Raw genomic sequence first — 72,089 nt, forward strand, 5'->3', positions numbered from 1 at the left:
GCTCGGTCCTGTCGATTTTGTTCCTCACCCACCCTCCCGTTTGGATGCATATGCGTATCTGGCGGAGCCCATGGAGATGACGTTCGAAAGGTTTCACTTTCGCGTCGAGAAGGAAGGATCGTATCGTGTCGAAATTCCGATTTCGTCGGGATCATCGGCGGTCGATTCCGATTTTTCAAGCTATACATCGTCAACCGAGTCAGGAGAAGAAGAAACTTCGGAAACACGTTACGTCAGCACCAGAGCAAGAGAGAAACTCGCCAAGGTCTTCGGCGACATATCGTTCGAGTCATCTGCGGACTCATATATAAGCAATGACTCAAGCGATGTCGACAGTTACGACTTCATCGACAAATCTATCGCAGTGGGCAAGGTCTTCATCAATCTCAACAATGATGTCACCAAACCCAACATAGATCTGAGTACAAAATATCATCAGATTTATGCCATTGAGAATCAAGAGGAAACATCAGAGGCCTTCGACGATTTGGGTAATCCCTATGTCGATCCCTCAGATCTAAGGAGAGGTATGGGCACTAAATATGTCGGGCCCACACCACGCGTCAGAGTTCAACTTCCACAAACAGCCTGGGATAGAGGCTGCAAAAGCTTTAGATGGTTCGGAGCCAATGACGACAACTGCTACGGTCCAAGAACCGCAAGCTTATCAATATAGGCTCGCACGAGCCGCTGGAGAATTGAAAAAACAGACGAGCTGAGTTGAACGAGAGAAAGGAGGCAGCTTACGCATCCAGCGAGGAGAAGGGCGGATCTAAGTCGACAATCTAGAACCTCGGGAGATAGTCATAGAGAAGCTCGGAACGAGCAAGGTCCAGATTGCAACACATACTCGAAGGAGAAAGAGAGTACCTAGTTCAAAATCTCGACATGTCTTTTATGTCGATAGACACAACGAGGGAATATTATCCCTAAAACACCGAAGCTGGATATATGGCGACACAAGCCTTTATCCTTGCATCCGAGCCACCTCCGGGAGATCCAAGGGAGGCTTTGTACAATATGGCGATAGCAGGAAAAGAAGTCATGGGAACGGCGTTTGTATCAACACCGCGAAGGAGGCTGCAAGGCAAAATAGTCCACGACCTACGGCGAGCGGCGAGCATCAAATGTTGAAGGAACAAGTGGAGCAAGAGATACGGCGAGCACAAGCAAGGGTAGACAGAGCACGGCAAGGCGAAGGGAACATCGACAATCCCCGGAACTAAACGACGAGGATATGTGCGGTTTGCCGTGCTTCACAAGGAGAGTACGAAAAACTCGAGTCCCTTCGGGATTTAAGTTGCCTGATCACTTCAAAAAATTCGACGGCCTGCAAGATCCAGAGGATTGGCTAGTTGATTACCTCGAGACGGTGAAGTTAACTGGAGGGACTAGGGCAACGGCCATGCAAAGTATTCAGGTGCACTTAAGTGGAGCTGCACGATCTTGGATCAAGAAGCTTCCTCCAGGATCTATCGACAGTCGGGAAAGTTTCGAGGACGTATTCGTCAAAAACTTCGGATCCACGTGCAAAAAACCTGCGTCGTTAGAAGAGTTGAGAGCATGTCGACAAAAACCAGATGAGTCAATGAGAAAGTACATCCAAAGGTGGAACATCATAAAAAACTCGGCAGAAAATATATCTGACGAGAGAGCAATAGATGCGTTTGTCGCGGGAATTAGGCGTGGAGATTTTGTCGAGGACTTGGGAAGGACCAATCCAAAGACAGTATCCGCGTTAATGGAGATAGCAAATAGATGGGCAGATGGAGAGGATGCTGTCCACAACAAACGGCACAGGTCACCAGAAGAGGACCGTGGTCGAAATTACCAATCGAGGCGACGATTTCCCCGACAGTACCCAAATTATGACGCCCCAGGGCAAATTTCGGCAGGCTTTCGGGCAAACACAGGGGGAAACAATAGAGATGATTATCAGAGAAGCAGTGAGCAGCGAGGGGATAACAGAGACGACTCCCGCAACAGGCAGAATAGCGGGCCCAGGTTCCCAAAGCCTTTCGTGTCCCCCGAAGAAATGATGAACGGACCGTGCCAGATGCATTTTTTCCTCGACAGCAACGGAAAAAGACAGTCAGGGCACCTGCAGAAAGACTATCGAAATTTTCAGGCAATGTTCAGATATGCAGAGAACGCTCACGCTCGAGCAGCACAGAGAAATCCTCGGGAGCCCAGGAGCGAGGTTCACCTGCCACCACCTCTCGCGATTACAGACGATAATCGGCATCAGCTCAGAATAGCGGCAGCACCTCCACCACCACCTTATGTCGATCCTAACTCAAACGGAGCGGTGTCGATGATTCAGAAGGGAAGGCCGTCCAACAGAACTCAAAAAGTAATCTCAAGACAGGTGTTCATGGTAGAGAAAATGCCTCCACCAACAGTTGAGTACCTCAATTGGTCAGGGCAAGACATCGGCTTCACCATAGCGGATCATCCGCAGCAAGTTCCTCGACCGAGGCGGTCGGCACTTATTCACGCCGGCGGTTATTGCGGGATTTGATGTTTCTTGAGTGTTCATAGATGGTGGCGGCGACTTAAACCTTATGTACGCGAGATACATTGAGGAAGATGAACATATCCTTAGCAAACTTGAAGCCAACGGACACAAGGTTCCACGGCATCACACCGGAGAAACCAAGTTATCCATTGGGGAAGATAAATCTCGACGTTCAGTTTGGAACTCGAGAAAATTATAGAATCGAGAAGCTGGAATTTGAAGTCGTGGATTTTCCATCGCAATACCATGCTTTGTTGGGACGACTCAGACATATGCTAGGTTTATGGCGGTACCACACTATACATACTGTTGTGGAGATTGCCTGGACCAAAGGGACCAATCACAGTTAAAGGAAGCTTCGCCTTAGCCGACAAGTGCGACAAGGATTTTCATCGGTTATCAGAAACTTTCGGGATGCAAGCTGAATATTTGGCGTTAAAAAGTATGACTGATTACGACGTACTGCCAGACGTTGGAAGGCCAAATAAAGAATCAACTTTCAATACCGAGAAAAATTCAAAGGAGGTGCGATTCACCCGACGGACCTGAAAAAGAAGACATCTATCGCAAACAACATGGATATCGCATAGGAAAGCGCGCTCGTCGAGTTCCTCCATGAGAAGCTGGAAAATCTTCGCATGGTGTCCAGCCGACATGCCGGGAGTACCCGGGGAACTTGCCGAGCACCACCTAAATTTGGATCCATTAGCGAGACCAATCAAACAACCTTTTGCGGCGTTTTTCGGAACCAAACCGCAAAGCTATGTCGTCAGAAATCAATCGACTACAAGAAGCTGGTTTTATCAAAGAGATATTCACAGAAGCCACATGGGTAGCAAATCATGTGATGGTGCCAAAGAAAAACACTAAGGTCCTTCGCATGTGCGTCGACTTTACGTGTCTCAATAAACATTGTCCAAAGGATCACTTTCCCCTCCCGAGGATCGATCAAATTATCGACTCCACGACTGGATGCGAACGTCTTTCCTTCCTGGACGCATATTCTGGTTACAACCAGATCAGATTGAAAGAAGAAGATGAAGTAAAGACAGCGTTTATTACACCATACGGCGTGTTTTGTTACGGAACAATGCCCTTTGGTTTAAAAACGCGGAAGCAACATATCGAGAGGATGATGCGAAGTGTTTGGCGACACGGATTGGAAAAAACGTGCAAGTATATATCGACGACGTCGTCATAACATCAAAAAGGGGACAACACCGATCGAGGATCTCAAGGAAACTTTTGACAACCTCAACAAATTCCGCACGAAGTTGAACCCGACGAAGTGTTCCTTTGGCGTCCCAGCGAGAGAACTCCTGGGGTTTCTAGTCTCGGCAAGAGGGATTGAAGCAAATCCCGATAAAATACAAGCTATCGTAACAATGAGAAAGCCAACAAAGTTGAAAGAAATACAACAGCTAACTGGGCGAGTCGCAGCTTTGAGCAGATTCGTCGCCAGGCTGGGAGAAAAAGCGTTACCATTCTATGCTCTGATAAAGCAAGGAGACAAATTCCGGTGGAACGAAGAGGCCGACGAGCCTTCGAAGATTTGAAGCGCAAAATCTCGACACCACCAATTTTGGTGGCGCCGAAGGAAAAGGAACCTCTCCTCGCTATATATCGCAGCCACGCCCCAAGTGGTGAGCACGGTGCTAGTTGTCGAAAGAGAAGAAGAAGGAAAACTCCACGGAGTACGAGGCCAGTATACTTCGTCGGCGAAGTTTTATCGCCATCAAAACAAAGGTACCCTCAGTACCAAAAGCTAGCATACGGAGTGTTCACAACAGCACGAAAATTGCGCCACTATTTTTCGGCACACCCGATCATAGTGATCAATGAAGCTCCCTTGTCAAATATACTAAACAATCCAGAAGCTACGGGTCGTGTCTCCCTTTGGGGAATAGAACTTTCCCCTCGGGACATCACGTATGAAAAAAGAAAAGCAATCAAGTCGCAAGTTCACGCGGACTTCATCGCAGAGTGGATGGAGCCGCAAAACACAGGACCCCGGACTTATCGAGAACCTCGGACCATGAATTTCGACGGGTCCAAGAGAGTAGAAGGAGCTGGCGCAGAGTAGTACTTATATCACCCGAAGGCGACAAATTGAAGTACATCCTTCGGATGACGTTCCCTAACGCATCTAACAATGAAGCAGAATATGAAGCCCTCATACACGGGATGAAGATGGCGAAAGCTTGCGGTGCAACTCGACTAAAAATCTTTGGCGACTCACAATTGGTGGCTCAGCAAGTTATGAACCAGTGTGACGCCGTCAATGATAGCATGGTGGCATACAAGGAGGTGTATAACGAACTCGAGAAGCTATTTGATGGATGCGAGGTAAATCACATCAGTAGATTGAGCAACGATGAAGCTGACGTCCTCGCAAACATCGGGTCGCAATGCCTCCCAATCCCGCCAGGAGTATTTTGGGAAGAAATAGTGGAGAGATCTACGAAGCCAAAAAGGGTACAGAAAAAAGCAAAAGAAGAGAAAACTTCGACACCCCTCACAGAAACCACGGAGGATGAAGAGGAACACGAGCTGGTGATGATGGTACAGGTTCCTTGGATGCAAGCATATATATCATACATCCTTCGGAAAGAAATACCCAATGATCCAGTTGAAGCAAGGCGAGTAATTCGACGTTCTAAAGCTTTTACGATGGTCAAGGGAGAATTGTACAAGCGAAGTATTTCAGGCGTCCTGCAAAGGTGTGTCACACCCGAAGAAGGAAGAATAATTCTGAAGGATGTACACGAAGGAATATGCGGCCACCACGCGAGTAGTCGAGCAATTGCGGCCAAGGTTTTTCGGGCAGGATTCTACTCGGTTGACAGCAATCGAGGACGCCAAAGAAATAGTAAGGACTTGCGATGCGTGTCAAAGGTTTGCGGCAAAACCTCACTCTCCGAGACAGAGAACTAACACCAATACCATTGTCGTGGCCCTTTGCACAATGGGGACTCGATATGGTAGGCAAGTTACACAAATCATGGCCAGGAGGAAAGGAATACATGCTAGTAGCTGTCGACAAATTTACAAAGTGGATAGAAGCGAAGCCGATAAATTCACCAGACGGAGCATCCGCCGTAAAATTCATAAAAGGCCTCGTTTTCAGATTTGGAGTGCCCCACAGCATCGTCACGGACAATGGCAGTAACTTCACATCCCACGAATTCAAAGATTATTGCAAAGAAGTGGGTATCAAGTTGCACTTTGCGTCAGTTGCACATCCTCAAACCAATGGGCAAGTCGAGAAAGCCAATGGTATCATCTGCAACGGCATCAAGAAACGCCTGTTAGGACCACTGGAAAAAGCTCGACATACACGGCCGAGAAGAACTACCAAGTGTGTTGTGGAGCATCCGAACAACACCAAATACTGACGACACGAGAGACCCCGTTTTCTTGGTCCATGGAGCAGAGGCAGTACTACCAATAGAAATAGAGCACGACTCCCCCAGAGTCGCAGAGTATAATGAAGAAACTTCCAGGATAGCATTGGAAGACGACGTAGACGCACTCGACGAAGCTCGAGACGAAGTATTATCAAGGGTAACTAAATACCAACAGGATTTGAAGAACTACCACAGTCGACGTTTACGGCCAAGATCTTTCCAGGTGGGAGACCTAGTTCTTCGGCTCACGCAAAAAAGTCATGAAAAACTCGAGTCACCATGGCTTGGCCCTTACATTGTCACGGAAGTAATCGGAGGAGGAGCATACGGGATAAAGGACAAGAAGACGGGGGTGGAGGAGCAAAACCCCGGAACGTGGCGCAACTCGGGCGGTTCTACGCCTAGAGCTAAAATATAGTCCTTGTAAAATTTCAATGTACTCGAAACGCCCGCGAGTTTTCGGACGCACTCTTTTCCTTTTCGGGGCACCGAGTGGGGCCGGGAAAGGTTTTTAATGAGGCGGGCTCGCGGTGCTGCAATATAATAAAGATAGTGTCAATATAGCTTTTCTCCATCGACATGCTCAAAATCCCCAACCCGACGAATTTCAATATAGTTCCTTCGAAAAAAGAAAAAGCCTTGCCTTGGTATTAAACTACCTCGCGAGTCAATAAAAATGCAAAATAGTACTCAATAAAGAAGCTCGGGGCTGATATTCGCCAAAACTACATATTGAATAACTGCTTTGGTTTAAAACCTCGCATTATACAAATACAGTGAATAGTCACCGAAAACACTCGGGGGCTAGATAAACATAGAAACATGATGTTTGCTTCACAATATAATCACAGTCATGATTTACAAGGAAGAATTATCTACCAAAGGAAAATAATTAGTCATGATTCAATATATCATCAAGGGTAATCCTGTTTTCTTCGGGAGCGGCGCAAGAAAATCAGCATAATGACCATCTCGCAAAAAGTCGGCATCCATCCGAAGAAGGTCTTCGATCATTTCTTCAGCTATAGGCGAAACCTTCGTGTTAATACGATCGACACCAACTCTTCGGCGCCGTACCTTCTCATGAACCTTCGCAACAACTTGGGTCAGGTCAAGCTTTGAGTGGCAGATCTGCAGCATGATAAGGGCAAATCTGGCGCCAGCCACCAGTTGAGCTTTGACAAAGTCATGGATCCTATGAGCATCCTTAAATTTCTCCATTAACTCGGGAAGAGTTTTCGGTGGAACGTTCCGAGGAAACATGGAGTTATAAACCATAGACAGGGTCTTGGTACAGAAGTCAAGGAAGTCGCGAGTTTGAGAGGCACGATCCTGAAATCTGACAATCTACGGGTCCTCTCGGGGTAGCCCAAAATAGAGAACCATGATCAAGGGAAAGGTTAACAAGGAGGTTTGTCCCGGTATTTACCCTCTCCTCTTCGGCAACGACATCAGTAAAGGAGCCTATTAAAATAAAGAAACGAGAAAACTTCAAGAGACGTAGCATGAAGACGGAAGATATTGAGGATGAAACAAGCATACCCGACATATACGCAGCTGCTTCATTCATTAACTCGAGCATGAAATTTTCTCGAGTAGTCGCCTTTTCAGCCTCGGAAGCGAGCAATTTCCCTAGCGTGCCACGGCCTCGCGAGCTTGTTGAAGTGCAACTTTTTCGGCTTCAGATGACTTACGAGACTTCTCCATCATCACAAGGGTTTGCTTCTTCGCATACTGAAGTTGCTGCCGAAGTTCATCCAATTCTTGCGGCAAAGAATCTTCGACAGGTATAGTACCGGCAAGAGCTCTCCTTGAGCGAGAAGAAGAAGGCGAAATATTGGAAGGACCAGGAGCTGGCGTATAATTGTCAAAAATTAACTGGAAAAAAGAAATATTTCGACATCAATCACTGAGTAAAGATAGATTTCCATTCATTCCCATAATATATACATGTCTATTACAAAAGAAGGACCTTCTAGAGACCCTATCGAGCAGCTTATCGCCAAGAACACTACGGCGACAATGCCAAAAGAAAGAGGTACGCTAAAAAGAAAAAGCAAAGAGGCATTCAACTAGACCTCCGGCCTTGATGAGCTAGGAGTCGAAGACGGCTTGATCCCGAGATAGGCCAGGATTTTCTTCGTGTTGGGCTTAGCTGCCTTGATCAGCGACTTCCACCTTGATTGTTCTATCTGCTCAGTGTCGCCAACCTTCGCCCAGTCGATAGTTTGCTGGCTATCGGCAACCAAGGCAACAGTGTTTTCAACGGCGACCTTCATATTCTCATGACGCACCTTCAGCCCAAGATCTTCTGGTGGATTAAAACACTTGGCAAGGGCAAGGAAAGTCGGGGGCTCCTCTTTCTTCGGGAAGAAGTAGGGGAACAGCGTCGACAATCCTGCATTAGCATTTGCCACGCCTTCACGAATTTCGGACCCATGAAGCTCCAGATAAGAAAGTGCGTCAAGGAGGGGGTCATTGTCGGGATTCTCCAGATCAAAGTCTTGGTTTGTTTGGGCTGCCACAGGAAACAAAACATTAATCAAAAAACAAGAAACAGGAAGTCCATTAAAAAATAGAAGGGATCGATAATATTACTCAAAGTACGTCGACTTTGTGACTTCAGACGCTTGAGGATCCCCTGTTCACGAGCAGCTTGTGCAGCTTTATGCTCGTTTAAAGCAGATTCAGCATCCTTAAGTCTTTTCTGCAGTTCCTCGACACTAGCAGCTTTTGCTCGGGCTTCATCAGCCTAGGTTTTAGCTTCGCTAGCAACAAGTTCGGCTTTCTTGCGAGCCGCCTCACTTTGCTCTAGTTTTTGAGCAAGTGCGTCGGCACGTTTATTGGCCTCTGCAAGTTTCTCTGTCGAGATAAAAAAAAGGGGGAAGGAGGAACAATCAAAAATTGCGACAAACAACAGGAGCAAAAAAGTCAGAAAGAACGGCAAGTATAAAGGATGTTACCTTCAGTTCTACTGGCATACTCACGGTACCCAATAAATTGGGATCCGATGCGGATAAGATCTTTGATCATAGGCTGTCAAAGAAGAACAAAGCAAGGGAAACATCAGCATGAAAAAAGAGTGAAGGCATTAAAAAGCAAAATAGAGGAAATATAGATATCGACAAACTTACATCATCCAAGAGCAGGGCCGAAGAGCTGCCCAATTGAGGGGCAGGTTCAAAACTTATTTCAGCCCTTGTCCTTTTTGGTGAAGGAGCAAGTGGGCTTGATGGTGGAGTAGTGGTGACGACATTTTGTTGAGGAGGCGAGGATTCTTCTCCTTCAACTAGCGTGTCTGAGGCAAGTACAGTATGTGACGTGCTTGTCCGAGGAGCCACGTCAACAGTTGGTACTTCTTCCTCCTCATAACTGTTGATTAAAAATCGACAGCATAAAAAGCGTGACAAGATAAACATTTCGAGTACAGAAATACGGAGAAATAAAAATGACTTACGAGCTGACGAGGGATTCAATATAAGGATCATAAGCCGCCTTCGGATGAGAAGGAACAACTTCTTCGGCTTTCGACGTGCCGGAATCTTCGGCGTTACCCCTCTTCCTTTTCCTCTGTGGAGAAACAGCGGGAGGAGGAGATTGGACCGACGTAGTGTCTTCGGAAGATCCCGCAGATTTTCGAGAATCTACGGGATCATTTACAAAAGATGGAGCTTCTTGATTGTCATCAGTGACAATGCCCCTTTCTTCGACTTCTCCATCCTCAGGAAGAGGAGGAAGGGAAGCCATAGTAGGATGGTAGCGACAAAAGAAAAATTAGAGAGATATCAATACAATGAGATGCAGGGAAAGTTCGGAGCAAGATAAAAATTCGAGAAGACAAAATACCTCGGGGAGAGGATTGGTGGAGCTGTATGGTTCCACGCGACAGGAGGAGGGAATAGGATCCCTCTTGTTCAGCGAGGAAATTCTTCGAATCAGCTTCTCCAAGTCCTTCAAAGAAAGATCATCTGGAGAGCCTATTGGCGTCATTTTTACCAAGCATACGTCCAAAGGGGATTTTTGCGAGCCTCGAAGAGGCTGCACTCTAATCCGAAGAAAGTAGGCGAGTGATTTGAACACCAGAAAGCTCTTTGCCTCGAGTATTTTGAAGCTGATGAATACGAGACATAAGTGCTTCTGTCGCCTTTTTCTCTTCTTCGGAAGCTTCAGCATCCCAGGAGAGGCGGCGTTGAATTTTGGCATTCCCGTCGAAAGGGACTATGTTATGCTCCACAGAATTGGCACTTTCTTCGTGTATGTAGAGCCACCTTTTGCGTCATCCTTGGACAGAATCAGGAAATTTGACGTCGAAGTAATCAACGTCAGTTCGGACACAGATAACAACGCCGCCTATGTTATAGGTGGCGTTGTGGGCGCTCATTGCGGCGGAGGCAGAAAATGCGTTTCCATAGAGCCCAGTTAGGAGGGATTCCAAGGAAGCATTCGCACAGCGTGATAAAAATAGAAATATGAAGGATGGAATTGGGGGTCAGCTGGTGCAGTTGAATCCCATAGACAAAGAGAAGTCCGCGGAGGAAATCGTGAATTGGGGTAGAAAGGCCGCGGATGAGGTGATCAACGAAACTAACCCGGTACTCCATTGGAGGGTTTGGGTAGCTTTCTTCGCTGGGAAAGCGGATGGCGTCCTCTTTCTTCATCAGGCCAAGCCTCTTCGAGCATGTTGACGTCTTGGTTGGAGATTTTAGATCTCTCCCACTCAAGATCTTCAGCGGCCATCTTGGATTCTGGAGTACTGTGGCGAGTGAGTCGCGTGCGCGGTGGCATCAATGGCACTAGAGAAGCAATGTTCGTGCGAGCGGAAGATCAGAAAGAGTTGGGCGCAGGGGGAAATCTTTGCAAAGAGGAACAGATGTGCGGCGCAAGCGAAGAAGTGAGCCGAGGTTGAAGAAATGTTTATATAGGAATCGGGCGAAGCAATGCACCGTTGGATGAAGAAATCGTGTGGTGAAAAAGGATCTTGTAGATAAAAGGGTAAAAAGGTATTTTTACTAAGATGGAATGGAACAGGCGTTACCGTACGTGCGCCAGGAAAAGCGGAGGACGTGTGTCCCCCACTTGCACGACGTGTCAACGTGGTGGAAACAATGGACCCACAAGGCAGAGAAATCCCGACTATTAATAGAGATGAAGTGAATTTGACTAAGGGATGTAGGATAACGTAGCATAGAAAACAAAAATTTTCCTATCGCAAACACGCAATCCAAGCCAAGATGCAATCTAGAAGACGGTAGCAACGAGGGGGTATCGAGTCTCACCCTTGAAGAGATTCCAAAGCCTACAAGATGAGGCTCTTGTTGCTGCGGTAGACGTTCACTTGCCGCTTGCAAAAGCGCGTAGAAGATCTTGATCACGATCGGTTCCGGCGCTACGAACGGGCAGCACCTCCGTACTCGGTCACACGTTCGGTTGTTGATGAAGACGACGTCCACCTCCCCGTTCCGGCGGGCAGCGGAAGTAGTAGCTCCTCTTGAATCCGACGGCATGACGGCGTGATGTCGGTGGTGGTGGAGAATCCCGGCGGAGCTTCGCTAAGCGTGCGGGGAAGAAGGAGGAGTGGGGCGGCTAGGGTTTGGGGAGAGGGGTGGCCGGCCTCCAAGGGTGCGGCCAAGGTGGTGGCTTTGGTGTGTCCGGCCTCTCCCTATGCCCCTCATTATATAGGTGGAACCCAAGTGTTGGTGTCCAAATCTTCGAATAAGACCGAAACCAAATCCTTCCATAGGAGGGGCAATCCTAGCCCAACTAGGACTCCCACCCAAGGTGGGATTCCCACCTCCCATGTGGGGGTGGCCGGCCCCTATGGTGTGCGGCCAAGGTGGTGGCTTTGGTGTGGCCGGCCTCCTCCCTATGCCCCTCATTATATAGGTGGAACCCAAGTGTTGGTGTCCAAGTCTTCGAATAAGACCCGAAACCAAATCCTTCCATAGGAGGGGGCAATCCTAGCCCAACTAGGACTCCCACCCAAAGGTGGGATTCCCACCTCCCATGTGGGGGGTGGCCGGCCCCTATGGTGGAGTCCACTTGGGACTCCACCCCATCTAGGGCTGGCCGGCCATGGAGGTGGAGTCCCTTGTGGACTCCACCTTCCTTGGTGGTTTCTTCCGGACTTTTCTAGAACCTTCTAGAACCTTCCATAGAACCTTCCGCGACATTTTTATTCACATAAAATGACATCCTATATATGAATCTTATTCTCGGACCATTCCGGAACTCCTCGTGATGTCCGGGATCTCATCCGGGACTCCGAACAAATATTCGAACTCCATTCCATATTCAAGTTCTACCATTTCAACATCCAACTTTAAGTGTGTCACCCTACGGTTCGTGAACTATGTGGACATGGTTGAGTACTCACTCCGACCAATAACCAATAGCGGGATCCGGAGATCCATAATGGCTCCCACATATTCAACGATGACTTTAGTGATCGAATGAACCATTCACATACGATACCAATTCCCTTTGTCACGCGATATTTTACTTGTCCGAGGTTTGATCTTCGGTATCACTCTATACCTTGTTCAACCTCGTCTCTCGACAAGTACTCTTTACTCGTACCGTGGTATGTGGTCTCTTATGAACTTATTCATATGCTTGCAAGACATTAGACGACATTCCACCGAGAGGGCCCGAGTATATCTATCCGTCATCGGGATGGACAAATCCCACTTGTTGATCCATATGCCTCAACTCATACTTTCCGGATACTTAATCCCACCTTTATAACCACCCATTTACGCCGTGGCGTTTGATGTAATCAAAGTACCTTTCCGGTATAAGTGATTTACATGATCTCATGGTCATAAGGACTAGGTAACCATGTATCGAAAGCTTATAGCAAATAACTTAATGACGAGATCTTATGCTACGCTTAATTGGGTGTGTCCATTACATCATTCATACAATGATATAACCTTGTTATTAATAACATCCAATGTTCATGATTATGAAACTAATCATCCATTAATCAACAAGCTAGTTAAGAGGCATACTAGGGACTTCTTTGTTTGTCTACATATCACACATGTACAAATGTTTCGGTTAATACAATTATAGCATGATATATAAACATTTATCATAAACATAAAGATATATAATAATAACCACTTTATTATTGCCTCTAGGGCATATCTCCTTCGATCTCCCACTTGCACTAGAGTCAATAATCTAGTTTACATTTGTAAAGATATAACACCTTGGCCTTATGGTGCTTTATCATGTATTGCTCACGGGAGAGGTTTTTAGTCAACGGATCCGACACGCTCGAAACGTATGTATTTTGTAATTCATTTGCGTCTCAACGCATCACTCATTTCCAAATGAGTCGACATTAAATATGTTTGGTCTTTTGGTGGAACCTTAATTCCGCGGTCTGAAATATGTCACTAATATTGTCACACACAATATAGCTTCAAAGTTCTGACTCTGTCGGAAATACACCAAGTTCTCAAAGAACCTCATGACTTAACATCCTTTGTTATTGTCAAAACAATGACATACTCTGCCTTCTTTTGTAGAATCCGTCACAATATTTAGAACTCTTCTAAATCTAGCATAGACAACTTCTAGCTCATTGTGCTACTTTTAAACAACACTTAATCTAATTTGAGATTGAAATTATATTTTATATGTGACAAAACCAATATCGGTGTAACACCTTACAGCGATTTGTTTGTCATTTCTTCATACAAAAATATATATATATATATATCCTTAGTTCTTCTAAAGTACTCAAGGATATTCTTACTGTCGTCCAATGATCATCATATGAATCATTCTGGTATATGCTCATAACACTTTATAGCACATGATATCCGATTGTGTACATATTATTCGTGATCTATAATCACTCATGTGTTTTTACTCATTGAGTGTCAGATACACTCAAGTCTTGTTAAAACTTCACATGACAAGAACATTTTCTTAATATTTCTATATTGAACTACTTCAATATCCATCATATGTACTTTGACTTAAACTTATTTATGTGTTTCAATCTATCTTCATAGATCTTGACACTAAATTCGTTTCGATCCATATCCTTTCATTGAAGTTAATTCTCAATGAAACCTTTTTAATCAAGTATATAATTACATCATTTATAACCAACTATATGTCACCTACATAAAGTATTATAAATGTGTCTTAGCGCTCCCACTTAATTTCTTGCAAATGCAAGTCTCTTCATCGTCTCCGATGAAATCAAAAACTCTTTGACTATTTCATCTAGTGAAGATTCCAACTCCGTGATACTTACTTCATCCAATTGAAGCTTGTATACCTATCTAGTATTCCATGGACCAGCAAAACTCTTGGTTGTATCTTGTATACACCTTTAATACATACTTCTGATAAGTAATGTATTTTGCCATCCTACTAGCATATCTCATAAAAGAAATATGTAGTGATTACTAGAATAATCCACATAGACTATAAGCATTGCTACGGAAGATCTAATCTTATCGTATTCAACTCTTTGAACATTGTCGTAAACAATTTTTTGATAAATCAAGCTTTCTTCAAGGATATTTCATCCAAGTCTATCAATTTCATAGATCCATTTACTTTCATAAAGTATTCATCTATCTTGGATTTCATGGCGCATGGCCATTTTAACGGAGTCAGGGCCCATCATAACTTCTTTGTTTTGTAGTTGGTTTATCATTGTTCAAAATCAATCCTTTGTCCACAAATCATTTATTTGATCACAAAGTAAACCATACCTACAAGGTTCAATATGTACTTCGATCTCCATGGCTAAAACACTTTGTAGTCATGAGAGCCATGATCGTCGTGGCCGCTTCGAAACTAATTCCGATGCTTGCGCTACTCGATCATTATGCTCGGGTTCATAAACCTTATCAAATTATATTGTCCTCCCACTCAAATACTTCACTCGAAACAATTTCTCGGAAATAAGAAACATTGACAAACACTTTTGTCTTTATCTTGTGGGAAGAATTCCCAATTAAATCTCCGGGATAACCAACAAAGACATTCATCCGATTTTGGTTGACTATTAGGGTTTATACCCATGCCATAACTTGTATGGTGTCATTTCAACGGATCATGATGATGCTCTATTCGAGTGTAAAAGCGGTAGTCACTAAAGCATAATCCACAAAAATATAATGGCATCAATATTTTATCTCATCATTGATCCAACAAAGTTTGGACATATCTCTTGGATACTTCATCATCACTATGATACTCCAAGAAACGTAAGTTGTAGAACAATTTCATAACTCTCTTAGATGTTCGCTAAAACTCGTAATTCAAATATTTCCACCATGATCCAATCATAGATATTTGATTTTTCTATTACGATGATTTCCACTTCATGCTGAAATTTATTTGAATCCTATTCAAATGTTTCAAACTTTTCCTTATTGAATATATCCACATATATACTCAATTCATTGTTTGAAAGTTTTCATGAAGTAGAAGAATCTTCCGCACACAACTATGCCCGATGAACCACATATATCATTATGTATGTTTTCACTAAGTTAGTTTGCCCGTTCAACTCTTCGGCCTATGAACGGTATTTCAGTCATTACCTTTTAGAAAAGATTTTGCAAGTGCCAAACGATTCAACAAATCGAATGACTCCAAAAATCCATTTGCATGGAGTTTTTTCATGCGATCCTTTCTAACATGACCTAAATTGCGGTTCCACAAATAAGTGGAATTTCAAATCATTTGCCTTATGGCATTTTTAGCGTCAGTGTTATGTATGTGTATTTCACCATTAAGATTTATAATAACTTATCCATCGTACATGGAGTAATGTCATAATTTGAACAACTCATTGTTTTCATTTGACCCGAGCAAAATAACAATTATTAAGTTCTTTATTATAAATTCTAAGGGCTAGATAGAATGCCAATGACGAACATAATAACACTTTATTTTGTTCCGGACGTGCATTCCTATCATATTCCTTGTCGATCACTTAGGCCATTGTATTCTTGTATTGCGTTGTTTTGTATGACACTTCATACCAACCAATATGGTACTAATACCCAAGAATTTCATTGTGTGACTTAACTAGGAATATAACCATAACATGTATATCATTTATATACACACGAGCTAGACTTTCTAGTCTTTTCTTTTCTTTTGCCAAAATATCTTTTGCAGTTTCTCTTTTAGCTTTTCTCATTATTCGGAAAAACATTTCAACATCAATAACTTCTAGGTTTGTTGGTCAAATACCAATAACCTTGAGGTTCTTACTTTGAAGTTGATCATCATATGACAAGTGTTTCAGATTTCACTATTAGTAAATTTGTAATATGATGAACAATTTCACTCATAATTTTATCCATCAATTCATGATAACTTTCCGAGACCATGTCACGTACATGCTAGGCTCATAAAGTTTAAACCTTAGTATTCGCATATGCAAATCGGCTTGCACCCGTTGGAAGCACACGTAGAATCTATAACACCCGATCATCACGTGATGCTTCGAAACGACGAGTCTTAGCAACGGTGCATACTAAGGACAATCACTTCATGGATATGCGAATATCGTTAGTGCCCCAATAGTTGGAGGATTGGGACGCCTTGCGTCTTCAACCTTCGTACATTCCCATAAAACTTATGAGTTTATGTAGTCTCACCAAATTTATATTCTATCATCTTGCAATAAGGTCTTAGATATCACATATATCTCGTACCTTGATTATTTACGAAAACTAAATTTTCAGCTCCTTACTTTTCAAACAGATTTGAACTTCAAGTTTCACGGAGACAAGATAACTTTAGGTACTAATTGAAACCATAGCTCTCTGAATCAACAAAGTGAGTTTCACTAAATGTTTGCAATAGGACTTAATCATTTCTTGATTCATTAACAATACGGTACCAAACCGTAAAGTTTCTAGTCAGATTTTAACAGTATTTCTATCTCAATTATAAGACTAGCGCATAGTAGTAAACGGATGCCAATACTACAAAATTAATTCAAAATACTACTCGAGACTATGTTTATGATAATTAGTTCATGTTTTAATCTAATTACTAATGAACTCCCACTTAATACAACATCCCTCATAGTTGTTAAGTGGTACACGATCCAAATCCACTATACCAAAACCGATCATCACGTGAGATGATGTAGCTTCAATGGTGAACATCAACATGTTGATCATATCATCCATATGACTCGTGTTCAACCTTTCGGTTTCCGTTGTCCCGAGGCCATGTCCGTACATGCTAGGCTCGTCAAGCAAACCCAAGTATTCCGCGTGTGCAACATGGCTTACACCCGTTGTATGTGAATCGTTGAATCTATCACATCCGATCATCACGAGATGCTTCGAAACGACGAACTGTTACAACGGTGCATACAAGGGGAGAACACTTTATTATCTTGATATTAATGTGAGGGATCATCTTATAATGCTACCGTCGCGATCTAAGCAAAATAAGATGCATAAAGGATTAACATCACATGCGGTTCATATGTGATATGATATGGCCCTTTTGTCTTTGCGCCTTTGATCTTCATCTCCAAAGCACGGACATGATCTCCATCATCTTCGGGCATGATCTCCATCATCGTCGGCGTAGCGTCAAGGTTCATGGCGCCGTCTTCATGGTTGTTCACCTCATGTAGCAACTATTACAACTACTTTGAAATACTACTCAACATGAAATTTAAAGACAACCATAAGGCTCCTGCCGGTTGCCACAATACAATAATGATCATCTCATACATATTCATCATCACATTATGGCCATATCACATCACCAAACCCTGCAAAAACAAGTTAGACGTCTCTAATTTGGTTTGCATATTTTACGTGGTTTAGGGTTTTCGAGTAAGATCTAATCTACCTACGAACATGAACCACAACGGTGATACTAGTGTTGTCAATAGAAGAGTAAATTGAATCTTCACTATAGTAGGAGAGACGAGACACCCGCAAAGCCTCTTATGCAATACAAGTTGCATGTCGAACGAGGAACAAGTCTCATGAACGCGGTCATGTAAAGTTAGTCCGAGCCGCTTCATCCCACTATGCCACAAAGATGCAAAGTACTCAAACTAAAGATAACAAGAGCATCAACGCCCACAAAACCATTGTGTTCTACTCGTGCAACCATCTATGCATAGACACGGCTGCGATACCACTCGAAGGATAACGTAGCATAGAAAACAAAAATTTTCCTATCGCAAACACGCAATCCAAGCCAAGATGCAATCTAGAAGACGGTAGCAACGAGGGGGTATCGAGTCTCACCCTTGAAGAGATTCCAAAGCCTACAAGATGAGGCTCTTGTTGCTGCGGTAGACGTTCACTTGCCGCTTGCAAAAGCGCGTAGAAGATCTTGATCACGATCGGTTCGGCGCTACGAACGGGCAGCACCTCCGTACTCGGTCACACGTTCGGTTGTTGATGAAGACGACGTCCACCTCCCCGTTCCGGCGGGCAGCGGAAGTAGTAGCTCCTCTTGAATCCGACGAGCATGACGGCGTGATGTCGGTGGTGGTGGAGAATCCCGGCGGAGCTTCGCTAAGCGTGCGGGGAAGAAGGAGGAGTGGGGCGGCTAGGGTTTGGGGAGAGGGGGTGGCCGGCCTCCAAGGGGTGCGGCCAAGGTGGTGGCTTTGGTGTGTCCGGCCTCCTCCCCTATGCCCCTCATTATATAGGTGGAACCCAAGTGTTGGTGTCCAAATCTTCGAATAAGACCCGAAACCAAATCCTTCCATAGGAGGGGGCAATCCTAGCCCAACTAGGACTCCCACCCAAAGGTGGGATTCCCACCTCCCATGTGGGGGGTGGCCGGCCCCCTATGGTGTGCGGCCAAGGTGGTGGCTTTGGTGTGGCCGGCCTCCTCCCCTATGCCCCTCATTATATAGGTGGAACCCAAGTGTTGGTGTCCAAGTCTTCGAATAAGACCCGAAACCAAATCCTTCCATAGGAGGGGCAATCCTAGCCCAACTAGGACTCCCACCCAAAGGTGGGATTCCCACCTCCCATGTGGGGGTGGCCGGCCCCTATGGTGGAGTCCACTTGGGACTCCACCCCATCTAGGGCTGGCCGGCCATGGAGGTGGAGTCCCTTGTGGACTCCACCTTCCTTGGTGGTTTCTTCCGGACTTTTCTAGAACCTTCTAGAACCTTCCATAGAACCTTCCGCGACATTTTTATTCACATAAAATGACATCCTATATATGAATCTTATTCTCCGGACCATTCGGAACTCCTCGTGATGTCCGGGATCTCATCCGGGACTCCGAACAAATATTCGAACTCCATTCCATATTCAAGTTCTACCATTTCAACATCCAACTTTAAGTGTGTCACCCTACGGTTCGTGAACTATGTGGACATGGTTGAGTACTCACTCCGACCAATAACCAATAGCGGGATCTGGAGATCCATAATGGCTCCCACATATTCAACGATGACTTTAGTGATCGAATGAACCATTCACATACGATACCAATTCCCTTTGTCACGCGATATTTTACTTGTCCGAGGTTTGATCTTCGGTATCACTCTATACCTTGTTCAACCTCGTCTCCCGACAAGTACTCTTTACTCGTACCGTGGTATGTGGTCTCTTATGAACTTATTCATATGCTTGCAAGACATTAGACGACATTCCACCGAGAGGGCCCAGAGTATATCTATCCGTCATCGGGATGGACAAATCCCACTGTTGATCCATATGCCTCAACTCATACTTTCGGATACTTAATCCCACCTTTATAACCACCCATTTACGCAGTGGCGTTTGATGTAATCAAAGTACCTTTCCGGTATAAGTGATTTACATGATCTCATGGTCATAAGGACTAGGTAACCATGTATCGAAAGCTTATAGCAAATAACTTAATGACGAGATCTTATGCTACGCTTAATTGGGTGTGTCCATTACATCATTCATACAATGATATAACCTTGTTATTAATAACATCCAATGTTCATGATTATGAAACTAATCATCCATTAATCAACAAGCTAGTTAAGAGGCATACTAGGGACTTCTTTGTTTGTCTACATATCACACATGTACAAATGTTTCGGTTAATACAATTATAGCATGATATATAAACATTTATCATAAACATAAAGATATATAATAATAACCACTTTATTATTGCCTCTAGGGCATATCTCCTTCAAGGGAAGCGTGCCGACACGAAAAATAAAAAAGAAGATTGGCGACAGGAGAAGTTATCTCAATACTTCGGGAGCCTTTGGTCACATACAAGTTTTTGCCCAAATGCTCGGGGGCTACTTTGATAAAAGTAAAATTTCGACTATGGCAATATAGAAATTGTGGGAGCCTACAACCAAGTACAAGTTCTTGGCTGTAGCCTCGGGGGCTACTCCCATCGGGAGCGCTGTTCGCGCACCCGAGAGATAAAAAAAAAGATCATATCGGGAAATAATGACAATATAGCGACAAGGTGGACTAAAATGTTGAGCCTACAACCAAGCACAAGTTCTTGGCTGTAGCCTCGGGGGCTACTCTCATCGTGAACGCTGTTCGCGTGCCAGATGAAATTAAAAAAGGAAAAAGAAAAAAAAGATAGAAAAGCAAGAGAGTATATTTCGAGTTATAATTAACTCTACGTATACTCCCATCGGGAGAGTAATACAAGTCATATTTGACTCGATAAAATGTGCCATTCCAGCAGCCGGAAAAGCACTCGACAATATATTCTCAGAACGCCAAAGTTGCGATCAATTTCTGAATGCCGCAAATTTGCGAAGGTAAGACCCCAGATCCGTTCTGCTGGGCGTGGCATCGCCAAAGACTGCGCTCTGCTACTTTTATCCGTATCAACGAGATACGAAGAAAAATCCTAACGGACGCGTTAGGTACTCGATAAATTTGGTCGGGACTCGACAGAATGGTAAGACCTTAAGCGGCACCTGTCGAAGTTTGCACCGGTATTCCGAGATCATGTCCAGGGACGTGATCTTGAAGTAGGTTTTTGCGGATTATCACTAGAGCAGTTAACTAGTACCTGATCCGTCAGATGAACTAGCCCCAATTACCATTATCCCTGTACAATATAGAATTTTATATGGAGAAATATAAAAGAGTTAAAGCTCTCGAATAAAAATAAACAGTGGAGATTTTCCCTGACTCTACGATTCAAGTAAAATCTCGGGGGCTACTGACATAGGCATCCCAAATGGGCCTGTCAAAGATAGTACCCGGGGTTTAATGAAGGCCCACTACCCGAAGAATAAGAAGATTCGGGAGCCCAAGATATATTAAGGAAAGTAGAGCTGTAATAGAAGTGTTGTTTGTAATCTGGCGGGATGAGTTAGAAACCGTCCCGGACTCTGTAACTTGTACAAAACGAAACCCTCGGCTCCGCCTCCTATATAAAGGGGGAGTCGAGGGACGAAGAGATCATCGGATCATTGTTCACAAACCCTAGTTTTCATAATCGTCGAGTACTTTTCGACTGAAACCTTCGAGATCTACTTGCTCTCTACTTCTAACTAAACCCTAGCCTATAATCCATAGGCATTGACAAGTTGATACATCGTCACCAAGGCTACATCGTATTGAGTCATCCATGCATAGGATAATATCGGAAATTCTGCTTGTACTGCGGTACTGATACTTTCATTGTAAACTCAGGTGATAGTTAAAGTCACAGAAAGGGGGGACTCGGTGGAGACAGAAGAAAGTTTGGTGGAAAGGACAGTAGAGGACGTAGGAGATGTCATTTGAGCACCAAGATAAAGCATTGAGCTTCTCATTACCATACAGTTCAGTATTCTCTTTGAATTAACTAGTTGTTTCTAAACACCACATGACATGGGCCAGTACATACATCATTACATCGTTGCACATGATATACTGAAGTTAGCTAGGTCCGTTGCTATTTGACCCCAGCAAATAAATGACCAACTGGTTCTTGTTACTCCAGTAGTATTAGGTTTACTATTGAAGAGTTGCATGTAATATCCTGATAGCTACGATCTGCAATATAAGATAGCTACAATCTGCAAGGTATTAACAGATTATGTAGATACCAACCACACCCAACACAAAATTCAGCCAATTAAGCATTTCTTTTGTCTCCTATAGATGAGCAGACAGTTCAAGAGCTTTTAATATCAGTCCATCTCTTAATATCATGTAACCATGCATTCGTGTTTCTAAAGTCGAGTTTAGCGTTTATGTTTCAGTGAATGTGAAGGTACTGGCGTAGCGGAATTTAAGTTAACTAGAGTTTTTGTGGTCCGAGCCTGTCACACAAGCTGTCGACAATTCGATATGCCATTATTTGTCCATTCAGGTGAAGAACTTGTTACTTACATTTAAATTTTTATTGTGTTTGGAGGATAAATACTCATACTATGCCATTTGTTCTTTTGGCGATTTTTCGGGACCAAGAGATGTGCATTTATTTTCCCTCATGCCACTAATGTCACTACAGGGATGAAGGAGGACATCCAGCTCATGAGGGGGATTCACATGGTCGCCGATATCCACTGCCTTAATTACAAGAGAGACTACGAGGTGAATATTGTACATGAGAATTGGTAGTAAATAAAATTCAATGATGTACCCAAATGTTGTTTTATGGAAATGTGAATTTTGATCCTTGCCTTTGTACATAGTTGTCACCTGTAAGTAGTTTGTTGGTTGTGCCATCTTACTTCCATGCCATAATTTACACTTGTTTCATTGGACATAAAAAATTATGCCAAGTTGCTTGGGAACAACTTTCTCTTGCTCATATATGGATGGCTTAAGAATGTTTTGATTTTTTTGTTAAACATTAGAAATGCATCAAGTTCTTGATGTAATTTCGATTGCTACCTTGTGTAGTTGTGATATGTTAATGACGAAAAGAAGTGTTGGTGTACATTTCTAGAGGTCTCATATTTCTATGGAAGACATCAGAAGAACTTACACCACCACATGGACATGCGATTTGCAACGTCCACAGTAAGAAATTGTAAGATTTGCTGAACACAGTACTAATTGCAGTAGTTTTTTTAACAATGTCTGCATTAAACCTGAATTAAGAACATAACTTTATTTTAGCTTCTTGATTGTGTTTCCATTCCAACCTGAGAAATTGTCATTAAACCATGTTCACATCTGATGTTGATTAGTTATACATACAAACACATATTTAGATTAACATACAATGTATTTTAAATTTGAACAACAATTTTTAAGGATTTTTTGAATTTGAAAATAGAGACGTGCGTGCAAGCTTACTAGTAATTCTTAAAACATAGGAATATGAAAACCATGTCCAGTTAAATCTTGTAGAATTTAGAACCTATAGATTTTTCGAAGTATCATTTGATCCGCATAAAAGTTAAAGGAATTGTAACATGAGACTTGAGTGGATGAAAAATTTACTGCAAAACATAGTGCAATGCAATTATATAGGAAAAATTCCTAAGGATGAAAATCCTACAAAATTTATATAGGAATCTTTTGAATCAAACACATGGATGAGTTTTTTAGTTGGTGTGAAATTCGGAAATTTTAAATGGAGGCGAGCTACATGTAACTCTTTATATTTAAAACTGTGATAATCATATTTACATGTTTTAAAATTTTCTGAATTATTTTCTTGGATATAGCTAATGATGTATATACTACAAATGTGCAAAATTTCAAAACGGACTATTTTATATTCTACTCTATACAAAATTAACAAATGCCGTGAATCTAAGTATAGTGAATAGTGCATATATTTCAGAACTAAATATGTCGCATTATGTTATTGTGTAGCTTCAGTTATAAAATAGTTCATATTAAGATTTTTGCATGTTTCTATACATAATTGGTTACATCCAGAGCTTTTGAAAAATGTAAGAGCATCAATAGTGGATACCCCATCCGAAGCTCACAGATACTTTTCTCCGAACACACGAATCATTGTCTTCGCAAAGAGGCGAACATATTTGATTGACGTATCTTTACCAATTCAAAGATATTCGTCTGTGTAATCGGCGGCTATTCCATAGGACAAAATCCTGATCGCCGCCGAGATTTACTGGTAGGGGGTTAACCGATGAGGCCGACAACATTTCTCTGGCAAGTGAAATAACAACATCTCTCCTCACATGCCTTCACTATTTTGACGAACATCTTTCGCATCATCCAAAAACGTCTACTGAAGAGATGCACATGATAGGCAGGTACCTCGGCGAAGTAGTTTCACATCAGCATCTCCGGATCCATCGCTCGGTTGCGCGGGATGCAGAGTTGGCCGATTATCCTCGTCGTGCAGGTTCTGCACCGCCACTAGCAGCAACATGTCTTCGATCTCGTCGTCGTCGGATTCCCAATTGGAATCATCCGAGGAGTACAAATTGACATAGGCATCGATGGACACGCTCTGCGACGAAGTCCACAGTTTGCTCCACGAAATCATCCTAGTGCACGAATCAACCCGGGGATTCAACAAACCATAAAATCAAAATCGAAACTACGGGTGGAATCAAACCTTCGAGTACCCCAGATGAACTCAGGAAAGGGGTGACGCGGGCGGGCTCCGGCGCAGGCACTACGCGGACGAACTCGGGTAGAGGGACGACGCAGATCAGCGGAGCGTAAAATAGGAACTGAAAAAACGAAATTAAAATTCTCGCGGGAGAATTCATTGATGGATACATATAGACGATGGTTGTTGCTCCGATTGAGCATCAAACTTTACATAATTCGAACTACGAACCTAAATTAACTAGTAGCCACAGCCAGGCGATCTAATTTTGACCAAAATTCGGCCCCGGTGGCCTCTACGCGCGGCGGAGGTGGTGGCGGAGGAAGGCTCTAAAGTAGTGCATAGTTTCATATTTACATTATCCGTTTTCCCTTCATGAAAACGCCTATCTTGTTGGTCGTGACTGACAGGCGGGGCCTAGCGTCAGTGCTTGTCTTCTTGTTTTACGAACCAACCTCTCTCTCGCGCGCGGCCAACCAGTCAATCCCCTCCTTAAACCCTAGCCTCGCCGCCGCCGCCACCGCCGCCGCCGCCATGGAGACACTCAAGCGGAAGGCGCCGGACGCCCCCGCCACCGATGCGGACTCCCCTCTCAAGGCGCCGCGGGCCGACTCCACCACGCCGGCCCCCGCCCCTGCCGCCCCATCCGAGCGCGTCGCCTGCGTGCACGACGTCTCCTACCCCGAAGGCTACGACGCGTCCACCTCCGGCTCGCGCATCGTCGCGGGCGGCGGCGAGGGCGCGGCCCCGGCCAAGACCTTCCCCTTCCCGCTCGACCCTTTCCAGTCCGAGGCCATCCGGTGCCTCGACAACGGCGAGTCCGTCATGGTAAATGCTTACACCAGCTTATACCGTCCTAATTACGCTATCCGTAGTTCTAGCTATTCCAGCAAATTCCACTGTAAAATTTGGCAGCTTTACTTGCTCTGTCTGCCGGACTGGGCCAATTCGTCTTACTGTCAAGCTGCACGCAATTTAGCGCTCTCTGCCTTTCATGCGTATTCATTCACCAGGTCTCGGCTCACACGTCGGCAGGGAAGACGGTGGTGGCGCTGTACGCGATAGCCATGTCGCTGCGCAACCAGCAGCGCGTCATCTACACGTCGCCGATCAAGGCCCTCAGCAACCAGAAGTACAGAGAGTTCAAGGAGGAGTTCTCCGACGTCGGCCTCATGACCGGAGACGTCACGATCGAGCCGAACGCCTCTTGCTTGGTACTAGATTGATCACCAGCTTCGTACGAATTCACTCTTTGCATGTATCTTTGTTCTGTTTGGTACTTAGAGGAGCGTGCTGGGGAATGTAGGTCATGACCACGGAGATTTGGCGCAGCATGCAGTACAAGGGGTCGGAGGTCATGCGAGAAGTCGCTTGGGTTATCTTCGACGAGGTGCATTACATGCGTGACAGGGAGAGAGGAGTGGTGTGGGAGGAGAGTATTGTCATGGCTCCCAAGAACTCGCGGTTTGTGTTCCTCTCCGCAACTGTGCCTAATGCCAAGGAGTTTGCTGACTGGGTAGCTAAGGTTTGTCTGCATTTCCCTCCCGTTTTCTGTTATTACCTTGCCTTTGGTAGTGTTTTCTGCTCAATAAATTTACATAAGTAGTATCATTATGTGATACACATAAATATCTAGTTTCTGTAAGGCATTCAGTGGCATACATGGTCAAGCATACCTTCATCGTATGTGCATCCTGAATAATGAAGTGTGGTTTTGTTTCTCAGGTACATAAGCAACCTTGTCATATAGTATACACCGACTACCGACCTACACCTCTCCAGCACTATGTGTTTCCTGCTGGAGGTGATGGCTTGTACCTGGTAGTTGATGAGAATGGCAAGTTCAGAGAGGACAGTTTTCAGAAATCTCTGAATGTTCTTGCTCCTGCTAGTGGCGGTGACAAGAAGAGGGACAACGGGAAGCGACAAAAGGGCGTCATGGCAGGGAAACCTCATGAGGACAGCGACATATTCAAGATGGTGAAAATGATAATTCAGCGTCAATATGACCCTGTGATTCTTTTCAGCTTTAGCAAAAAAGAATGTGAATTTCTTGCAATGCAGGTAATTTTTGTTTCTAGATTGATAGTCGATTCACAAGATACAAGTGTTTTGGGGCTCAAGGAATTAAATGTCTTTGTTGATTTTGACTTGCATTGTAGATGGCCAAGATGGACTTGAATGGGGAAGATGAGAAAGTGAACATTGAAACCATATTCTGGAGTGCTATGGATTTGCTTTCAGATGATGACAAAAAGCTTCCCCAGGTTTCAAATATGCTTCCCTTATTGAAACGCGGCATTGGAGTGCATCATTCTGGTCTGTTGCCCATTCTAAAGGAAGTGATTGAGATACTTTTTCAAGAGGGCCTCATCAAGGTTAGCAAATTTTACCAATCACATGGTTTCTTGTGCTGCTGCTATTACCTTGCCTCAAAACTAGCATATTGTTGAAAGTGTGGTAGTGTACCAATAGTTAGCATATTGTTGGAATTTATGTGGAGTGACATTATTAGCAAATATTTTACAGTGCTATTTCTGTGGAGTATAGATTTTCCCTTCCTTGCTTGAAGCTAAAACTGAGTGCCTTAAAATGTGAGGTTATAGCTCTTGGTTTCAGACCATAGGAACAGATTATGGATTTAGGTCCTTAGGATAGTTGCTGTTGTATTATAGTTTTGTAGTGAACAAGAAGCATCAAAATGTGTATGCTAGATTTTTTTTTTATAACTGTAGGCTTCTGTGAACAATAGCACTGTAAAATTTGAATAGAAAGAAAGTGAGAGTTTTAGATTTTTTCAAGTAATTATTGTATTTATTCCATGACATGGATTGCTTATTTGGAACTAGTTTTTCTTATCTGTAATATATGTGTAACATTGCAGTTGACTTCTAATTTCTTGCTAACACTGAATTCTGGTGTTGTAGTGTCTGTTTGCCACAGAAACATTCAGTATTGGATTGAACATGCCTGCAAAGACTGTTGTGTTTACCAATGTACGGAAATTTGACGGAGATCGATTTAGATGGTTGTCAAGTGGAGAGTACATCCAAATGAGTGGCCGTGCTGGTCGTCGAGGTATTGATCAGCGTGGTATCTGCATATTGATGGTAGATGAGAAAATGGAACCCTCAACTGCCAAAATGATGCTGAAAGGAGGTGCTGATAGTTTGAACAGGTTTGTATCATGTACTCTTTCTCCTACTTTTATCTACAGAACTATGGTATACATAGATCATGGCTGAATATTTTGAATGGAAAGACCATCTGGACCAGGAATGAGACTGGGGTTCGCCTTCCCAGTCTGATGAGTGACTTAGTTTATGCTATGCTTAAAAGTTAAAATGGTTGGTGGCCATATCTATAGTGAAAACTAGATAATGTCCTCCGTTCATGCTATGGTAGTTCTTTGCATCTTGGAATCCTGAGTTAACATTTTCTCAATTACTGTTTCTATATTTCTATATTTTTATGTTTTCTTGAGTTATTTAAATGCACATTTTTATTCTATTTGGCTGGCTCTCACATTATTATCTTCTTGATTAGTGCCTTCCATTTGAGCTACAACATGTTGTTAAATCAAATGCGCTCTGAGGATGGCGATCCAGAAAAGCTTCTTCGGCATTCATTCTACCAATTTCAAGCAGATCGAGCTCTCCCTGATCTTGAGGTTTGATGAGATGAAATTGTCTGTGTATTTTATTTGAAGAAACTCTTAGCATTTGCTGTCTGTCTCTTCTTTGTTCATCGGTGATCGTTTTAGCTAATCCTTGTCCTGGAAACCATCTCTTTTAGCTTTGGGTATACATGCGTGTTCTTTGAATCCCATCTCTTCTCTTGTAAGTCTGCTCTACACTAAAAAAGTAATACAATTATTTTGGTTTCTTACTGTCCCTAGATCATGTGTGCACTCAGGAATGTAAGAAACACAGTTTAGGTAGCATTCTGAAGAATCTTCCAAACATGCCCATATCATGCATGTTTTTTTTCGAGAAAATGCAAAAAAAAAATGCGTTTCATTTTATTGAACAGGAAGACATCAGGGTACAACCTCCACAAAGGAGGGACACACACAACACGTGTGCACACACACACACGACTGTCCTCACCAAGTGACTATAACTTGGTAAGGAGGTGCCCTCGACTACAGACCGCAATGACATTAGGCATCGACCAGCGTTGCCTCCAGCCAAGAATGGCGAGGCGTCGAGACTCGGAGCAAGAGGGCAGCGACCGCTGTTGCCAGATGCCTCCAGGGACGATTATGCCTCCAGTACTGCCCAGGCTAACGTACCTCGCACCCATGTGTGCATAGAGTTAGCAGGTGAAAGGCAGGGCTCGTCTGTAACTGGTGTAGCACTTGCCGAGGAAGTGCCGGCGCTGGCCTATGTTGCGCCCTCGTTTGTCCGCGCCCTGTGTAGCAGTATACGCCAGAGCGACGCATCGCCAACCTCTAGCTGCTGCATCAGGTACTCCAATTGCAGCTAAAGCACTACCTTCAAGAGGGGAATATCGCTGAGATGCTGCCGCTGTCTGGTCCGGCAGTTCGGACCTGGGGTTTACCCCGGTGCTCGAGGAGGAAGTCCGATCAGGGTCATGCCAACGCCTCCAAGGAGGTAACAATGCCCTTGATGCAGGGCAGATCGGAGATGGTGAAGTAGGTTATTTGGCCCTGACCCATGAACAAGGACCTCGAAGACCGTTGATGCAGGGCAGATCGGAGATGGTGAAGTAGGTTATTGAAGAAGACCATCATGCAGGAGGGGGGGGGGGCACCGGCCAGCGCTCCAGCAGGCTGGCCACCACGGGCTGCAGGCCGAGCAGGCGAGAATCCACCTGCACCGGCCGCCACGGACTATGTTCGCCGCTGCGCTGACCCGCAGCAAGACAAAAACACACTGCTGCAGCAGAAAGGACCTGTGTCCTGGAGGTACTGGGTTCAAATCAGCCTCTTTGCATAAAAAAAGCAAGACCCCCCCAGTGTCTTACTGTTTTCCATGAAAAAAAAAAGAAGAGAGGAAAAAGTTCCTTTCTACTCCAGTAGTGTGTTTTTGACTTGCCTTTACCCATGCATGATATGGTTGCATGTTTGGAAGATTCTTCAGAATGCTACCTAAACTGTGTTTCTTGCGTTCCTGAGTGCTTCCCACATGCATACTTGCAGTGACACTTCTGTTTTACGGGTGTCCAGATGTCCCTAGCCAGCATGTATATACCAGTTAGTATAGCAGTTTGTGTTGATAAACTGGCTGTTATAAGTTATCAATTACCATAGCAGTGCCTTTTGGTTGCCATCAAAAGAACTATTAACAACATAAAAAAACCCTGCTACTAAAGCATTACATCCTGGAAGGAACTTCTCCTGACATTCTCTGTTTATGTTTTGTGCAGAAGCAAGTGGGGGAACTGGAAAAAGAGAGAAGTTCCATGATTATTGAAAATGAGGAGAATGTGAAGGATTATTATGATCTCTTACAGCAGTACAAATCTTTAAAGATGGATGTCCGTGATATTGTACTTTCGCCAAAATATGTTCTGCCTTTCTTGCAATCTGGAAGGCTTGTTCGTGTTCAATACAGTACAGATGACAAACACACCTTCTCTATTGACGAAAATGTCACATGGGGAATTATAATAAACTTTGAAAAGGTGAAAACCAATGGTGAAGGTACATATACTCCTCTTTGTTAGTTTTTTCTCTTTTGTTCACCGGGTTAGCATAAGTTGTTTGGCAGTGGTGGTATTCCGTAATAGTTGTTGTTGAAACACTTCTGGATGGATCTTCCATCGAATATTAGTCTCAAGTAGAAGATATGCAAACTCACAAACCACTGTAACAAAACTGTCATACTTTGTGATCAGTTAGTTGTACATATTTTTCATATGGCCTTACACATGTGAATTAGCTTTGTTCAACTGTGAGAGATACTGTTACCGTTGGCACTACTGTCTAGATGTACTGGCTGCAGCCAAGTGCATAAGTAAAGCCAAGTAATGACTGTAAAACCTTGTCTCTTCGGAGTTAGATTGATCCAAAGCTAAATAGATTATTTATCTATTTATGACAAGTCTGTCTATGGGAGCTTAATGTTGGTTTGTTTCACATGAACTATAAGGCGGCCATGTTGTTTTTATCCCACCCTGTCTTGGTTTAATTCCTGAAGGCGCTAGGTTACTTATGATTCTGATGCTGGTACATTTAAGAGGGAGGAAATACTGGAAGCTGTTTGTAGCTACTTGTCTCTGCTGACTTCTGGTTTTCCTTCTTACAGACAGGAGGCCTGAGGATTATGATTACACTGTTGACGTCCTCACCAGATGTTCTGTAAACAAGGACATAAGTGGAAAGAAGATTATGAAGATTATACCTCTCAAATCCCATGGAGAACCGGTTGTTATTTCGTTGCCACTTTCTCAGGTTATTTACATTTCCCATTCACCAGTTAACTTATTATCTTCTAACCTTTATCAGATCACAATGTTGTTGGTTTTCTTTTCTAATTCGAATTGAACTGAATAAGCAGATCGATGGACTAAGTAGCGTTCGAATGTACATACCTAAGGATCTTTTGCCTGTAGAAGCTCGAGAAAACACCTTGCGGAAAGTTGAAGAAGTGCTTTCAAGGTTTTCTAAAGATGGGGTTCCTCTATTGGATCCAGAAGAAGATATGGAAGTAAGAATATCTAATGCATGTCATATTGTGAGGTTTCCTCTTCTTAATTCCCTCTAATAATTTTGTTCCGTTTAGGTGAAATCAAGCTCCTATCGGAAAGCTGCCAGAAGAATAGAAGCTCTTGAGAGCTTATTGGAGAAGCATGATGACATCCGTAGTGCTCCCCATATCCAACAGAAGCTGAAGGTGTTTCATGCTAAGCAAGAAATAGCATCCAAAATAAAGTCCATAAAGAAAACAATACGTGCTTCGACTGCTCTAGCTTTCAAGGATGAGCTGAAGGCCCGAAAACGTGTTCTTCGTAGGCTGGGGTAATGCATCACACGACGTTTGTTCTTTGGTGTGCTTGCTTCATAGAAATAGTGTTCGTTTTGTAGAAATTTAGAACGTGAATACAAAATATGAGTGAACTAGGCAATATAACATTCTCATGTTTGAGACAAAAATCATTTGCTTTTCTGCACTTCAGTGTTGAATTCTTGTGAGGTATTTATTGCGAAAATATTTTCATGAGAAATTTATGAGCTTTTCTGGTTGGGCACCTAATGAAAGCAAACACAGAACTCAACTAATTTGCTAAATTGAATGGTCGTTGACTTCAATGCTATGCCAACATCATTCATTGAAAATGTAGATACATAAATTTAAAATTGGTTGTATTACGATTATATGAAAGATCATGTTGATTTTTTTTTGAATTTAAAGAATTTGTCTGTTTGTCAATCTCCATTTTCTTAGGTTTCATTCTTATCGGGTTTCTTGTTTCTTTCAGATACATCACCAGTGAAGATGTAGTTGAAGTGAAGGGCAAAGTGGCATGTGAGATCAGCTCAGCTGATGAACTGACATTGACTGAACTTATGTTCAGTGGTACTTTGAAGGATGCTACTGTTGAGCAGATGGTGGCTCTGCTTTCTTGCTTCGTTTGGCAGGAAAAGCTTCAGGACGCCCCAAAGCCGAGGGAGGAGCTCGACTTACTCTTCTACCAGTTGCAGGAAACCGCGCGAAGGGTTGCAAACCTGCAGCTCGAATGCAAGGTACCAAATTTCCTACTAAACGACCATCTGAATTGTTGATGCTATAGAATTGCAGCCCAGTGCTGAAACCTGTTTGTTGTTTTGGCCTTGGTGATGGCAGATCCAGATCGACGTGGAATCTTTTGTGAACTCCTTCCGCCCTGATGTGATGGAAGCTGTGTATTCGTGGGCCAGAGGGTCCAAGTTCCACCAGATCATGGAGATGACCCAGGTGTTCGAAGGCAGCCTGATCAGGGCCATCAGGCGGCTGGAGGAGGTCTTGCAGCAGCTGATCCTGGCATCCCAGTCGATCGGTGAGACCCAGCTTGAAGCGAAACTTGAGGAGGCGGTCAGCAAGATCAAGAGAGACATTGTGTTTGCAGCCTCCTTGTACTTGTAACACCTCCTGCTGGTGATATGGATGGTTTGGTTTTGCTTCATAACAAAGAGCTCATGCCACCCCCTGCTGCTGGCGATACGAGTGGTTTGGTTTGGCATCATCACAAGAGCTCATGCGCATCGAAACTCGGGGAAGGTTATCATTGCCTGCTCTTGTTCTCGACATGGTGGAACTGCCTTTGCCTGGTGTGCTATCATGCTGGATAAAATTTTGTTGGTTGAGGTTGTAGAACTAACTTATAATGAAATCGATTAGGGTTGTTAACGTGTACCTGTACACAGAAACTACATTTGTACTGTACTTGACATCTTATTTGTGAAGAATGAGTATCCGATATACATTGTTATAATGCATACATCGATTTCACTCAGATTTTTGCTTGTTACTAGTCATCTGTTTGTGAAACCTGCTGACAAAGGCTGTTATACGTCCAATGGCCAACTGCAGCTAGTGTGAATCTAATTCCCTCTGTCTCTCCACCACATCTGATGAAGCGATATGTACATAAGCAAGAGTTTTCACTTCATTTCACATGCTTATTAGTAAACTTAAAAAAAATTAAATTCTTGTTTTTCTCCAGCATGTTTTATAAACACTTTTTTCTCTAGGAGGATCAATTTCAGCACCAACGGTATGTAATAAAGGTCTACCAAATATGATAGGATGAAAGTGGACAAGCAAGTACTACAAAATTAGAAGTATACTTAATCTTTCCTACATGTACTTCAGCATTTCTAACTATACCAACTAAGAGAAATATATTCTTTATTAGCTAATTGGATAGTCATACATATTTGTTCCATTTGTATTGGATCAAAATCATGCATGATTCCTAAATATAATGAATATGGTATTGCACTTATGCTCACTCCCAAATCACAAAGACCATGATAACAACTAATCCCAATAGCAACAAATATAAAAGGTTTCCCAGATCTAGTGGCTTTACCTTTACCAACTTCAGTTGAATCTTCACACAAAAATAAATTTCACATGGTTCTTGCTCATTTAATTCTGTAAGTGCAGATACTTGATGAAAAACCTCAACTTTCTCATATGGCGTACAATATCTCTGTGTGCTTCTATTGACAATAGTTGTAAGAAAATTGTTTTTTTTATTATAGCAGGGAATGGAGTATCTTCAACATAAGGCTTAGGATCTTTAGGTGAGAAAACAAGAACCTTCTTAACAATCATAGGCACCAAAAATCATAGCTTTAACACGCTCAACGTATTCAGTAAATCCTTCTTTTGGAAGAGATACATGAGACGCAGAAGCTTTAGCAATTTAAATCAAAACAAGAGAATCAAGACCAAACGTATTACCAATTCAACAAATAAAGGGGAAGAATATAAATTATCCACACAAGTATATTCATGTTCCAAAAAAGATTTGTTACCTTCTTCTAAATCCCAATTATCGGCGTTTTCAGAAATTTTATCCAATAAACTCCAAGTTTCACCAACACTTTTATGAGTAAAACTTCCTCAAGAAACATTATCCAAGAAATTCTTATGGCATTGCGGGAAACTCAGATATAAATTAACCAATAGAATGCTTATAGATAAACCATGATAGGGGTTCTTGCGCAAGAGATCTTTCAAGCCCCCAAGCTTGAGCGATACTCTCTCCAGGATGAGGCCAAAAAATATATATTTGACAATGATCACCATAAGATTTGGAGGTGTATAATATTGTATATAGAAAAGCTTCTTCAAAAGCTCCCAATTTACACGGTCCGTGTGCGGAAGAGAATGATACCAGTAATAGATAAATAAAAAAGTTTGCTCTTTACTTCTTGAGAAATACCATAAAGTTTAAATAATGAAAACATTTTTGCGTTCATTTGTAAATGGTCCAATGTGGTCTTACTTCCATCACCTAAAAAGGAATCACTCTTAATATATTTTATAGCATCAGCTGGGATTTGATAATCATTCCCCGAATCTAAAGGTTTAGTAGGAATACTTTTAAAACAATGAACATAAATTACTCCCTCTGTCTCGGTCCACAAGGCTCAAATCGTTTTGCATTAGGACCAAGACGTTTTTTCATTGGACGCTAAAAACTCTCTCAAATGCTGATGCATTTAAAATAACCCCTCTAATTACTCCTCAATCAGATCGCACTCCCGGCTATTGGAGGCGCATGCATAGGTCAGTGGTGTTTTCCACCCACATGCAGCTAGCCTGCAAGCAAACTTGTTTCGATTCCCACCCCAATCGCATGAATCAAGTTGTTTCTAGTGAGATAAAGAAAGGAGAAAGGGAAGATGGAGTGTAATTAGAGGGGGTTACTGCTCCTAATTAATTGCATGCAGACCTTACAAGAGAGCTAATGTGAGACAAATACTTTTTTCAAATTGAGCCCTGGCACAGAGGGAGTAAAAGAGAGGCACCATCAAATTTAGTGCCAATAATGAATAAAAGAATAAAATAAAGATAGCTTATATATTTTTTCTTTTCCAAACCAACTCACCGATAGTGCTACGCTCTGAGGCAGCTGAGGCAGCGGAGCCAGAAAAGCATCTTGATAATCCACAAGTGTAGGGGATCCATTATAGTACCTTTCGAATATAAAATGTTGTCGAACACCGAGGAGCTGAAGATCTTGATTAGCAAACTCAACAAGTAAATAATAAAAGATGCTAAGATTTGTAATTTCTAGATTATGGTTTGCGGGAAAGTAAATGACAGGTAAAGTAAATTACTAGTAAAGTGAATTGCTAGTGATGTGAATGCTCTTTTCAGATAAAGCCCAATCCTCTATTTAGCAAGATGACGATTGGCGTGTTCTTATATATGTGAGACAAGCGTTCTCGAGGATGACACAGATTTTATGGCATAAGAATATTTAGAAAAGCATTTTAAATATCTTATCAAGTTTTATCTCGTTGGATGGAGCCTAAAGTAGGTGGAGCCACAAGCATGAGAACACACACATCTAATGATGCTATCCATACTCCATTATGTTAAGGTGCAACCCTATGAGCCCATATAGGTGAAGTAACATAGAGTCGACGCCCGGACGTTACCATCATATAACCACATAAAAGTACAAGACTTGACCAAATATTCATAACATACTTGATGAGTGCATTTTTGGAGTGTTTTTACTCATTTATTTCATATAGATATCCTTGTGCAGCAATAGGATTTTTGTATTTCACTGCGTTTTCGCGCACCTTTTATGCTTGTTTCAGCAAGATCTCAAAATATTAATGCAATGATGAAATATCAATAAAAACTATCATTTTATGGTATTTTGATGTGATAAAAGTCATCTAAGCACTTAACCATGCGCCTGGTCCAAAGGAGGATGCGAGGAGGAACTCCAGAGAGTTTAGCAGGCATCGGTATGGTACTCCGCCTGTACCGTTTGTTCGTTCGCAACGCTAGGAGCTCCGCCTCATCAAATACTTTCAGCTTGCACAAACGGATCAGAGATCCAGCATACACATTTGCCAGAAACAACGAAACACCACATCTGAGATAGTTCTGGAGGTGGAACTTGGGAGAAGACATCACCCGGGCTGCTACACGGATCATTTGAGGACAAGGCATCATCCCCTTCATCAACCGTTGCATCTTCGTCATCATCACCAATCCCATTCTTATTCAGCCATAGTTGTGATCTCAATTGTTATTGTGCATTTGTATTTGAATTCATACTGTTAACTTTATTCCATCCATACGATTATGATGATGTTCTTGATTGCTTCCATATGTGTGAGTAGTTTCATTTGTTCTTGGGGAGATGGAGAAACCCTAGCATGAGTATGAGATGAATCAAACATGATCTATGGTTTTAATGTAATGTTATTTCAAGTATGTTTCTCATGTGTGGGTTTTATTTAGCTTCCAAATGTTATTGCTTATGGTTGAGCTTGCCATAGAGAAGTTTGTTGTGGGGTGACCACGAACTCAAATATTTGAACTTCACCCATTATGATTGGAATTATGCAGCTATGTGTTTGACATGTTATGAGTTGAGTGTTAGCAGAACCATGTATCATGGGTAACGTTTTCAACGCAGGCACCATCTGTTGATATCATGTCATTTGGTTGTGGCGGTTAGTGGTGTGAAATAAGTTGGATGTAATCAAGTCTTTTCGAGTATGCATATGTGTCAGAGGGAGCATTAGGCCGCCAACCTAAGTTATTATATGCATCATGGTAGAAATTTACATCATGAACATAAACGTTTTAAATAAAAAGCTACGTAAATAGTAAATAAAAAAATAAAGGCCGAGAGTTTCATTCGTCCGTTTGTCTTGTCATCTAAGTATGGATAGCCCCTCACAAAGGGACTCCTCGTAGAAAGGGGAAAAATGTGCATCAGCGCCACTTCGCTTGGAACTGCATAGATATGATGACGGATCTCTTGTGGTCCTAAGTTGAGTAGCATGTGGACTTAGCAATTGTGGTCAGCGGGCATGAGACATTTAACTTGTAACAGGTCAAGCATATGAGCCATATTTTCTTTCACTTTAACTTGCAGGATTGACGTTCCCGTCTTCAAGTTACATGTAATGCTCAAATGATCAGGAGAATTTATTAGATCCTTCATATCAGGAAGTGCGTCGTGAAAAATCAGGCCAAATCATCATCTGCAAGATAAGCTGAACTTATCAGGTTTTTTAACGAAAGAAGTATTGTAGACCCCATTGCGAGTTTTATTACAATAAAAGCAGAAGTTCGTATCGGGACTTGAAGCTTTGTGGCTTGGTTGTATATTTACTCCTCAAGTTCAAGAACATAGGCCGGAAGTCAAAACTCCCACATGAATTAAACATCGATTTCATTATGTCTAGTTCGAATGAGGCACCAAGTATAATGATCATAAGTGGCATAAAAATTATCACTCCAAAGAACCTACAATATCCTCAAAAAAATTGTCCAGTTCTTGCTCGGGCTTTGTATCCTTCCATTGTGCTAGAGATGAGACAATGACCTACTTTATTGACCTATAGTATATCGGATTTGGCCCATGTAACACTAAAAGGCCTCTAATTAGTCGGCAATCATCACTTCACCCAGCTAAATGAGCATTTGAGAGCCTACTAAGCAAGCCGCATCGGTATGAATTAATAGTCCGATGCTGGTTGTCTACAGTTTATTAATATCATATATTCATTAGTATTTAAAAGTAATGCATGAATGGTATTGATGGTGTACGATTCTAAGGTACTGATAATCTAAGTGGTGGATGGACAACACATGTCAATAGTTTTAGCCTCTGGTACATGAGCATTATCACATGATTCGGCGATTTTGTTTTAACAATATGTCTGCTTGTGGTCACAAGAGAGTAGTTGAAAGTACATCTAGGATCCCTAAATGTGCATGCCGAGAACATGTAGCTTTTTACAACTAGCGATGTTTGGAAGAAGCAGTATTGATACATTGCTGTTAGCAGGGGCATAGCTAGGGATGAGAGTTCAGGGATAAGCTCCACATTGAGCAGTAACTTTTGGTGAGATAACATAAATTTTGTTGGGTGCGAGTGAAATTGGCGCTAACTTTACACCTTGATACAGCCACGCAAAAAATAAAAATAAAACTTTGTAGCATGATACAATGCTTCTTAGATCTCATGCATAAGGGATGTCTTGGCACTGGGGAGATCAACGAGCTGTTTAAATGAGTTTCAACTGTTGGAGAAAACAAACAAATAAGATGACAAACAATAACAACATCAAAAGGCATAAATAAGTATGTAGTGAAATTTGGAATAATATAACTAATCAATTGATATCGGACAGAATGGAGAGGTGCCTTACAAGGTTATTATTTGGTTCCCTCCAGTAGAACCCCTGCAATATGATTGGGGCGACGTTGCATGCTACTAGAACAAAAAACAATAGAGCATGCTTTCCAATCCACTCCATTGGGAAAACCAACCTCTTGTAACCGTACACGTCCACCTGAAAAATATTGAGTACATAATGGACCGAATTAACCGCTGTTGGCACTGCATGATCGACAAGTGAACAAAGTAAAATAAGAAAATCTGAAGAAAAAAACCAAAAACAGAAATCTACAAGAAAGTCTAATAGAAAATAAACTGTAAATCCGAAAGTGTGACGAATGGTTGAAAGAACGCCCTATTATTTTTCTTGATTTATTGTATATCGGTTTATTTTGATTTAATGATACTTTTGCAATGTTTTTCAATAAAATTATCCAAATATCTCAGATATTTCTAAACTTGTGGGATATTCTTCTTTTTCTATTAAAGTTTAATTGCAGACAATGCTTATTCGTGCCACACATTTGAAAATAGTTGTGGCCTAGACAATTTCAAAATATCATTAGATTTTGTTTGGTACCAGAGTTTTTGTGGGGATTAATAATGCGGACAATCCTACATAGCATCATCCAATCCCCTCAAATCCCATAAACCCCAATTCCAAATCCACTAAGGCCTCGTTTACTTCTCTCGTATTTTCACTCTCAGGAAGTTAGGGAATAAGAGGGGATTTGATGTGCACCCAATCTCTACCATCCCCGCAAATACTCTTCCCAAAAAATACACTAGTATGTGGGAGAGTTTTTAGTCTAGGCAAAAGTGAGGGGATATGTGGGGATATCTTGGGATTATCTCATCCAAACTGGGAGAAGTAAACGGGCCACTTGGGTTTTTTCGGGATTCGGGATAATCCCCGCCAATCCTCTAAAATACATAGAAATAAACAAGGCCTAAGTAGGGGTAGTGTATTGGGTATCAGGGAAAATACACTAGGATTTGTGAAAAATTGAAAAGATGTGAGTATTAAACTAGCCCAATACACTAAAACAAAACTCGCTTTAAAAAAAAGTGAGGTTTTGTGGTTTGGTGGGGATTATTTCCACTAATCGCAAAACTCTAGTACCAAACAAACAAACCTATGGGTCATGTTTTCAACGTTTTGATGATATATTGAGTCTAGTTGCGGGGTGAATATATACTAGACTCTAGGTGTGGTTTGCGGGATGATAGTTGGTTTGTTTTTCATTAAAACCCCAATTCCAAATATTTAAACTCCAAAAAAGATGTAGCTACGAACCAGCAAATAGATCCCTGCTAAGAAAAGTCCAGCTGTACCAGCGGTGACGCAGGTGTAGCTCAGGCTGTACAGTGACTTGTTCATACGCAACCCTGCATGCATGCCAATCGGAGACACCTCGTGTTAATCATGCTGATCGCAAATGATGACAAGCTAATTACTACTAAATTAATCCACGAGCTAAATAACTAAGTACCGAAGAAGTCGAGGGAGAATCCGAAAGCTAGTAAGCTAAACCCCGGGATGGACCACCACACCATTCTCTCATCGTGCTCCTGCGTGCTCATGAAGACAGTCGCATAATAGGTACAGATTTCACTAGCTACTCTTTCTAAGGACAACTTCATGCATGGCATCTTAAGGACAAGGAGGAATGTCAACTGATACATATTCTGGTTTGGAAAGAGGAGGGATACGTACCTTGAAGTGGACGATGACGTGCCCGAACTGGAGCCCCACCAAGCAGGTCACGGTTGCCATCAAGGAGCTAAGGAGGCCCTCGGGGTCGAAGGGGGCTTGGCACCACGGCGGCGCGTCGGACGGCAGCGGCCCGTTGCGAGGAGAGTCGATGCTGCACCGCTGCACGCACGATGGGGATTTGAGGTTTGGTGAGGATAAAACTCTAGTACCGAACAAAGCTAGTTTTAACTGAATATATACCGCCGTTTTCAGATAGAACGGGTGTGTATAGAGATGCTGGATTCCAAGAACACTCCGGTCGATCATGCCAACGGCGTTGCAACCTGGCCCTGTAGAACTTCTCACACCACATTGCACCTGCAACCAATCCAATAATAAGCAACCACCATTTCTTAAGAAAAAATCATGCCGCATAGCACACCAACTGACAAACAAGTTTCAGCACAGAGAAGAGCCTACCACAAAATGTTTCACGGTAGAGTCAGGAGACATGACGTCGTACTCCCAGTCAGGCACGTACAAACCGTACAAGATCACCGTGTACGTGACCGTGAGGACCAAACCAACAAGCCTTAGCACAAGGAATTAAAGGAAATATGTGAATAATAACCAGATCTATTAACTAGCTAATATTAATAAGTTAAATAACAGTAACAGATCGAAGTGTGCTATGCTCACAGCTGATGCCGGTTTTTTCTGACTATTGTGCAGCTGGAGCCCCCGCCGCCCCCCTTTAGCCAGATTTCGCATAGCGCCACCGCTAGGTATGCCATGGCAGTTCTCTGTGTCAAGTGACATATAGTATTCCGTACATATCAAATAAACTGGTACTTATCGTGCACAACCATCATTTTTCTTAGAACACGCGTGAGAGGTGTACACAGCTCCATGGCATATATACACTGAGAAACTATGTTTTGCATTGGCTGTGATAGATACCTGCAACACGCCCATCGATCGTATCTTGCGAATGTCAACCCCGTAAGTAAGATCATGTATACTGTGGAAGAAGCCACCTTGAAAACCAGAAATTCAAGGATCATGCCAATATATATTCGCAAGTTGGAGTGTCTTCTCATGAGGATGGCCGGCTAAAGGCTACTAGTATATTTACCTTGAAGCAGGAGGCCCAGAAGGAAAAGTTTTGCAGCCCGGAGCACTGCCTTCTTGGTAGCCAACATTCTGTTTGGCACCCTCTGCACAAAGCATGGTTTAGCAACTAATGCTAGACATAATGGAACCCAGTACTGTGGCTATTATGGATTGATGATCTTGTACTATGAGTAATACTTTGTAGGCCAAGGCCAAAGAGACCCCCACGATGAAGAGGAAGAAGGGGAACACGAAATCCGCCAACGTGGCGCCATCCCACGGAGAATGGCTTATCTTCGGGACGAGGCCACCAATATCGTCCACAATCATCATCAGCTGTAAGGTTTTAATATTTCATTAAGTTACTTAACTTTGTGGAGGTTCAAACAAGTTTAAGGCATACGGTTTTCTGTCAATGTAGCAGCATGTATAGAGCATAAACAAGTTTCAAGCAAGTTCCAAACAGTGTCTCACATGGATATTAAGATTTCAATGTTGAAGCAAGAGCATTATAAATAACATATGAAAGTATATATATCATGATTCATGAACATTTACAATGTGTAACAAGTGGATCATGAACATTCCGAATTTTGTATCTAGCCTCATCAGCCAAAGGTCGTTAGTCGTTACAACAAGTCCAGTGTGGGCCAGATCTCTAACTCGGTTGACCTCTAGCTCGGATCAATTTGAGCTTGTTTTCTTTTATATGAATCGAATTACCATGCATATTAAAATTCTAATTAATTTTAAGTGGGATGGTTGATTGCTTTTTTTTTCGAAATGAAGGATAAACCCTCGGCTTTTGCATCATCTGATCAGGGCCGGTCCTAGGATTTTAGGGGCCTGGGGCGAAGCTAAAAATCAAGGCCCATAATATTTACTATAATAATATTTTTTAGTAAATAATTTTTTCATTATATAATTTAAATTATATAGGTTAAATTGGCGACCTAGGGATACGGAGAAAACTGGTAAACTGAGACGGAGGGGGTAATTATTTTAGGTGCATTAAAAATCATACGTATCTCAAATAGTTTAAATTGTTGAAAACAATTTCTATGTAACTCATTCAACTTATATGGTTATCTATCGAACATAAATTTTAAAATTTCATGACCGTTTTTGATGCCACAACAAAATATTGAATATACAGTGTGCAAATCATTGACGTAAACGGTGCATATAAGGGATCAAGGGCATGGCAGCAAGAGGGCCGGCAATTGGTCGTCTTCCTACCTTATGAGCTAGCAGCCTAAAAAAAGTCACACACGGCGTCTATTAAACGAAAAATCAGATTCTTGCATTGTTATAAGTTTGCAATTCCACCTTTGTAAACTATTCTAGAAAAATCGACTCTCAACTAAAAATATGAGTCGACTTTGCTTTTTTAGCCAATAAAAGTGAGTCGTTGTTTTTTTACTTTGAAAAATGAACCGGTGTTGCATTTACTGGACTTGTTTCTTCCACCATATTAGCCCATCTAAATAAACCCATTCGTAGCTAATTAAAGGGAAAAGCCCATTCTAACCAAAGAAATATGGCCGAGCTAACGAAAGGAAAAAAAGGGCCCAAGTCCAAGTCCACTAGAAGCAGCATACAACGATTCTTGGATTGCTTCATAATGGTTCGTCCTGGTCTTCCTCAGTCATACGAGAGGAATCCTCAGCTGCTCTAATGGCGATATGCCACAATATTTCCTCCTCCTCTACGTATGCATAACTTGGACTTGGGGCCCCCTTGCATCCGGGGCCTGGGCGGCCGCCCTGCCTGCCCCCCCCCCCCCCTCGGGCCGGCCCTGCATCTGATGCACCCGTTTGTGTAGTATTTACTACCAGAAAATTAATTATATATAGAAAAATCAAGCATCGATACATGCACGTCTGCTCCGGTGCTCCTCCTCTAGAAAATTATGGGCGCTTTAAACACAACGGTGGAGATCTCCCATACCTGTTCATAAGCGGGTGCACGATCGTAATTTCAGTGTAGATCCACCGTCCGTACAATTCTGTATGGGCCCATATGGCCCCCGTTGTGTTGTACCTCGTTTTTGTACGTATCTACGGTCACGTGCGTGTGCCAAAATAGAAAGGTTCTATAAAGATCTTGCTCACGTGACCTTTTTTTTTCTTGTGCGACATACACATACTGTATCAATACAAACATGTATACAAGGGCTGGATATGGGTTCCGGCAAACCCAACACACGAAAAAAAAACCAACTATGACCCTTCAACTTCATTTAGGGGGTAATTAGCTTTATACTCTTACATGAAAAAAACGGGCACCACTAGAAGAGGTCGCGCAGTAAGTGGTTTTTATTTTGGTGTTTACGTCATGAATTGCGTGGCCATGCACGAAGCTAATAGGCTTATGTGCTTTTTGTGACCCATGCTTGATTACAAAACGCAGATAGCTAGAAAAGATAGAAGTTATTGCTGACCGTTACGGTTATGCCCCTGAAGACGTCGAGCGAGACGAGGCGATGCTGCCTCAGTGACACCACCCGGAGAATCGTTGCTGTTCCGCCGATGTTGCCTGCCTCAACGTCGGAATAGTGGTTGTCGTCTCCCTCCGGGGACTCCGTGGTGTCGACGATCTTCACCGCTGCCATACTAGCTGCTACTCTGAGCTCCCACTGTTCCTCTCGCTGCAAATTTATACTGGAGCGCGTCTAGCGCCTTTCTGCTGCCTCTCATCAGCAAAACCGCATATATTTTTGCTAAACTGTATATATTCTTAGAAGAGCAAGCATCCATGCAGATGGTAGTTGGATCTCCCGCCCAACCTGTAGTGGGGGTAAAGCCTGCTATGTATATTCAGATAATATGGTTATGTTTTTAAACAAAAGGATAAATGAAGTGGTCTCAACGATTTCGGTCGACCAACTCCCTTTACAATGTGGCAAGTGGTCATTTCGTATTAACGTATGACGATGGTGCACTTCTACTCTTATGTAGAGCGTCTACCCAGTTAGCCTTAACAAAAGAGAATGCGAACTCGATCTCTTCTACCCAGAGATGATTATCGTTTCAATTGTCTCAAGTGTAGTGTAACCAAGTACCTTTGTAGATGCACGCCCTTAATCTCTACCTTCATGCACAATGGCGTTCGATTTGTTAGGAGGGCTGGTTTAATTTTTCTCGGGTATTTTTCTAGGCATCCTCTTTTATTTTCTGTATTTTTCTCTTGCGCCCGGCTGCCCATTCCATTCATTATTTTTTTATTTTTATTTTTGCATACCACGCTTATCACGTGGTATTCATTATTTATTTATTACACTGTATTTCTTCTCTTAATTATTGCATTGCGTATTTGAGGAAAATGGTTGGTGCTAGGCGCTTGATAAAAAATAATGCATAAATATATTGTTGATGTTTAGAGAAAAATGCAGCAAGTAAATATACGATTAGATTTTTATTTTTTGATGTCTAGAGAAAAATGGAATACGTGAATATGTGATGTAGACATAACGAAAGATGAATATGCAATAGATAAGTACCAAAAGTACAATAACACAATATGCTTGGGAGACAATACGGTAACGAATATAAATGGACAACTTAGACAATTGCTTGGTTGTGGAGAAATCGCGTTATTTTGACAGGAAAGAAGTTCAATCTTGTATTTGGGTGTCGCTCCCATGTACATGTTGGTTGCAGGTATAGGCTTAGTTACGGAAGAAACGGCACAAGGAGTCGATGGAGCTTGGCAGAAAGAGTCTCGAGTGGCTTACGGTATTATTTAAGTCCTGATAATTTAGATTGTGTGCCAGTTACAGGCACGGGCTTCTTAGTTCTTAAAAGCTTTTTAATTTTTTTTCCGATAATGGGCGCTTTTATTACTTGAATAAGAAATTACACCCGATCTCTGCATAACCAGGATGCACACAACCATTTAAAAGTTCTCTCAGTGTTCATGAAAAAATGAAAAAAGACGAAGTACATGTTGTAACGAGAAAATGTAAAACGCCTAAGACACAGGAGGAGCTCCAATCCGGATATTATGCGGCCACCCATGTAGGAAAAAAGTATTCCTCACCGTAGCCTTCAATCGTGTACAAACCTCCGTAAAGAGGTCTTGGTTCTCCACTCGCTGAAGAAGCGACCATAAACGAAGAATGCATGTACATCTGTAAATAACCTAAGATAGAATAATTTTTGTCATTAAAGATTTTATCATTTCTACATAGCCATACGACACCTGAAAAAGCTTCCTGATCATAACATTCACAACTTCGTGATAAGTTATGGCCGTGGGTGACAGCTTTCATTACATTAAAAGAACAAGTTGGAAGCGAAACCAAGTCCCAACGTTCTAGTTCAGTTCAAAGAACAAAGCAGACCCTTTGGAACATTCCATACACGCGTGTAAAATGCTTTTGCTCTCACCATTGGCTTCACATAGTTAGCATATCCTTGCAAGTGGAAAGGCTGAATGTCTGATACCTATGTATACATATACAAGAAGAATCACGGTGGTAGTTGTCGTGATAGCAGAGGAGGAATGGTATTTAACATATCCATGCAAGTGCCTAACATTAGGTCACAGGGAGAAGGATCAGGTATTTAACAGGGGAGACGAACTTGGGTGTGCTGTGACACCAACACCGACCCCAACCAAAAGTGTCCGACGGCTAGTAAACTTTGGCCTTTGCTTGCTTGGACGGTAGATGCCAACCGTATGGCCCTAAGTACCTCTTGCTTTTGCAGCTTTATATGGAAACAGGTAGCGTAAAACAACACATGCATGAACTCATCGTCTACGCAATGAGCTTATGTTAGTTTCGCGGCTAACCGGGGGAGGCTGGAATCGATCGTGGCTACCTGTAGCATGCTGGATGTTTGTTAATGGGAGAAGTTCTACACATTACTTTTTTTTTTTGACAATTCTACACATTACTTTTTAATTAGCTGGTAGCTCTGGCCTTTTGGGTGATGGAAGAGGTGTTTAACGGGCTAATCATCGTCACTTTACTTTCCTAACAGAGATGCCAAGTTCCTACGAAACACAAGGAACAGAGAGTGGCTAGCTTCTCGTAATCTGTCTCAAAAATACGAGCTGTGAGGCAACATGTTCCCATCTTGGTGAATGCTACCAGCCGCCCTTGGACCGCCGCCCCTCACCCGCCGCTGCTGCCAGCCTCGGCCCCGGCCCCGGCTGCGAAGGATAGTTGTTACCGTAACATGTTTAGAGATAGAGGTTGTTAGTAGTTTGTATATGGGCTGATTCGGTTTATAAGGATCAGTCCAAATCTCCTTTATCTCCTCTCCAAGTTGTAAACGAACTCAATGTAAATCCTGCCAAAGTTGCGGCCTATATAACACGAAACCGATCCCGAGACAAAGGGCATCGTTCAACACAAATTATCACATGGTATCAGAGCCACCCTTCCAAAAACACATCTAAACCCTAGCCATGAACTCCTCCTCTAGCGCCGCCATGAGTAACCCCCTTCCATCGCAAGGCACGTCGGAGAAGCTGACGCGGGACAACTTCCTGCTATGGGAGACACAAGTCCTCCCCGCCATCAGAGGGGCTCGCCTTATGGGTTTCCTTGATGGAACCAACAAGGCGCCGGCGGACACGATCACCGTCGAGGACAGTGACGGCAAGGGCCGCACTAAGGTAAGCAACCCAGATTATGAAAATTGGGTGCAGCAGCAAGTTTTGCACTATCTGTTGGCATCCCTGTCCAAAGAAATTCTCGTGAGCTGCATCGGGATGAGGACGGCTTCAGCGGTCTGGCTTGCAATCAAAACAATGTTTGCAGCCAAGTCGCGCACTCGCATCGCCAACCTGCGGGTGCAACTCGCCAACATGAAGAAAGAAGGCAAAACCACCGCGCAATACTTTGCAGCGGTGAAGGCGATCACCGACGAGCTCGCAGCAGCGGGCCGTCCCATGGAGGAAGACGAGGTGGTGGAGTACCTCCTCGCTGGGTTAGACGACCCGTACAACCCCCTCTTCGCCGCCATCGGGGCCAACCCCGACAACAAGGTGACCGTCCCCGAGCTCTACGCGCAGCTCTCCTCCTACGACAACCACATGAAGCTGCTGCTCAACAACGACGAACCCAAGTCCTCCGTCAACTCAGCCGCACGGGGACGCACACGGGGACGCGGCGCACGGCATGGCGGCCGTGGCAACTATCGTGGCCGTGGAGGCGGCCGCGGCCATGTCCAAGGGCATGGACAGGGTCATCAGCAGCAGCAACAAGGTGGCCGCGGTGGCGGTCGCCGTGGTGGCAGAGGCGGCGACAAAGACCGCGGCGTCGTGACCTGCCAAATCTGGGGCAAACAGGGCCACTCTGCATATCGGTGCTGGCACCGGTACTCGGAAGATGACGGTGAGGAAGAAGAAGAGAGAGGCGCGAACGTTGCGTCCTACGGTGTCGATACCAACTGGTATTCCGACACCGGCGCCACCGACCACATCATAAGCGAGCTTGACAAACTCACAATGAAAGAGAAGTATCACGGCCGTGACAAGATCAATGCGGCCAACGGAGCAGGTATGAACATTAGTCACATCGGTCATGTACTTGTTAAATTCCCATCCAAACATTTTCATCTCAACAATGTGCTCCATCTTCTACAAAGAATCTAGTTTTAATTCATCGTCTCACAAGAGATAATCATGTCTATGTCGAATTTCATCCTTGGTATTTCTATGTGAAGGATCTGGAAACGAAGAAAATTCTTCTTAAGGGTAGATGCATTAGAGGCCTCTACCCACTGGTGTTATCGTCAAGTTCAAATAAAAGAGTCCTTAGTGCCACCAAGCCTTCGGCTACAAAGTGGCATGATCGTCTGGGTCATCCTTCCTTCAAAGTCGTTCAACGAGTCCTTAGAAGCTTTAATCTTCCTTTTTTCGATAAGCCTAGGAGTGATTTCATTTGTGATTCATGTTAAAGAGCAAAAAGTCATCAACTTCCTTATACTAGATCAATTAGTGTGTCAACCAAACCTCTAGAATTGGTGTTCTCAGATGTATGGGGACCGGCACCCACTTCTATTGGCCGTTTTTCATACTATGTAAGTTTCATAGATGACTTCAGTAAATCCTCATGGATCTATCTCCTCAAAAAGAAATCTGAAGTTTTTCAGGTGTTTCAGAATTTCAAAAATCTCGTTGAACGCAAATTTGATAGAAAGATAATTGCCATCCAATCAGATTGGGGTGGAGAATATGGAAAACTAAATCCTTTCTTCACAAAACTTGGCATTACACATCATGTATCATGCCCCCACACGCATCAGCAAAATGGGTCGGCAGAACGCAAACATCGTCATATCGTAGAAGTTGGCTTAGCACTTCTTGCACAAGCATCCATGCCATTACAATTTTGGGATGAGGCTTTTCTGACTACAACATACCTCATAAATATGCTACCATCTTCAGTCATCAATCAAGAAATTCCCATGACACGACTCCTTCAAGAAACTCCAGATTTCTCATCTCTACGGGTTTTTGGCTGCGGTTGCTGGCCAAACCTTCGACCTTACAATACTAGAAAATTAGCTTTTCGCTCTAAACAATGCGTCTTCATTGGCTATAGTCACATGCACAAAGGTGTCAAGTGTCTTGACGTGTCTTCTGGTCGAGTCTACATATCCAGAGATGTTGTTTTCGATGAGTCAGTTTTTCCCTTCTCCAAACTCCACCCTAACGCCGGAGCACTCCTTCAAAAGGAAATTCTTCTCCTTCCCGCATCTATGCAAAACTCCTTGCCATTAGATCACGGGGGACAACAACAGTGCATTGATCTAATGACTAATGATTCTCCTATTTTAGCTCCAATTATTACTCCTCAGGAAATACAACAAGATACAGGAGAAAATTCGGCTTCATTTGATGATCATACGGGTGAAAATGACGGAGAAGAAAATTCGGCACAAAACAACAGCCACGGCGCTGAACACGATGGTGATCCGCCTGAGATCTCCGAAGAATCAGTCTCGGGATCCGCGACATCGGGATCTGCGGCGTTAGGATCCGTCTCTACCTCCATAGGCGCGACAGGGGAATCGGCTGGCGCCACGTCACCTGGCCCTTCGGCATCCCCAAGCGATGGCCATCCACGCGATGCCACGTCCAGGAGGACAAATGCGTCGACCCCACCACGTGGTCCTCCTCCTGCTCCTCCCATGCGTGGGCAACCGACCAGGTGGGTCAGCAGCAGGCCTGCTGGGCCAATCGGCACAGCTCCCGCCCGTGGCAGAGTGGCGGCACGAGCCCCCACAGCTCGACAGCAGACAGAATCTGCTGGGCCACCGGATCCGACACAGGCAGCAGGATCTTCTGTGGAGACTCCGTCTACACGCACTCCTGCACCGCCTGTCTACCGAACCAGATTACAAACTGGAAGCAGAAGGGAGAAAACATACACCGACGGTACAGTATGGTATGGTTTAATTACTGCAAGCAATGAACCTAATGAACCTGATAACATAGAGGTAGCCCTTATCAATGTTGAATGGAAAAATGCTATGGATGATGAGTTTAAAGCCTTAGTAAAAAATAAAACTTGGCATCTAGTACCACATAGACATGGCATAAAGCTCATAGATTGCAAGTGGGTCTATAGAATTAAAAGAAAAGCTGATTGAACCATTGATTGGTATAAAGCTAGACTAGTAGCAAAAGGTTTTAAGCAAAGATATGGTATAGATTATGAGGACACATTTAGTCCAGTTGTTAAAGCTGCAACTATTAGACTTGTTCTAGCCATTTCAGTTTCCAGAGGATGGAGTCTAAGGCAATTAGATGTGAAGAATGCGTTTCTTCATGGTGTTCTGGAAGAGGAAGTTTACATGAAGCAGCCACCTGGTTATGAGGATCACAAAGCACCCCATTACATATGCAAGTTGGACAAATCATTATATGGTCTCAAGCAAGCACCAAGAGCATGGTTTGCCAAGCTAAGTGGAAAATTGCAAGAACTTGGCTTCTTGCCATCCAAGGCTGACACTTCACTATTTATATACAACAAGTCAGGTATCACTATTTTTGTGTTGGTATATGTTGATGACATTATTGTTTCTAGTTCCTCAGACAAAGCTACTTCAGCACTACTACAAGATTTGAGTGCAGCTTTTGCATTAAAAGATCTAGGTGAACTTCACCATTTCTTAGAAATTGAGGTAAAGAAACAAAATGCCTTGGATTTACTAACTAAAGTTGGCATGAGAGATTCAAAAGTGGCGTCAACGCCATTGTCAACCTCTGATAAATTAAGTGTCTTTGAAGGAGATCCATTAGGACCGAATGATAGCACAAGGTACAGAAGTATAGTTGGTGCACTCCAATACTTAACCCTCACTAGACTTGATATTGCCTTCTCAGTAAACACGGTATGGCAGTATTTGCATGCACCCGCCACTGTTCACTGGACAGCAGTAAAGAGAATTCTGAGATATATTACAGGAACTGCTTCTCTTGGATTAACTTTCAGAAAATCTTCATCCACTTTAGTGAGTGCTTTTTCAGATGCTGACTGGACAGGTTGTGTAGATGATAGAAAATCTACAGGAGGCTTTGCAGTTTATTTTGGTCCTAATTTAATCTCTTGGAGTGCTAGAAAACAGCCAACAGTTTCCAGATCAAGTACAGAGGCAGAATAAAAGGCACTAGCAAATGCTAGAAATAATTTGGGTTGAATCTCTCTTAAAGGAACTTGGTGTTGAAAGAAAACAAACATCATGTTTATGGTGTGATAATATGGGAGCTACTTACCTTTCTGCTAATCCTGTTTTTCATGCAAGGACTAAGCATATTGAGATAGACTTCCATTTTGTAAGAGACCGAGTTGGCAAGAAATTGCTTGAGATCTGCTTTATACCATCACAAGACCAAGTGGCAGATGGCTTTACAAAAGCATTGGTAGTACGGCAACTCGAAGAGTTTAAGCACAATCTCAACCTCAAGAGAGTTGTGATTGATGAGGGGTGTGAAGGATAGTTGTTACCGTAACATGTTTAGAGATAGAGGTTGTTAGTAGTTTGCATATGGGCTGATTCGGTTTATACGGATCAGTCCAAATCTCCTTTATCTCCTCTCCAAGTTGTAAACAAACTCAATGTAAATCCTGCCAATGTTGCGGCCTATATAACACAAAACCGATCCCGAGACAAAGGGCATCGTTCAACACAAATTATCACACCGGCCCCGGTCACAGCCCCGGCTCCGGCCCCAGCCCTGCCGGCGGTGGCGGCACCCCTTCCATCGAACGACGAGGGGAAGAAGAGGGTTTCCGCGGCCGCGTTCCATGGAGGCGATGAAGCGCCGGTGGAGGAAGCCGAGCGGCACGGCTACTTGGCCAGGGCCTGATGCTCTCCATCGGTAGCCATGGAGGAATCGGTGGAGCGGTGGCGGCCTCCGCCCCTGGTGACAGTTCGGCAGTGGTACGCATGATCCACGCCGCCGTCCTCTTCCCTAGTGATCGGGCAGGAGGGACTGTCGACGTAGGGGCTGCTGGTCTTGCTTTGTTTTTTGTGGCGGTCCTCGGGTTTATCGCAAGCGAAGATGAAGATCTACCGGAGGTCAGTTTGCCTTGATCTGGCTGGAGAGATGAGTTTCAGAAAGCTCCGCCAGTGAATGGAACAGTGCATCTTTTGCCTGGAATTTGCTGGATCGGGTGGTATTCGGTCGCGCGCACCATGTTTTTATTCCGACCGTTTGGCTCCGGAGGAAGCGACGCGAAGCTCTATTCTGTGTTGACACCAGATGACTTTTTGGTCCATGATGAAGTCAGAAGAAGGAATATCATGAAGGCCGGATTGGTGGACTGGCTAAAGGAGGTTCGAGTCTCTGTGATGCTGAGGGATTTGCTTGGCTTTCCGGACTTCGCAGCAGTGGTATGCATGTGGGGGCAGTAGCACAGGTGAAGTTCAGAGTCTTACCTCTCAGGGTGAAAACCCAAGGTCTGGCCTTAATTGGTTATGCCTGGCAATGACCTTGTTGGAGGCATTGTTTTGAGAGTGGGGACTATCTTCAGGGTGAAAACCTAAGACTTTTGGTCGGGTGACGACGGCGCTGGTGCATTGTTCCCTTCTTGGAGGCGTCGTTTTTGGAGAGTCTATATTTCAGGTGTTGTCACGGTGGTGGTTGTATTTATGTTGCTAGGTCTGGAATGCTGTAGCGGGCCTCCTTCGCCTCCGCCTGCCAGTCTGGGCCTCGCGATGGTCGCCGTCCTCGAAGCATGGCGCTAGGGCTTCCGCGCCCCCTGCTCCTCTTCATCCACCGCCGCTGCCAGGTGCCCTTCCGCCCTCCCCGTTCAGGCCGACGGTCTTCTCCTCCGAGCAGAGGTTGCTCCTCTCCTGCTCGCGAAGCCCTCCCATTGCAGCGGCGAACACACAACTGCCGGAGCTTCCATGTTCTTCGCCCCATGCGCCCCTGCTGCTGACGCGCACCTGCGTGAAGAGGAGTGCTGGCAGCTGATGTCTACGCACGCTTCTATTCCTGTAGACAGTGTTGGGCCTCCAAGAGCAGAGGTTTGTAGAACAGCAGCAAGTTTCCCTTAAGTGAATCACCCAAGGTTTATCGAACTCAGGGAGGTAGAGGTCAAAGATATCCCTCTCAAGCAACCCTGCAATTACGATACAAGAAGTCTCTTGTGTCCCCAACACACCTAATACACTTGTCAGATGTATAGGTGCACTAGTTCGGCGAAGAGATAGTAAGATGCAAGTGATATGGATGAATATGAGTGGTAATAACAATCTGAAATAAATATGGCAGCAAGTAAACATGCAGTAGAACAGTAAATAAACGGAGATTCGATATTTGGAAACAAGGCCTAGGGGATCCTACTTTCACTAGTGGACACTCTCAACAATGATCACATAATAAAACTACTCTACACTCTCTTGTTGGATAAAACTACTCTACACTCTCCACAACATTCGGAGTTCATATTTAAGTAACCTCTAGAGTGCATAATAGACTGTTGCAATTTAGACCGAGTACTAACATAGCATACACACTGTCACCTTTAAGCTATGAAAGGGGGAATAGATCACATCAATACTATCATAGTAATAGTTAACTCCATAATCTACAAGAAATTACAATCATAACCTATGCCAAGTACTACATGTTGCACACACTATCACCTTTACATCATGGAGGAGGAATAGACTACTTTAATAACATCACTAGAGTAGCACATATATTAATAGTGATACAAAGCTCATGATCACATAAAGATCACATGGGAGAGAGAGATGAACCACATAGCTACCGGTACAACCCTTAGCCTCGGGGGAGAACTACTCCCTCCTCATCATAGGAGACAACAACGTCGATGAAGATGGCGGTGGTTGATGACCCACAAGTATAGGGGGTGTATCGCAGTATCTTCGATAAGTAAGAATGTCGATCCCAACGAGGAGCAGAAGGTGTTGACAAGCAGTTTCGATGAAGGATTCACTGTAAATGCTCACAGACAAGTATTCAGGGGGTTTTGATGTAACAGATGAATAAAGTACGAGTAAATAAAGTGCAAGAGTGACAATTGCAGCGAGTGGCCCAATCCTTTTTAGCACAAAGGACAAGCCGGTTTGTTTACTTATAATGACCAAACGTTCTCGAGGACACACGGGATTTTAGTCTAGTGCTTTCGCTACATATGGCTAATTAATCTTCATTGTTTTGATAAGTGTTGTGTGGGTGAACCTATGCTAATGTACCGCCCTTCCTAGGACTAATACATACTTGTGATTATACCCCTTGCAAGCATCCGCAACTACAAGAAAGTAATTAAGATAAATCTAACCACAGCCTTAAACTGCGAGATCCTGCGATCCCTCCCGCATCGATATACCAACGGGGGCTCGGGTTTCGTCACTCCGGCAACCCCGCAATTGGCAAACGAGTACAAGATGCATTCCCCTAGGCCCATAAAGGTGAAGTGTCGTGTAGTCGACGTTCACACGACACCACTAGAAGAATAACACCACAACTTAAATATCATAACATTGAATACTACTCAACCATACTTCACTACTAACATTTAGACTTCACCCATGTCCTCAAGAACTAAACGAACTACTCACGAGACATCATATGGAACATGATCAGAGGTGATATGATAATGAATAACAATCTGAACATAAACCTTGGTTCAACGGTTTCACTCAATAGCATCAATAACAAGTAGAAATCAACACCGGGAGAGTTTCCCCTATCAAACAATCAAGATCAAACCCAAATTGCTACAGCGGTGACGAGGTGCAGCGGTGGAGATGGCGGTGATGATGATGAAGATGATGGCGATGGTGATGGAGATGATGTCCAGCTCGATGGCGGTGACGATGGCGTCGATTTCCCCTCCGGGAGGGAATTTCCCCGGCGGATTCCTGCCCGCCGGAGAGCTCTTTTCTCTCTGGTGTTCTCCGCCCCGCAGAGGCGGCTGTGACTCTTCGCGATGTACCCCCTCTGGCTTAGGTTTTCGGGACGAAGGAGTACGTGAAGAAAAGGAGGCGAGAGGGGCTATGGGCCCCCCCTCATGGCGGCGCGGCCGGGCCGCGCCGCCTTGGGTGGCCCATCGGCCCCTCTTCTCCCTTCGGCTCCCTTCGTCATCCGGAAAAATAGGAGTTTTCGTGTAATTCCCGTCAATTGTTGATCTTCCGAAATATTGCGTTCTGACGATGCTTTTTCCAGCAGAATCCCGGCTCCGGTGCGCGATCCTCCAATAATCATGAAACATGCAAAATAGATGAAATAACATAAGTATTATATCCAAATATGAAATATATCAATGAATAACAGCAAATTATGATATAAAATAGTGATGCAAATTGGACGTATCAACTCCCCCAAGCTTAGACCTCGCTTGTCCCCAAGCGAAACCGAACTCGGTAAACAGGACCACATGTTTATGGAGTGAAGAGTCGATAAATCAAATACGGACAAGAAGCATCATATTCATTCACACAAGACATTCTAGTAAACAACTTCCTCATATAACTCAACTTGAAACAAGTATAAGGTAATCACGAATAAAGGTGCATAAGAAATCATAATTGGTGATGGCAAACTTTGTTCTTGGTCAGAGAACAGTTAACAGATTATACTTATCTATTGAGCAGCGCTCTCATATTAAAGTTTATATGGCTTATCTTGCATACTCAATCATAATGATCATTGATAACTTTGAAAGCTATATTCATTCAGATAAAACTTGTACTAAACAAGGAAGAATAAGAGACATGATGAAGCAAATCACAATATAATGGTTTGATCACAACAACTCAAATGCTTGCTTGAGATGGAGGGAAATAGGTGTACCGACTCAACATAAAGTAAAAGACAGGCCCTTCGCGAGAGGGAAGCGAGGATTAAATCATGTGCTAGAGCTTTTTCAGTTTTGAAATCATATAAAGAGAATAAAAGTAAAGTTTTGAGAGGTGTTTGTTGTTGTCAACGACTGGTAGCGGGTACTCTAACCCCCTTGCCAAATAGACCTCCAAAGAGCGGCTCCCATGAAGGACGTTATCTCTACCGGCAAGGTAGATCATCCCTCTTCTCTTTTGTTTACACATGTATTTTAGTTTATTTAAGGATGACACTCCCCCCAACCTTTGCTTACACAAGCCATGGCTAACCGAATCCTCGGGTGCCTTCCAACAATCTCATACCATGGAGGAGTGTCTATTGCAAAATTAAGTTGCTTACGGATGAATCAGAGCAAAACATGTGAAGAGAATTATTAATGAAAGTTGATTAATTGGGGCTGGGAACCCCGTTGCCAGCTCTTATTGCAAAATTATAGGATAAGTGGATGAAGCCACTAGTCCATTAGTGGAGGCTGCCTAACAAGACTGAAAGATAAAACACCACATACTTCCTCATGAGCTATAAAACATTGACACAAATAAGAAGTAATAAATTTTGAATTGTTTAAAGGTAGCACATGAAGTATTTACTTGGAATGGCAGGAAATACCATGCGGTAGGTAGATATGGTGGACACAAATGGCATAGGTTTGGGTTCGGGTTTGGATGCACGAGAAGCATTCCCTCTCGGTACGGGTCTTTGGCTAGCAAGGTTAATTAGCAAGCATAAGAGTTGAGGGAAACAAGCAAATATACATGTGATAGACATAATCATGCATCTTTCTTGTAAGCACAAACAATTTCAACTTTAGAATAATAAGCTATGAGCTAACAAGAAAGGAAGACAATGAAACAACTATATGTATTTCTCTTTTCTACTTAAACCTCAAGGTGTTGTTGCTATTGACCAATGCTAAGTTTGCCAAAACCAAATAGATTTACTCAATGCTCCCAAAGTGGTACCAATACTAAAATCAAGATCAATCATATAATAGAAATTGCAAACTAAAATAAGGTGTGCAATATGTAAATGATAAGACTTCTCATTAATATTTCATAACGATAACTCACACCAAGGGATACATAGACAAACTAAAGGAGAGATACTTCCACAATGCAACCCATCTTATACGATAACTTCCCTACTCATGATATGACACTACTTGATAGCAAAAAGTAAAAAGGTAGTGATGATGTGATACCGCGGCACTCCCCCAAGGTTGGAACAAACCAAGGGGATGCCAATACCGATGATGAATTAATCCTTTGGCGATGGTGGTGATGAATTCCCGTCTTCAGACTTCCAAGAAAGAGGCTCTCCATCAACAAATGACATCTTGGTCTCGGGAATCCTGAAACTAGCAGCATGGCTTATGTGTTTAAACGTGTTTTCATACTCACAGTTCTGATTATGAACGTCATAGAGTTGAGCTTGGAGTTTGTTGACGGTGTCGTGAAGTGAGAGGATGTCGCCCCATAGCTTTGCAGTTTCCTTCTCGTGTTCAGCAATGAGTTCAGACACAATCTTGTGGAAGATATCCACTTCACGCTCGGCCATCTTCTTGTAGTTGAAGACCTCTTGTTCTAGCTTCTCCATCCTGTCTTCCAAGGTTCCTTCTCCTTTGGGACCCTGAACATCTTTGATCTGCAGCTCCCCATCAACGAGCAGCAACTCCTTGGGATGCATCCTCAGCTCGTCCATGTACAAGTTGCCAAAGTCCTTGCGGAAGCTGTCCATCGGAGTTTCTGACGAAGACATGACACCTCTAGATCCGAAACAAATCCTGGCAGAAACAGCTCGAAAAAAAACACGTCGAGAAAACGATATACGGACCTCCAGGGGTCCGGGGGATTATATAGTAAAAAATTTCAGAACAAACGGAAAGTACCAGGTCGAACCAGAGTCGGAGAGGGGCGACGAGGCGGTGTCCTCACAGGGCGGCGCGGCCAGGCTGGGGCCCGCGCCGGCCTATGGGGGCACGCCCTCGTGCGTCTCCTCCACTCCGTTTCGATCTCGTAATTTCTCATATTTTCCAAAAACAGCAAAAACATTGTTCGGAAAGTAAATCGCGAACTTTTTATTACCTGTACTGTTACCTATTCAAAGTCGAGTTCTGGCGGACTGTCAATTTGACCTTTGATGAAAGCCTCCGGTGTTTCCACTCGAATAATATCAACATCAACATTATAAGAATCACCGGAGATATAATGCTTGAGTCTTTGTCCATTCACCACTTGCGTGGCGTTGCCTTGGAGAGAACTAATTTTAATTGCTCCTGAACGATACACCTCCTCAACAACATATGGTCCTTCCCATTTCGAGAGTAATTTACCTGCAAAGAATCTGAGACGAGACCGATACAATAGGACTTTATCCCCAATATTAAACTCTCTTTTGATAATCCTTCTATCATGCCATTTCTTAACTTTCTCTTTAAAGAGTTTAGCATTTTCATAAGCTTCACTTCTCCATTCATCTAGAGAACTTAATTGCAGCAACCTCTTATTACCGGCTAGTTTAGGATCTTTATTTAATTCTCTAACAGCCCAATAAGCTTTGTGCTCTAGTTCTAAAGGTAAATGACAAGCTTTTCCATAAACCATTTTATAAGGTGACATTCCCATGGGGTTTTTATAAGCAGTTCTATAAGCCCATAGTGCTTCCTTCAATTTACTAGCCCAATTCTTTCTAGTTTTATTAACGAGTCTTTTGCAAGATAGATTTAATTTCTCTATTTGATAGTTCTACTTGCCCACTAGTTTGAGGATGATAAGCAGAAGCAATTCTATGATTAATACCATATTTAGCAAGAGTTTTTCTAAAACCACCATGAATAAAATGCGAACCTCCATCTGTCATAATATATCTAGGAACTCCAAATCTAGGAAAAATAATGTCTAAAAGCATTCTTAAAGAGGTCTCACCATCAGCACTTTTTGTAGGTATGGCTTCCACCCATTTAGTAACATAATCAACAGCAACAAGTATATGAGTGTTACCTTCTGAAGAGGGAAAAGGTCCCATGAAGTCAAATCTCCAACAATCAAACGGTTTAATAACAAGAGTATAATTCATAGGCATTTCATTGCGTCTGGAGATATTACCAACCCTTTGACATTCATCACAAGATAAAATAAACTTCCTTGCATCTTTGAAGAGAGTTGGCCAATAAAAACCTGATTGTAGAACCTTTTGCGCGGTTCTATCTCCGGCGTGATGTCCTCCATAAGCACTACCATGACATTTACTCAATATCTCTTGTTGTTCATATTCGGGAACACATCTTCGCAGAATACCATCCACTCCTTCTTTATATAAGTGTGGGTCATCCCAAAAATAATGCCTCAAGTCATAAAAGAATTTCCTCCTTTGCTTGAGCTGAAAAGGTTGGAGGCAAGTACTTGGAAACAATAAAGTTAGCATAATCAGCATACCAAGGACTGTCTCGCGAGCTCACCTTTATTACAGCCAATTGTTCATTTGGAAAACTATCATTAACAGGAATAGGATCATAAGCAATATTTTCCAATCTAGACAAATTATCAGCAACAGGATTATCAGCACCTTTCCTATCTACAATATGTAAATCAAATTCTTGCAAAAGAAGTACCCATCTAATAAGCCTTGGCTTAGCATCTTTCTTTGTCATAAGGTATCTAATTGCAGCATGATCAGTATGAATTGTAACTTTTGAATCAACAATATAAGATCTAAATTTATCACAAGCAAAGACTACAGCTAACAATTCTTTTTCAGTAGTAGCATAATTTCTTTGAGCAGCATCAAGAGTTTTACTAGCATAATGAATAACATTCAGTTTTTTATCTACTCGCTGTCCAAGAACAGCGCCTACAGCAAAATCACTAGCATCACACATAATTTCAAATGGTAAGTTCCAATCGGGAGGTTCAACTATAGGGGCAGTTGTTAAGGCTTTCTTTAGAGTTTCAAAAGCTTCCTTACAATCATCATCAAAAACAAAAGGTACATCTTTTTGAAGAAGATTAGTAAGAGGCTTTGAAATCTTAGAGAAGTCTTTAATAAATCTCCTATAAAACCCAGCATGACCAAGAACACTACGAATACCTTTAACATCCCTAGGATAGGGCATCTTCTCAATAGCTTCAACTTTAGCTCTATCAACTTCAATACCTCTCTCGGAAATTTTATGTCCCAATACAATTCCTTCATTAACCATAAAGTGGCATTTCTCCCAATTAAGAACAAGGTTAGTTTCTTCACATCTCCGCAAAACTTTATCAAGGTTTCGCAAGCAACTATCAAAAGAATTCCCATAGACAGAAAAATCATCCATGAATACCTCCACAATACTCTCACAAAAGCCATGAAAAATAGCAGACATGCATCTTTGAAAAGTTGCAGGAGCATTACATAAACCAAAAGGCATACGCCTATAAGCATAAGTTCCATAGGGACAAGTGAAAGTGGTTTTCTCTTGATCTTTAGTTTTAACAGACAATTTGTGAGAACCCAGAATAACCATCAAGAAAGCAAAAATGAGTATTTTTAGATAACCTTTCTAACATTTGATCAATAAAAGGCAAAGGGTAATGATCTTTCTTAGTAACCTTATTAACTTTTCGATAATCAATGCACATTCTATAACCTACAACTACTCTTTGAGGTATGAGCTCATCATTATCATTAGGCACAACAGTCATTCCTCCTTTCTTAGGAACACAATGCACAGGACTAACCCATCTACTATCAGCAATAGGATATATAATACCAGCTTCAAGGAGTCTTAATACCTCATTTCTTACCACATCCTTCATCTTAGGAATTAGACGACGCCGAGGTTCAACAACAGGCTTCGCATCATCTTCCATATTAATGGCGTGTTGGCAAATAGAGGGAGAAATCCCCTTCAAGTCATCAAGAGTGTAGCCAATAGCACCTCGGTGTTTCTTCAATATTTCCAATAACCTTTCTTCTTCAAACTCTGAAAGCTTAGAACTAATAATAACATGATATATTTTCTTATCATCAATATGAGCATATTTAAGATTATCAGGCAATGGTTTTAAATCAAAGACAGGATCTTCCTTTGGTGGTGGTGTTGTACCCAAATCTTCCACCGGTAAATCATGCTTAAGAATAGGTTGACGAAGGAAAATTTCATCAAGCTCATTTCTTTCTTCCCTAAAAACTTCACTCTCACTATTCTCCAAATGTTGCTGCAAAGGATTATTAGGAGCAAGAACAATAGATGCACACTTGTTCAACTTTAAAATCACTATTAGGCGAATCAATTTTATAAGGAGTTTTGGTAAATTTAGAGAAGTTAAACTCATAAGATTCACCAGCAAATTTAGTCAAAATTTTCTCTTTCTTGCAATCTATAATAGCTCCACATGTATTTAGAAAAGGTCTACCAAAAATGATAGGACAATATTTACTAGCAGCAGAACCAAGTACCAAAAAGTCGGCGGGATATTTAATCTTACCACATAGAACTTCAACATCTCGAATAATACCAATTGGAGAGATAGTTTCTCTATTAGCCAGCCGAATAACCACATCAATATCTTCAAGTTCACAAGAACCAATTTCGTGCATAATCTCCGTGTAAAGCTCATAAGGAATAGCACTAATACTTGCACCAATATCACATAATCCATAATAACAATGATCACCAATTCTAACGGATAGCATAGGAACACTAGCTTTCCTAGACTTATTAGGATGCGAAACAATATTAGAAGCATCTTCACAGAAAATAATATGACCATCTTCTACATTTTCAGTCACAAGATCTTTAACAATTGCAACAACGGGTTCAACTTTTATTTGTTCTTCAGGTTCTATAGGTTTCTTTTCACTTTTATGAACCGCACTATTTATAACAGAGTACTCCTTCATTTTAGCAGGGAAAGGAGTTTTTTCAATATAAGCTTCAACTACAACACATTTATTTATAGAAGAATCAATTTTATCTTTATACGGTTCATGATACTTATCAAATTTCTTCTTAGGCAATTCATAATGAGAAGCAAAAGCTTTATAAAGATTTGTAGCAACTTGAGAATCAAGACCATAAGTAGCACTCATATTACGAAATTTATCAGTACCCATAAAAGCTTCAATGCATTTATAATCATAATTTATACCCGATTCTCTATCCTTGTCGTTCTCCCATCCTTCGGTATTTTCTTGGATCCGATTAAGAAGGTCCCTTTTAAACTCTTCCTTGTTGCGTGTAAATGATCCAGAACAAGAAGTATCCAGCAAGGTCTTGTCTTGAAAAGAAAGTCTTGCATAGAAATTATCAATAATAATATTACCAGGAAGCTCATGAATGGGGCATTTGAGCATTAAAGACTTCAATCTCCCCCACGCTTGGGCAATACTTTCTCCTTCATGAGGCCAAAAATTATATATGCGATTCCGATCTTTGTGAATCTCACTTGGAGGATAGAACTTAGAATAAAACCGGGGCACAATATCATTCCATTCAAGAGAATCCCCATTATCCAAGTAATTTATACCAATGCGCCGCTTTACCGGACAGCGATACGAGAGAATAATTTCTTCCTCACTTCATCCATAGCAATACCTGCACACTTGAATAAACCGCATAATTCATGTAAGAACAGTAAATGATCTCCAGGGTGGACAGTTCCATCCCCCGTATAACGGTTACCCACTACACGTTCAATAATTTTCATAGGTATTTTGTATGGTAATTCTTCCTTACCTGGCGCCTCATCCACTACCTTTGCAGTAGTAGTAGATTTCCCAAATAAACACTCAAGAGAAGATATCTCCATAATGAGTTATAGCAGCAGGCAGAAATAAAATCAGCACAAACAGTAGAAATTTCCCTTACCAATTCCACTTACCAATAGCGCTTCACTCCCGGCAACGGCGCCAGAAAATAGTCTTGATGACCCACAAGTATAGGGGGTGTATCGCAGTATCTTCGATATGTAAGAATGTCGATCCCAACGAGGAGCAGAAGGTGTTGACAAGCAGTTTCGATGAAGGATTCACCGTAAATGCTCACGGACAAGTATTCGGGGGGTTTTGATGTAACGGATGAATAAAGTACGAGTAAATAAAGTGCAAGAGTGACAATTGCAGCGAGTGGCCCAATCCTTTTTAGCACAAAGGACAAGCCGGTTTGTTTACTTATAATGACCAAACGTTCTCGAGGACACACGGGATTTTAGTCTAGTGCTTTCGCTACATACGGCTAATTAATCTTCATTGTTTTGATAAGTGTTGTGTGGGTGAACCTATGCTAATGTACCGCCCTTCCTAGGACTAATACATACTTGTGATTATACCCCTTGCAAGCATCCGCAACTACAAGAAAGTAATTAAGATAAATCTAACCACAGCCTTAAACTGCGAGATCCTGCGATCCCTCCTGCATCGATATACCAACGGGGGCTCGGGTTTCGTCACTCCGGCAACCCCGCAATTGGCAAACGAGTACAAGATGCATTCCCCTAGGCCCATAAAGGTGAAGTGTCGTGTAGTCGACGTTCACACGACACCACTAGAAGAATAACACCACAACTTAAATATCATAACATTGAATACTACTCAACCATACTTCACTACTAACATTTAGACTTCACCCATGTCCTCAAGAACTAAACGAACTACTCACGAGACATCATATGGAACATGATCAGAGGTGATATGATAATGAATAACAATCTGAACATAAACCTTGGTTCAACGGTTTCACTCAATAGCATCAATAACAAGTAGAAATCAACACCGGGAGAGTTTCCCCTATCAAACAATCAAGATCAAGCCCAAATTGCTACAACGGTGACGAGGTGCAGCGGTGGAGATGGCGGTGATGATGATGAAGATGATGGCGATGGTGATGGAGATGATGTCCAGCTCGATGGCGGTGACGATGGCGTCGATTTCCCCCTCCGGGAGGGAATTTCCCCGGCGGATTCCTCGCCCGCCGGAGAGCTCTTTTCTCTCCGGTGTTCTCCGCCCCGCGAGGCGGGCTGTGACTCTTCGCGACGTACCCCTCTCGGCTTAGGTTTTCGGGACGAAGGAGTACGTGAAGAAAAGGAGGCGAGAGGGCTGTGGGCCCCTGCCTGGGCCGCGCCGGCCTTGGGGTGGGCCCACCTCCCCCTCTCCCTTCCGGCTCCCTTCGTCATCCGGAAAAATAGGAGTTTTCGTGTAATTCCCGTCAATTGTTGATCTTCCGAAATATTGCGTTCTGACGATGCTTTTTCCAGCAGAATCCCGGCTCCGGTGCGCGATCCTCCAATAATCATGAAACATGCAAAATAGATGAAATAACATAAGTATTATATCCAAATATGAAATATATCAATGAATAACAGCAAATTATGATATAAAATAGTGATGCAAATTGGACGTATTAGTGGTGTCGATGGAGATGCCTTCCGGGGGCAATTCCCCGTCCCGGCGGCGTGCCGGAACAGAGACTTCTGTCCCCCGAATCTTGGCTTCGCGATGGCGGCGGCTCTGGAACTTTTCTCGTGTCGTGGCTTATTGTTTTAGGGTTTTCGCGACGGCGGCTTTAAGTAGGCGGAAGGGCAGCCTCGGAGGAGTCCTGGTGCAGCCACACCATAGGGGGGCGCGCCCCCCCTTGGCCGCACCGCCAGGTGGGGTGGGGCCTCCAGGGCTCCCCTCTGGTCCCTCTCTGGCTCTCTGGAAGCTTCCGTGAAATATAAGACCCTGGGCGTTGATTTCGTCCAATTCCGAGAATATTTCCTTTGTAGGATTTCTGAAACCAAAAACAGCAGAAAACAGGAACTGGCACTTCGGCATCTCGTCAATAGGTTAGTTCTGGAAAATGCATAATAATGACATAAAGTGTGTATAAAACATGTGGGTATCATCATAAAAGTAGCTTGGAACATAAGAAATTATAGATACGTTTGAGACGTATCAAGCATCCCCAAGCTTAGTTCCTACTCGCCCTCGAGTAGGTAACGATAACAAGGATAATTTCTGAAGTGACATGCTACTTACATAATCTTGATCATACTATTGCAAAGCATATGAGATGAATGAAGTGATTCAAAGCAATGGTAAAGATAATGACTAAACAACTGAATCATATAGAAAAGACTTTTCATGAATAGTACTTTCAAGACAAGCATCAATAAGACTTGCATAGGAGTTAACTCATAAAGCAATAAATTCTTAGTAGAAAGTTTTGAAGCAACACAAAGTAAGATATAAGTTTCAGCAGTTGCTTTCAACTTCAACATGTATATCTCATGGATAATTGTCAACACAAAGTAATATGATGAATGCAAATAAGAAAGTATGTAGGAATCAATGCACGCAGTTGACACAAGTGTTTGCTTCTAAGATAGAAGAAAGTAGGTAAACTGACTCAACATAAAGTAAAAGAATGGCCCTTCGCAGAGGGAAGCATGGATTACTATTTTTGTGCTAGAGCTTTTCATTTTGAAAACATAGAAACAATTTTGTCAACGGTAGTAATAATTCATATGTGTTATGTATAAGACATCTTATAAGTTGCAAGCCTCATGCATAGATTACCAATAGTGCTCGCACCTTGACCTAATTAGCTTGTATTTACATGGATTATCATTGCATAACATATGTTTCAACCAAGTGTCACAAAGGGGTACCTCTATGCTGCCTGTACAAAGGTCTAAGGAGAAAGTTCGCATTGGATTTCTCGCTTTTGATTATTCTCAACTTAGACATCCATACCGGGACAACATAGAAAACATATAATAGACTCCTCTTTAATGCATAAGCATTCAACAACAGATAATATTCTCATAAGAGATTGAGGATTAATTGCCCAAACTGAAACTTCCACCATGATTCATGGCTTTAGTTAGCGGCTCAATGTTCTTCTCTAACAATATGCATACTCAAACCATTTGATCATGATAAATCACCCTTACTTCAGACAAGACGAATATGCATAGCAACTCACATGATATTCAACAAAGGTGTAATAGTTGGTGGCGTCCCCAGAAACATGGTTACCGCTCAACAAGCAACTTATAAGAAGTAAGATACATAAGCGACATATTCAATACCACAATAGTTTTTTTAAGCTATTTTCCCATGAGCTATGAATTGCAAAGACAAGGAATGAAATTTTAAAGGTAGCACTCAAGTAATTTACTTTGGAATGGCAGAGAAATACCACATAGTAGGTAGGTATGGTGGACACAAATGGCATAGTTTTTGGCTCAAGGATTTGGATGCACGAGAAGAAATCCCTCTCAATACAAGACTTAGGCTAGCAAGGTTGTTTGAAGAAAACTCAAGTATAAACCGGTACAGCAAAAATTACATAAGAACATATTGCAAGCATTATAAGACTCTACGCTGTCTCCTTGTTGTTCAAACACCTTAACAAGAAAATATCTAGACTCTAGAGAGACCAATCATGCAAACCAAATTAATGGGTGCAAAGTACATGATGCAAGAGCTTAAACATGATCTATATGAGCACAACAATTGCCAAGTATCAAATTATTCAAGACATTATACCAATTACCACATGAAGCATTTTCTGTTTCCAACCATATAACAATGAACGAAGCAGTTTCAACCTTCGCCATGAACATTAAAAGTAAAGCGAAGAACACATGTGTTCATATGCAACAGCGGAGCGTGTCTCTCTCCCACACATAGATTGCTAGGATCCGAATTTATTCAAACACAAGCAAAAACAAAAATATACAGATGCTCCAAGTAAAGCACATAAGATGTGACGGAATAAAAATATAGTTTCACTAGAGGTGACCTGATAAGTTGTCGATGAAGAAGGGGATGCCTTGGGCATCCCCAAGCTTAGATGCTTGAGTCTTCTTGAAATATGCAGGGATGAACCACGGGGGCATCCCCAAGCTTAGACTTTTCACTCTTCTTGATCATATTGTATCATCCTCCTCTCTTGACCCTTGAAAACTTCCTCCACACCAAACTCAAAACAAACTCATTAGATGGTTAGTGCATAATAAAAAATTCACATATTCAAAGGTGACACAATCATTCTTAACACTTCTGGACATTGCACAAAGCTACTGAAAGTTAATGGAACAAAGAAATCCATTGAACATAGCAAAAGAGGCAATGTAAAATAAAAGGCAGAATCTGTCAAAACAGAACAGTCCGTAAAGATGAATTTTTCAGGGGCACTTAACTTGCTCAGATGAAAAAGCTCAAATTGAATGAAAGTTGCGTACATATCTGAGGATCACGCACGTAAATTGGCAGATTTTTCTGAGTTACCTACAGACGGGGCTGCTAAATTTCGTGACAGCAAGAAATCTGTTTCTGTGCAGTAATCCAATTCTAGTATCAACCTTACTATCAAAGACTTTACTTGGCACAATAATGCAATAAACTAAATATAAGGAGAGATTGCTACAGTAGTAACAACTTCCAAGACACAACAAAACAGAAGCAAAACAAAAACATGGGTTATCTCCCAAGAAGTGATTTCTTTATAGCCATTAAGATGGACTCAGTAATTTTAATGATGCACTCGCAAGAAATAGGAGTTGAAGCAAGCATCAAAAGCAAGTATGAAACACTTTTATGTCTAACCCACTTCCTATGAAAAGGAGTCCTGTACACAAATAAATTCATGTAGAACAAAGTGACAAGCATAGGAAGATAAAACACAAGTAACTTCAAAATTTTCAGCATATAGAGAGGTGTTTTAGTACCATGAAAATTTCTACAACCATATTTTTCTCTCTCATAATAACTTTCAGTAGCATCATGAACAAACTCAACAATATAACTATCACATAAAGCATTCTTATCATGAGTCTCATGCATAAAATAATTACTACTCCCAACATAAGCATAGTCATTCTTATTAATTGTAGTGGGAGCAAATTCAACAAAGTAGCTATTATTATTCTCATCATCAAATATAGGAGGCATAGTATAATCATAATAAACTTTATCCTCCATAGTAGGTGGCACCAAAATACAACTATCATTATAATCATCATAAATGGGAGGCAAAGTATCGTCAAAGTAAATTTTCTCCTCCATGCTTGGGGGACTAAAAATATCATGCTCATCAAAACCAGCTTCCCCAAGCTTAGAATTTTCCATAGCATTAGCAACAATGGTGTTCAAAGCATTCATACTAATAACATTGGCATTATCATGCATATAAAGTTCCATAGGTTTTTTAATTTTCTCTTCAAACACCTCATGTCCTAACTCAAGATAGATACTATAAAGATCTCTAATATTTTTGTTGTTTTCCATTAAGCCTAACTAGTGTAAACAAGAAACAAAAAGATGCAATTGCAGGATCTAAAGGAAATACCTTCGAGCACTCACACACCGGCAACAGTGCTAGGAAATAGCTTAGTAGTCGGAGGATGTGAATACCTTTTACCTTACCTCCCCGGCAACGGCGCCAGAAAATAGCTTGATGTCTACGCACGCTTCTATTCCTGTAGACAGTGTTGGGCCTCCAAGAGCGAGAGGTTTGTAGAACAGCAACAAGTTTCCCTTAACTGAATCACCCAAGGTTTATCGAACTCGGGGAGGTAGAGGTCAAAGATATCCCTCTCAAGCAACCCTGCAATTACGATACAAGAAGTCTCTTGTGTCCCCAACACACCTAATACACTTGTCAGATGTATAGGTGCACTAGTTCGACGAAGAGATAGTAAGATGCAAGTGATATGGATGAATATGAGTGGTAATAACAATCTGAAATAAATATGGCAGCAAGTAAACATGCAGTAGAACAGTAAATAAACGGAGATTCAATATTTGGAAACAAGGCCTAGGGATCCTACTTTCACTAGTGGACACTCTCAACAATGATCACATAATAAAACTACTCTACACTCTCTTGTTGGATAACAAACACCATTCATTGTGTAGGGCTACAAGAGCTCCCTCAAGCCGGAGTAAACAAGCTCCACAACATTCGGAGTTCATATTTAAGTAACCTCTAGAGTGCATAATAGACCGTTGCAATTTAGACCTAGTACTAACATAGCATACACACTGTCACCTTTAAGCTATGAAAGGGGGAATAGATCACATCAATACTATCATAGTAATAGTTAACTCCATAATCTACAAGAAATTACAATCATAACCTATGCCAAGTACTACATGATGCACACACTATCACCTTTACATCATGGAGGAGGAATAGACTACTTTAATAACATCACTAGAGTAGCACATAGATTAATAGTGATACAAAGCTCATGATCACATAAAGATCACATGGTAGAGAGAGATGAACCACATAGCTACCGGTACAGCCCTTAGCCTCGGGGGAGAACTACTCCCTCCTCATCATAGGAGACAGCAGCGTCGATGAAGATGGCGGTGGTGTCGATGGAGATGCCTTCCGGGGGCAATTCCCCGTCCCGGCAGCGTGCCGAAACAGAGACTTCTGTCCCCCGAATCTTGGCTTCGCGATGGCGGCGGCTCTGGAACTTTTCTCGTGTCGTGGCTTATTGTTTTAGGGTTTTCGCGACGGAGGCTTTAAGTAGGCAGAAGGGTAGCCTCGGAGGTGTCCTGGTGCAGCCACACCATAGGGGGCGCCCCCCTTGGCCGCGCCGCCAGGTGGGGTGGGGCCCCCAGGGCTCCCCTCTGGTCCCTCTCTGGCTCTCTGGAAGCTTCCGTGAAATATAAGACCCTGGGCGTTGATTTCGTCCAATTCCGAGAATATTTCCTTTGTAGGATTTCTGAAACCAAAAACAGCAGAAAACAGGAACTGACACTTCGGCATCTCGTCAATAGGTTAGTTCCGGAAAATGCATAATAATGACATAAATTGTGTATAAAACATGTGGGTATCATCATAAAAGTAGCATGGAACATAAGAAATTATAGATATGTTTGAGACGTATCAGCAGCAAGTGGGTACAGGTCGTCGCTCTGGCCGAGCCTTGCCATCGCCATCTCCGTGTGGGAAAGGTATGGAGCGGAGCTTCGCCTTTAAGAGGTGGGCTCGCGGGCAGTGCTCCCGCTGCCTTGAGCGTGGCCACCATGTCGGCACCTGTCGGGAACCCTTCCGTTGCATTCGTTGCCGTCGTCCGGGTCATCGGGAGCGCAACTGCCGCCATCGCTCTCCAGTCGGCCGCTCTCCTACCTCATGAAGCTGCTCTCCTACTGTTGGTTCTCCTCACCCTACCCAGGCTCGGAGCTGGGCCGAGGTTGTGCGCCATTCACCGCCATGTGTATCGGTGCTACCATCTTTCCCACCTGGAGTTGCCGGGGATGCCTCTGACAATGCCGTTCGGGACTCCGACTTGCAGGCCCAATTTGCTTCTCTGCGAATGGAGCTCCTCCAGCTTGTTGCGGACCACGTCGAGGAGGTTACTAGGCCGCTGCGGGACGAGGCTGCTGGAATCAAGTTGTGGTTAGGGCGCGCTATCGGAAGCTTAGAGCGTGCAGAAGAGGCTTCCACCTGTGGTGTTGGGCGTGCCCCTGGCCGCGTTTCGTATGCTAGGTTGAGGGACGATGAGCTCTTGGAGTCCTACGGCCCTTGCTTGCCTGTCCGCCGTCGTCCCTGCGACTCGTCTCTTCTTGGCTTCGACGCCTTTCTCCTGTCTCTTCAATGTTGCTCCGGTCTTGCTCCTCTTCTGCCGGATGCAGTTGATGACAAGGGTGCTTCCCCTGAGGGTCTTCAGAGCCCAATCTCTGATGACATCGAGGCCTTTGGGCTGGCTGAGCTCTTTGTTGAAGCTCCTGTCTTTCTTTCGGTTGAGCAATCGAGGCTTGAGGCGTCTGCATTTGAACATGTTGAGGTGGTTGATGTGTTGGCTGCTCCCTTGGTGCCTTTTGTTGAAGATCCTGAGGTGGCTGATTTCACCAAGCTTTGCGATTTTTTGGCCAACTTGGTTTCGAAAAAGCTGGCGCTCATGTCGCCCTTATGTGAGTCTTTGGAGGAGATCCCTGCTCCTAGTGTCGTTGTTTCTGAAATAGTTCATGCGGAGGACATCCAAGTTGATCCTAGGGATCCCGCTGCCAACAAGCTAATGTCTTCTTGTCATCAGTTTTTCGGCCTGCGCCTCCGCCTATCCTTGCTTCGCCGCGTGTGTTTTGGGTATCTTGAAAGAGAACACTAAGTTCGATGACAACGCCCTTGGTGCCTTCACTGACAAGTTTAAGACCCCTTTGTCGCCTCGCTCCATCACGATGCTTGGCTCCCTTGTGAAGAATGTGGAGAAGGTGAAAAAGCCCAAGGGCAACAAGGTCGACACCAAGAAGAAGGCGGTTGAGATTACATGATGGATGCGGTTCATGCAACCTTCGTGTCGAATTGTCGAATAGGTAGCACTTTGTCGTTGACAGGTTGTTCGATCTTGTTGTGTTGTTGTTTTAGACTTTGGGAGTAGTCCGCATGTCGGAGGTACTCAAGTTTGTATGCTTTTCGATCCGGTTTTACTTATAAACTGGATCATTTTTCTTTCTTCTTAAATGAATAGCCCGTTTGCTCAATTTTTTTTTTTAATTTGATACTGAGAATTTGCATGGAGCTAGAATATGTGCCTCCTGAGTATCATGGGTCATTTGAATGTTTATATCAGAACGTTTGCGCCGAGTATTTATGGAATTTGAATGTTTAGACCATTTTTGTCAGAATGCCCTTGACAGGTTAGTACAGCTTAGCTTAGCTTATGTGTTGCTGGAAAAGCACAATAAACCCAAGGTCTGGCCTTAACTGGTTGTGCCTGGCAATGTTTTTGTTGAAGACATTGTTTTGAGAGCGGAGACCATCTTCAGGGTGAAAACCTAAGATCTTTGATCGGGCGACGACAGCGCTGGTGCACTGTTCCCTTCTTGGAGGCGTTGCTTTTGAAGAGTCTGAATTTCAGGTGTTGTCTCGGTGGTGGATGTATTACTGTTGCTAGGGCTGGGATACTGTAGCGGGACTTTTATTTCTTAGTTTTCTTTTTCTCATTTTTGGCTGTGTGCATCCGTAATGTTTTTAGAACGTTGCGTTGTTGCAGAGGCTGGATGTCCTTCTGATATTAATATATTCCCTTTATCGAAAAAAATCTGAGAACTCGAACGCCCTGCCAAATTTTGTATCTTGCAGCCTACCAGTGTGTCTGTACTCTGCATTGCGCGGCTGTTTTACCTGCTCTCATTTGAATTTCAGATTGTTATAATCTGAAACAAACAGATTTAGTTTTATATCTTGGACACCCATTACTTCTGAAGTAAATCTAGACTGATATCTACCCTGGCTTACTACTCGCTTTGTTTACTCAGAATATGATAGCTGCTTCTTTTAACTTGCTGGCTACTGTTCCACTCATTTTTGTGCAAATGCAACGAATGCAACATAGACATATTATATCCTTGCCTCTTGATGAAGAGAGAGAATGCCAGACACCAAATATCAGGTGAAAATGCTCCCGGTCTGTTTCCTTTTATAAGACGTTTTGACAGGCTTAATTGGTCCGCCAAATATCACAAAGGCCGGATGAGAGAAATAGCAATGGAGGTTCAAGTTTTTGCGCTGTTGAGGAATTTTTGGTGTTCCGGCCTCCGCAGCAGCAGTACGGAAGTTGGGGCGGCAGCGCAGGTGAATATGCTTGAATACTGTACTGAGGCTTTTATTTTTTAGTTTTCTTTTTCTCTTTTTTAGTTGTGTGCATCCGTACTGCTATTAGGATATTGTGTTGCAGAGGCTGGTTATAATTGATATCTTTTGATATTA

General features: G+C 42.7%; 2 protein-coding genes across 2 annotated transcripts; one reads left to right on the forward strand and one right to left on the reverse strand.

The window, feature by feature from the left end:
* The first annotated feature begins 24,939 nt into the window (after positions 1–24,939).
* LOC124684954 (DExH-box ATP-dependent RNA helicase DExH9) lies at positions 24,940–32,848 on the forward strand. The gene is made up of 13 exons (XM_047219214.1): positions 24,940–25,233; positions 25,419–25,619; positions 25,712–25,930; positions 26,131–26,469; positions 26,568–26,783; positions 27,333–27,583; positions 27,952–28,075; positions 29,797–30,073; positions 30,678–30,823; positions 30,930–31,079; positions 31,155–31,390; positions 31,852–32,116; positions 32,217–32,848. Exons 1-13 carry the CDS (start codon positions 24,940–24,942, stop codon positions 32,493–32,495), a joined length of 2,997 nt encoding a protein of 998 aa, XP_047075170.1. The 3' UTR covers positions 32,496–32,848.
* A 5,394-nt stretch (positions 32,849–38,242) lies between these two features.
* On the reverse strand, positions 38,243–43,670 carry LOC124704428 (heparan-alpha-glucosaminide N-acetyltransferase-like). The gene is made up of 11 exons (XM_047236685.1): positions 43,500–43,670; positions 41,255–41,392; positions 41,079–41,160; positions 40,904–40,980; positions 40,643–40,746; positions 40,424–40,535; positions 40,205–40,321; positions 39,965–40,123; positions 39,741–39,819; positions 39,545–39,636; positions 38,243–38,422 (listed from the first exon to the last, which is right to left on the reverse strand). The coding sequence occupies exons 1-11, from the start codon at positions 43,668–43,670 to the stop codon at positions 38,243–38,245; spliced, it is 1,311 nt and encodes a 436-aa protein (XP_047092641.1).
* Positions 43,671–72,089: the final 28,419 nt, after the last annotated feature.

Source organism: Lolium rigidum, chromosome 1 (genome assembly GCF_022539505.1).
Source record: "Lolium rigidum isolate FL_2022 chromosome 1, APGP_CSIRO_Lrig_0.1, whole genome shotgun sequence".
Classification (NCBI taxonomy): Eukaryota; Viridiplantae; Streptophyta; class Magnoliopsida; order Poales; family Poaceae; genus Lolium; species Lolium rigidum.

What these genes read in the sequence shown, in the direction of transcription:
- LOC124684954 (XM_047219214.1), top strand. Translation starts at nt 24,940, where the DNA reads ATGGAGACACTCAAGCGGAAGGCGCCGGACGCCCCCGCCACCGATGCG. An exon ending in ACAACGGCGAGTCCGTCATG is followed by an intron (nt 25,234 to 25,418) that starts GTAAATGCTTAC and finishes TTCATTCACCAG; the next exon opens with GTCTCGGCTCACACGTCGGC. An exon ending in TTTCGTTGCCACTTTCTCAG is followed by an intron (nt 30,824 to 30,929) that starts GTTATTTACATT and finishes CTGAATAAGCAG; the next exon opens with ATCGATGGACTAAGTAGCGT.
- LOC124704428 (XM_047236685.1), bottom strand. Translation starts at nt 43,670, where the DNA reads ATGGCAGCGGTGAAGATCGTCGACACCACGGAGTCCCCGGAGGGAGAC. An exon ending in TCAGGGGCATAACCGTAACG is followed by an intron (nt 41,393 to 43,499) that starts GTCAGCAATAAC and finishes AAAACCTTACAG; the next exon opens with CTGATGATGATTGTGGACGA. An exon ending in CGTTCTATCTGAAAACGGCG is followed by an intron (nt 40,124 to 40,204) that starts GTATATATTCAG and finishes TCGTGCGTGCAG; the next exon opens with CGGTGCAGCATCGACTCTCC.